General features: G+C 38.7%; 1 protein-coding gene across 1 annotated transcript; it reads right to left on the reverse strand.

Moving 5' to 3' along the window:
- Nucleotides 1–27,495: 27,495 nt before the first annotated feature.
- Nucleotides 27,496–32,314, reverse strand: LOC135466005 (dual specificity protein phosphatase 18-like). The gene is made up of 2 exons (XM_064743390.1): nt 32,177–32,314; nt 27,496–27,975 (listed from the first exon to the last, which is right to left on the reverse strand). Exons 1-2 carry the CDS (start codon nt 32,312–32,314, stop codon nt 27,496–27,498), a joined length of 618 nt encoding a protein of 205 aa, XP_064599460.1.
- Nucleotides 32,315–69,148: the final 36,834 nt, after the last annotated feature.

Genomic DNA, 69,148 nt, shown 5'->3' on the forward strand with positions numbered 1-69,148 from the left:
TCCTGGGTGAAAAACACGCTACCGGTAATGTTTATGTTGTGGATGTCTGTTGTGATAACTAAAGCAAATGTCAAATAGAGGATGAGTTTTGTTATACACTCCAAACATGTTTACCAATGCACTTTTAATGAGAAATGAGTTAATTTCATGGCGGAGGAAACAGAAGTGCCCAGGGTAAACCACAGAACTTTGGCAGATTACTGACTAACTTCCTCACGTGTGATATACAGACACTGGTTGAGGGAAAATGATTTTCACCGAACGTTGGACTGCGCATAGCGCCACACGAGCGGCGTCAGTCGATTTTTGTCCAACAATCAATCAAAGTGGGGAAACCAACAAATTCTACTGTGTAACCTAATATTAGCCGGTACAACTTTATTGGAATAACTATATTTCGAACATATAAGGCCACAAGGCATAAATGAAATGCGTTCAGTTCTCTATACTGATAAACATAAATCCAGAAAGCAAATCTTACCTGATGATCAGCCTGATCACACTCCACTATATAAAGCTTACAACTTATACAGTTCATTGATTATATGTAAAAAAACAGCAAACTACCAAATGATAGTTATGAAAGTATTTTAAAACTATGCGATTCTGAATGATCTATCAGATAATGATTATCTCTGTTTCGACTTTCTTTGCTTTTAAAAAGAGACGGGTGCTGAGAAAAATAGGCCTACAGGAAAGATAATGACCGAAACAAACCAATTTGGCACGCTTTCGTAGGCCATAATCTAAGCCAAAGGCAGGGACGAGTGAATAACAACAAAGCTAACCTTATTGGATGGCATGGAAACTCGAAAACGGTTTGTGAAGCCCTTATCGATTGAGCGTGAATGGAGGTATTGACATAGAATTTCTGCTAGATTCCAAGCAATTAGCCTGTTCGTGACTGAATGGTGGCGTGGGATATACGGTTAGCACGATGTATGCTCTGTGACACGCCACAAGAAAGGATTCTCTGGAAAAGCAAGCAAAAAGCGTCTTCAGAAACTGTGCAAGAAATGAATCAGTGCTAGTGAACTCTTGAGTCTTGTGGAAATGCAGCAAGTTTTCTATGTTAACAGAGGTTTCTGCTAAAATCGATTTCCAACTGACTTCACAAACAATATATATCATGTGTATTTATTTATTTGATTTGATTGGTGTTTTACGCCGTACTCAAGAATATTTCACTTATATCACGGCGGCCAACATTATGGTTGGTGGAAAACCCACGGCCATCCGCAGTTTGCTACAGACCTCCCCATGTACGGCCGGAGAGGAAGTCAGCATGAGCTGGACTTGAGCTCACAGCGACCGCATGTGTATTAGATTAAAACATATGTCAGTTAGTTTAGAGTGAGTGAGTGCTTGAGGTTTAGGAATCCTTCAGAGAGCACGTAATTTGCCTCCTTGAGGCAGGACGGATTTCTAACGCTCTTTTATCTAGTGCCGCTTCACTGAGACGCCTTACCGAAGGCAAGTAAGTAGCCCCGACCGAGTCATTATACAGATACAGGTCAACCAGTCGTTGCACTATCCCCTTCATGCTGAACGTCAAGCGAGGAGTTACAACTTCCACTTTTAAAGCGTTAGGTGTGACTCGACCCAGGATGGATCCTTGATCTCCCGATCCCGAAGCGGACGCTCTACCAACTGTGCTATCGGGGCCGTTAAGTTACTTTCGAGGTATCGTTCCTGGGTGAATAGAGTTAAGAGTAAAAGTTACTCGATAGATGGGTGGAAATCGGGTGAAAAACTCATGAGTACTTGTCAAGATGGCAAAATTAAGTATGAAAGAGACTTAGGTTGACACAGATGATCTTCATGCTGTGGCCGAGTGTTTAACGTGCAGCACAATACACTCAAACAATTATTCTGTTAAATTTAACCGAAAGTCTGTTATCTGAGTGATGCTTGAATGTATTCTGTTATTGCAGCACATTATTCTGTTCAGTATAACTTACATATTCTATTAATTCAACATAAATATTACATAAGACTAACAGGATAAAATGTTGAATATGACACATCGATGTGTTATAATAACAGAATACATTCTAGCATCACTCAGACAACAGGCTTTCTGCCAAATTTAACAGACTGATACCCCATTGAGTCTCTCAGAGAAAGTCCAGCTCATGCTGGCTCCCTCTCCATTTGTACACGGCAAAGTCTGTCAGCAACCTGTAGATTGCCCGCTAGTTATGCCCGGTGACCTCACACCACAATGCTGACTGCCGTCGTATAAGCGAAATATTCTTGACTATGGCGTAAAACACTAATCAAACAAATAAATAAATGAATAAGCATTTAGATTGAAATGCGGAACAATAATTTGTACAGTAGTGGGAACTGACGGCAAGTAGAGCGCATAGGAGTTTTTTGGGGGTACACCAATGGAACGTGGGTGTCAAATTGTTTGGTAAACTGATGAGTGCCTTATGAGTCTGGGTGTCAAGTAGAACACGATCTCTGTGTCATTTACACTTGCTCTTCTTCTCGAGATTGACGCTAATGTCGTACGCTTTGAAAAACAACGGTTCTCTCAAAAGATTAAAGCATTTGTGACACTGCTGATTTTTCTTTTTGTTACTTAATTTTCTATTTTTCAGTCCGCGTTTCGGGTAAATTTTAAACACAACTCAACATTTGGAGTAACCCACTAATATCAACCATTTGTTTTAGTTTATGACCATCATAGACATCATTTTGCTGCCAGATATGAATGGATAGATATGGTGTACGGAAGGTTATCTAAAGATGTAGGATGTTGCCAAGGGAAAAAAGATCTGGGTGGTTGAAATTTTGCAGCAAACATAAATGTGGCAAAGCAGATGAATAGTCTGTGGCTTGGGGGAAGACAACATTAAAATATAAAATGAATATGGTAAAATTACTGATGCTGTAACAAAACTTAAAGAATACCAGTTTACAACGAAATTTACAGGTTTATTTGTACGTTTAGGAAGCTACATGGCAACTCAATTTTATATTTTCAAAATGGGTTTATACAGATGTTGAATAATTTGGAAATAAAAGGCCTCATACAATGCTAGTAATATTCACGGCTTTCAGATTATGGATTTATCAGATTTTTCATATTTATTGCATAGGTAGTGTGCAATACCACACTGATGCTGGATTTTGCACTCTAGCGCATTTGTAAGCGAATCACGTTACGGTTAGCAACACCCAAAAGAAAATCCAAGCAGGTAAGGTACAGAGGAACTGTTCAGCACTGGCGGGACCACATGCCTGTATGTTCGAAGACAAAACTTATAATCCTTATTGAACGCTGTCAGTTTGGGCTTAGCTTCTGTGGTATCGGTATCCGTAGAGACACAGCGCCCCATTGAAAGAAAGCCATTATTGGGGACGAAATGGACATTGTTAGGAAAATAAACCCATTAAACAGGATTCTGTCATATGATAGACTTGTAAACACGGTGTCATGTCGGCCCTTAAGCCTGTTTGAACAGATAATGACTCCATTCCTTTCAAGCCATGGACAGTGTCAGAGTCAATCAACAACTCTGAGAGCGAAATAAGAATCTCGAGGTTAACCAAACGAACTGCAAATGAAGGCGGGCAAACAGTCACGTATGTCCGAAAGGATACGATAGATGACCTAATAGTGACTATGGGAACTAAACTGTCTTTATTTGTATACACAGGTGTACAATAGGCATCCTTGTAAGTTGGCGTTTAGTAATTGATTGATCTGTTACGGTTCTGGTACATGCATTGATGTCGTAATATCGAAAAATTGTAGCCGGCTCCAGTGACACTGAAAGATCTTGTTTGTCACATTAAACACTGTAGGCTTCTGAAGATCCCTGCACCACAAATGCGACTTTGTGAAAAATTTTTAAGCAGACAGTTATGAACCAATCAATTAAATAAATATATAACAAAGGTAACTTTCAGTCTTATACTACCTCAACGCATAACATGTTAATGATAGTCAAAGGGCCATGTGTTCTCAACCAGGATTTATGTATTTAGGTTTTCGTTATAATTCCAAATGTTACGTATAACATATGTTAACAATTCTAATTCATGGCAACACTTATTTAGTATGTTTCCAAGAAGAAAAAAATTGCCACAAAGACTCGAACTTGATATTCCTTGAGGGGCAGGCTTCGTTAGTTTACTGTATTATTGAGGATTTTTACATATGAAGACAAACGTTAACCAACATGGGACTTTGATAACACGTAGAAATACACACGTGAAAGTTACAGTAAAGATAATTTTTCTGGTTAACTTTGATCTTCATATTGTAAACTAAAAACACAGCGTCTCGGTTGAACGTTTGGCTTTTTTGATCGAGAGTGCATTTTTGGCGGGTTTTTAATAAACAACCATTTCTTTTATGCCCATATAACTTTTATCGGTACTTCCTCCAAGATGTATACTTCTGATTTGGAAATTTGCAGAAATGTGCTGCGATTTTGAAATTTGCACTTTCTTATCGTACCTCTCCGGAGCCGATTCTCCGCCTTATCGTACCATGTCCTTTGACTAGACATATATGAAGATCAGAAATTTAGACAGACACGTAATTGACAATACACATCTGGGACCGATTCCATAAAGCCATTGTACAAATAACTCAAAATTTGAAAGACGATTTTACACTTTCTTGGTGAGACCTAGAAACTAAAATTAGGACTAACTAGTCTGAAGACAAATGTACATAAACATGAGCTTCCAGTACTACAAACTAAGCACCGTGGCGACGTTTTTATGTATTTAGTCGGAAATAGCGTTGTGGAGCCGCCCCTTGGTGCAGGCATCGACTATTTGCTTCACATTTGAGCACGTTGGTTTGATTCAATCAGCCATAGACAGGTGAAATTCGTCAAACCCCCTGTTCTGGGCTCATTTTGACAGATCTGTGTTCAACATGAAGCTTTGGTAATTGATTACCTAATGCCCACCAGACACAGCTGCTCTCTACTTATCCCGTAGTCTGATTTGTTGCATTGATTCTGATTAATACGCAGAAGACATTAAGTATTAAAGAACAGGTGCGCTGTCTAGACGGATCACCTGAGCCTAATGAGTATGGGGTGCGGGCCGACCGTCTGGTGGGATCTGTAACCTGGCACAGCAGGTGCACTCAATCAGGTGAAGGATACAGGTATATATATTCATGAAACATATATAGCCCCACGAGAATGCTGACTCTTTGGGCTTTATTCAAATAGAAAAGCAAGACTGATTGCTTGTTGGGTTGATTGGTTGTTAGGCTAACTCTAACATAATGGCCGATGATCTGATATTTACCAAAATGTTAAAGAAAGGCTAAAATCAATATCACTGTCCATAAAAGAATAAAATAATGTTCGTAATACAAATGAACAACAATTGACAATACGTCATCGGCAATCTAAGGGAAGTAACTCAATGGGAAACCAATTTTGCTTACACGGTTTGCTTGAGTTATTTCCCTTATTCCAATCAGAATAGTTGAATGAGTGAGTGAGTGAATGCTTGGGGTTTAACGTCGAACTTAACAATTTTTCAGTCATGTGAGGACGAAGGAATCCTTATAGCGCATGTTATGTGTCTCCTTGTTGCAAGACGGATTTCTACCGCTCTTTTATCTAGTGCTGCTTCACTGAGACGCCTTACCGAAAGTAAGTAAGACGCCCCGCCCGAGGCATTGTACTGCATTATTCACGGTCAACCAGTCGTTGCACTATCCCCTCCATGCTGAACGATAAGCGAGGAAGTAACAACTTGCTCTTTTAAAGCTCTACCAACTGGGCTATCGGGACCGTACAGAATATTTGAATATACCTTTATATTCCGATCGTTAGCCTTAAATGAGAAAAAAAATTTAAAACACGACCTTATAGGCTGAAAAGAGCACTTTTTTCTATCTGGTGGTGCCAGCTGCATAATTTTGCGAGTTTTCCTCACCATACACGTAAAGCCTGAAAACGGCAAAACTGGCATAAATCGCTGCGTCCATCGCGTCCTCCATCTTGAACACCCTGTAATGCTTGGGGGGGGGAGGGGGCTTGGGGGGAGGCTCTTAGCCAATGAGAGTCCTTAAATCTGCCGGCTTGTTTGTGTAAACTCGGAACCTACGTCCAACATTCCGGTTTCCCGATTGTCAAGCGGAAAACGAACTGTACTGTTCGTTACCTTGCCTGAAAAAGAGTTCTACCTGAAATATACGAACTGCGCTTCGGCGGTTTCTGACGGAAATTCTCCTCCTAACACAGAAGACTTCAGGAACAGTTCTTAGGCAAAATGGAGTCGCCCACAGCGGATTTTGGCACTGACTTTATTTATAATTTATCAACTTATTACATATTACATATTAGAATTTATATGGCATGCACCTGCGAGGAAATGCATACTCTTTTCAATGGTATTTGTATGACATTTAAATTTTCTCCTCCTTTAATGGAAGTTCCCACGAATAAGCATCAGATCAATTTCCAAAACACACAAACCACTAAGAAAAGTGTATGAATTAAAAAAATAACACGGATTCATGTAAAAAAGCAGTTGTCAACAGTTTTCAGTGATTGGATCTGATTGACATCCACAAGTTGCTGCGAGACCTTCATGCTTACTTAATGATGATGGATCCGATTGACATCCACAAGTTGCTGCGAGACCTTCCTGCTTACTTAATGATGATGGATCCGATTGACATCCACAAGTTGCTGCGAGACCTTCATGCTTACTTAATGATGATGGATCCGATTGACATCCACAAGTTTCTGCGAGACCTTCCTGCTTACTTAATGATGATGGATCCGATTGACATCCACAAGTTGCTGCGAGACCTTCCTGCTTACTTAATGATGATGGATCCGATTGACATCCACAAGTTGCTGCGAGACCTTCCTGCTTACTTAATGATGATGGATCCGATTGACATCCACAAGTTGCTGCGAGACCTTCCTGCTTACTTAATGATGATGGATCCGATTGACATCCACAAGTTGCTGCGAGACCTTCCTGCTTACTTAATGATGATGGATCCGATTGACATCCACAAGTTGCTGCGAGACCTTCCTGCTTACTTAATGATGATGGATCCGATTGACATCCACAAGTTGCTGCGAGACCTTCCTGCTTACTTAATGATGATGGATCCGATTGACATCCACAAGTTGCTGCGAGACCTTCATGCTTACTTAATGATGATGGATCCGATTGACATCCACAAGTTGCTGCGAGACCTTCCTGCTTACTTAATGATGATGGATCCGATTGACATCCACAAGTTGCTGCGAGACCTTCATGCTTACTTAATGATGATGGATCCGATTGACATCCACAAGTTGCTGCGAGACCTTCATGCTTACTTAATGATGATGGATCCGATTGACATCCACAAGTTGCTGCGAGACCTTCCTGCTTACTTAATGATGATGGAAAGACGCAAGGAATATCCAAGGCGCCTGAACTTAATCAAAATCCAAATCGTGTACCATATAACCCAGTTGCGCTTTAATTGTTGTCGCGTATATATCCAACGTGGTGATTTCAATTAACGCACTGCTAGAACGGTCCCTACCCGTATTATAGGTCTACAAATTAAATTGAAATTAGACTCAGTTATGAATTATAGACACTTCTTCAATGTTTACTTAAAAGAGAATTTTGCAAAGAAAAAAAAGAGAAAATGTGGAAATATTTACACAGCACTGAAGTGGCACTTTAGGTGGGGGCCGAGTTGGGGGTTTTCAATCTACATCAAGACAGTATCTCTTCTTGTAGCTTAAGAAAATGGTCATGCATCTGCGATGTGACGTGAATCACGTGAATAATTTAGACGGGATGAAAAACAGAATAATGATAACGCAATTTTACATTACATGGACATCCTTATTTCACAGTAAGTGCTACCTTTTTATGTTAAAGCTACAATAGCAAGCGGCATCTTCATTTGAATAGAACATTGCTAGCACCTTTAGTCTGATTCTTTTGTTTGTTACCGAGGCCCGAGGCGGACATTTCGTATTTTTGTTTCATACTTCGTGTAAAGTTTGTTTGATTTATTTGATTATTGTTTTACGACGTAGTCAAGAATTTTTAACCTATACTAAGGGGGCCAGCATTATTGTTTTCATGTGATTTTATATTAAATGTGATGACAACGCAGTATTTTGAGAGACTCTAAACCAGCAAGATTTAATAAATCTGTCGTCTCTGATCTTACTCTCAGTGCTTTAGGCTTTTCTGCATTAACCAGGATTCTGTTAGTGAATTAAGCATCCTCGAGGCCTTTTCACTTTGCGTTTTACGCATGCTCTTATTTGTTAATTATAATGACCACGCAGCATGTTGGATAATTCTAAACCATTCTTATATATGTTAATGAACTCTGCATTTTTTTTATCCAACTCCATTGTGCCAGGGATGAACAGGTATAAATGCTCACTAACTGAGGTAAGAGGACAAGAGGACAAGTTTCGCCGAACACGTGTAACCACTTGCCAGCCAGGACACTGTCGTGGCTGCTCTGGTTTTACTCTGCAAGATGTAGCCTTGTATATTGTAACAGACTGCAAAGAAATGCGACAGTGTGATATAGTAACTGATCACATCCTGAAAACTGTTCATAGTATGAGTATTTTTTTTACTTGAAACTTCTTGTTTCCCTATCCCTTCAGTCCAGCTCAGGCTGGCTTACTCTCCGGCCGTTCGTGGGAAGGTATGCCGACAACCTGCGGATGGTTGTGGGTTTCCCTCAGGCTCTGCCCGGTTTATTCCTTTAACCTTAAAGTTCGGCGCCGTCGTATAAGTGAAATATTCTTGACGACGTTGTAAAACACCGATCAAATAAATAGATAAATCTTTCTCTGCAGACACTTTAACCTTCACATAGTATGAGAATTGAACCTTGCGCCAGTTAATCTACAGGGATCTTTCGTTATTATTTAATTAACTTTTAAACTGTTTGATTCACTGAATGACATTCATTTTAAAAGCGCTATTCAAGAATCGGTATATGTGTAATAAAGGTAAATCGCATCTGACTAACTGCATGCATGTAATACCACCTTAACAGTCATACGTGGTTCATGCAATCTGGAGGAATCCTTGTGGGAAGGTGATGTTTAACCTCTTGTGTCCTATTATAATAGGGGAGTTTCGAGTTCCAACTCCTCTTTCGTTTAAGGTAAAAAAAAAGCCCTGTTATACCATGTGACCTGTCAGAAATGTTCGCCAACTATATTTGTTTACATTTACTATAAAACTGGCATCGGACACTCTTAAAACTGAAGTGTTGCATTCAACACTGTAAAGAGACTTACGTTTCGGTACAGGCTAGAATACAAATCAGACAAAACAATAATCAAATTATTTAAGTGACGTCTAATTTTAATGAAATGTTTTAGTAGATAAAAAAAAACGAAGGAATAGAAAACGACAAAATACTCTAAGTATACAGATACAGGCCAGCTTTTCGAGAACAATCACGAATCTCAAGCAGCGCAAAGAACATTACTTAATACTAATGAGCAGCGTGACCTATATACTCATCACAGATCTGCAGAAAGTGCGTGAAAGACACAAAGACTAGCCAAAAATTTGCAGCCCACGCTGCTGTGCCAATCTTATAGATGGCTACAAGTGCAACGGGTAATTCTTGTAAATTTGGGGTCCAATCCACAATGCCAATTCTGGCTTAAATCATATTTTAAAAACAGAATGCTTTGTTTTGGGATCTGTAAAATGAACCTTTCACCCATTTGCCTTATGAAAGCATTTAAAATGTGGTCAAAATTTTTATTTCTAGAGCCTAAAAATAATGTAAAAGCATAATTTCAAATTCAGAAGTGTCTTTTGTTGAATTTAGTATGCTTTAATTGTACTCTTTCGTCCACAATTAATTCGTCCGAATGAACAAATGTCATTCCCTGTTATTTTGAATTTATTGTCTTTGTATTTTTGGGACGCTTTGCATGCTGATTGAGTGATACAAGTTTGAAGCACAGGCTTCAAAGTTTTTGATATATCCATTAAAGTGCCGCTTCAGTTCTAAGAGAGGCCAGGCGGAAATATCAAACGGATATGAAGGATACCCTATAGAATATACCTAGCACTACATTTCACATAAATTTACGATGAACAGCTCTATTTAACATCTATAAGTGAAGAGTTCTCAAAAACAAAATCTTAGGCAGTTTCCGAAAAATATTTCTTATGTGACGATGAATCAGGCAGATATGACATCAAGTAAGGCAGTTATGCTGGAATGACGTCATGCGCGTTTGAAAGTACGTCATTTGTGGCTATACGTCAGTGATGGTGATGTCAAGTGTTTCTGCACGAAGTAACACCAAATTTGGCAGGCAAATTTGGAAACGACAAAAAACTGTTGTTTCCGTGTTATCCTCCAAAACTAACAACAGCGGCTGAAATACAGAGCATTTTTTTGGTACAATGCAAGAAAGTAAGTCCGTCTGTTTCGATCCTTATCATTTAACCATGCTTTTAAGGCGAACAAGGCTTGACACTAAAGTAGCTCTTCAATTTACGTGTTTTTCAAGAACTGAAAAGTAGTGATAAGCCAGGGTTCATTGGTTTCTGACTAAGTCGTTTTGACCTTAATCAGTTGTTTGTCAGCTTTACGAAAAATTTCATCAAACTTTTTTCCCCACTGTGGTGACGAGAATTATCAGACTCGAAATGCTCGTGGTTCGCAGATTTAGGGACAGTGCTGAGACGTCAAACGTTAATATGTAAGTAAATGGAAAATTAATTGTTTGGACTGTGTACTGCTTTCTGTTACCCCCGCTTAGCTTCCTGTCAATGTCCACCCTTTTACAAGAACGATAACTCTGTTAGGAATCTCGCAGTGCCGTTTAAATGTGATAAAATAACGTTATATGTTTAACACGCCACATTTCAAAGGTTCAATGTGCATGACTGTGATCTGGCATTCAGATAAAATGAATGAGCTTTGTTACATTCTGAAAGGCTCCACGCACACAACACAGAAATTTTCCAATCCTTTGCTCCAGGCAAACAACACAGAAATTTTCCAATCCTTTGCTCCAGGCACACAACACAGAAATTCTCCAGTCCGTAATTAGCTGAATACTTTAAACAGTCAGAGTGTAGTGGTCCACTAGTCCTTAAGACTGACGGCTGGACTGCAGATGTGTGTTAAGAGATTTTGAGATACCTGACAAGGCCCGCTGGTTTGTATTATCCACGGGTACATTTACCATTTTGCTTAAGTGACTTCATATTTATTTATTTATTTGTTTGTTTATTTATTTATTTATTTATTTACTGGTGCTTTCTGTCTGTGTCCAAATCATTCGACGAAGGCAGAAAGCACCAGTAAAATAAATAAATAAATACCTTGACTGTCAACAAACTTCGGCTTAAATACCTACGAAATCTCATTTTGCCACAAAAATGACATCAAAGGAACATCAAAATATGGATATGCTAAACTACAAAAGCTTGTTCGACAGTGTTATCTTTTAATGGCATTTTTGATTCCTCTGTACCGAACTGGATTCTAAAAGATTGTTTGCACGCGTCCTTGGCCTGATCAGTACCCGTGGTGGGTGAGAATTTCAATGAGGTACATCCTCTTGGGATACAGCATTATCTAAAGCATAATCAGGAATGTAGAGTTTCAGACATCCGGGTTAGTATACTATAAAAGATAAAACTGTAAAACTGTTCTACGGGACAATGTATATTGCTTACTGACGTTGGGGCGACAACATATCGCTTTCAACAGAGTAAGGTGTTAATTTTTTTTTATTTACTGGTTTTAGGGCCACTTTCCTGGCGGATATCGTGGCCCATCAAATCAGTGTTTTATTTTTATTTTTTTAACACATGAATATTTTGGTTACATAACAGCAGTGCGTTGGTATACTATTTACATAAGTACATGAGTCAATTAGTGGGATTAACCTCTTTGTGGTAGCATGTTATAGCTTATTGTATAGGTTCAAATGCTGCCATGGTCATTTAACAGAAAGGGGATAAATAGTAAGCTATTTACAGAGATTAACGTTATCTTTACATTAGAAATACATAGATCTGCATTAAAGAATTACAATGAGTTGCCTATACAGAAATTTACACAGAGAGAAAACAACAGTAGTGCTTTTATTTATTGGTTAACAGGTGTTAAACAAAAAGAATTCCTATTTATACAAAAACAAAGTGAACAAACCAGTATGTACAAGATTCATGGTGAACACAGTTCACGTTCATGGTTGAATTACACAATGGGTCTATACCATTTTAAATAATGAGGCAACTGGAGCTGTTATATAGTGACAGAATTTGAATATAACACAGTTTTGATCGAGTGAACAAATTTTATCATGTTGAGGTAAATTTACAAGAGCTTATTAACATTTTTTCAACACTGTGTCTCAGGTGTGTGATAAGTTAAATCCTCCATTGCGGTTGAGAGTGGGATGTTTAATCCGTACGAAAATGGCTTCCTTAACCCTCTCTCAAACCAATGGGGCTCCTTAGATAAAATATTTGCGTTATCCCCATTAAAACTGTGACCTGAATTACATAAATGTTGGAAAACAGCAGAATTATAGCCACTAGATGCGGGTTTTTTGATGTTGTTTAACACGGTTACTTAGTGGCTGCTGTGTTTCACCAATATATAAATCCCTGCATGAATTTTCACCACATTTTATTTCATACACCACACCACTTGCCTTGTCTTTGATGGGCTTGTCCCTAGGTCGAATAAGAGATGTTCTCAGTTTCTGATATGGTTTTACGGCTGTTTTTGTAGAATGTTGCCCGAAAATTCCTTTGATTTTTTCGATAAACCTTGTACATAAGGTAGAGTTATAGTACTAGTAGTACTTGTTTGTATGTCAGTGGGCGTCTTGGGGAGATTAGTTTTTAGGGTATTGTGAGTGGTCCAGCTTTGATAGCCACGGGTTTTCAGTGCTTTTTTTTATGTGGGTGTTCTCAACCTGTAAAGCAGCGTCATTGCTTATTGCTGTTTTAGCCCTTTTAAAGAGTGTTGTAACTACACCTATAGCGCAGCGTAATGACCCAGGAGTCCCTCACCAATGCGGTCGCTGTGAGTTCAAGTCCAGCTCATGCTGGCTTCCTCTCCGGCCGTACGTGAGAAGGTCTGACAGCAACCTGCGGATGGTCGTGGGTTTCCCCGGGGTTTCCACCCACCATAATGCTGGCCGCCGTCGTATAAGTGAAATATTCTTGAGTACGGCGTAAAACACCAATTAAAAAAATAAAAAAACTACACCTAGTTTTTGATTAAGTGGGTGGTGTGACAGAATGTCCAAATAAAGGGCTATGTGTGCAAGCTTTCGGTATATAGTTACCTCAATTGTCCGCTCCTCATTAACCGAAACTAAGGTGTCCAAAAAGGAAATTTGATGATTTGTCATTATTTACATAGTAAACTGTGTATAACACAGTTTTACAGAGTTATCTTTTAAAGTATAATCAGTTTAACCGAGGAAGGATCACGTTAACAAGATGTTCCTGGAATTCTCTGGGATTATCTGCGGTCTTCATTCTTGCACTCGTTGACTGGCTCCTGCGATTAAACTACAAGTTCTTCAATAATCCTTAGATTTCTTTTATACTGTCATAAAACTGCCAGCTTTGTGGAATTCCAACAGAACAACACAAAACATTAAAACGTCTTAAAATGTGCCGTATTCCTTTGGTTATGAAATTGCTATAATCCATACATTAGAACACATTTTCACAAGTTGGTTCTCACTGCGTTCCCGGCACTAGCAGATGTGAATGTTGTTTTACGTCATTGTTAGCAAATATGTATGTTGTTTAACGTCATTGTTAGCAGATACGTACGTTATTTTACGTCATTGTTGGCAGATATGTATGTTTTTTACATTATTCCTAGCAGATATGTATGTTGTTTTACGTCATTGTTAACAGATATGTATGTTGTTCACGTTATTGTTGGCGGATATGTGTGTTCCTTTACGATATTTCTAGCAGAAATGTACGTTATTATTAATAGAGAAATAAGTTGTTTTAGCAGATATGTATATTATTTTGCATAATGCCTTGCTAGCGGATATGTTTTTTACTTTGTGTTATTTCTAGCAATTATGATGGAGTTTCACGTTTTTAGAGATTTACATTATTTTGTAAACTATTGTCGCAGCTGGCAGGAATTTAACGTTATTTCTAACATATATGTGTGCAAATAGAGCGTTATCTCCGGTATGGGTAGCTCGATCTTTCAGTAAAGTTTTAAATCGTTTCCATCGGGAATACACTGGGATTTCATTACTTCAAGCAGAATACGTCTGAGCTTTTAGCAAGGGCGACTATAGTTTTATGGGTTTTTTTCTAACATATATATATGTCTGGCCGCGATAGCGCAGTTGGTAGAGCGTCCGCTTCGGAAACGGTAGATCCAGGTAAATTCTGTGTCGAGTCACACCTAAGACCTTAAAAGAGGAAGTTGTTGTTCAGCATGAAGGTGATTGTGCAACAACTGGTTGACCCGTATCAGTATAATGGCTCGGGTGGGACGGCTTCCTTGCCTTTGGTAAGGCGTCTCAGCGAAGCAGCACTAGATAAAGGAGCGGTAGAAGTCCGTCCTGCGACAAGGAGGCACATTACATGTACTCTAAGGATTCATTCATCGTCAAATGAATGAAAAATTGTTAAGTACGACGTTAAACCCCCAAGTACGCACTCACTCACTCTAACAGATATGTCTGTAGTTTTACGATAATTAACACAAATCTAAAAGACAGATAGTCTAACAATTCATTCACATTAAACATTCACACATTCACATACTCAGTGCAAAATGATTACGCTGTGTGATAACAAACATTTTAAACACGTAGTCAAAGCGGTAAAAAAACATCCATCGAGGTTTTGAGGCGTTTTACAAATAATTCAATATTTTATGCGTTCTCCCGTTTTAACCATGCAGAGCCGACGTGACATAGAAATCTTCCTGATAACATATCGTTGTAATACAGTTACATATGTAGACAAAGAGGAGGGGAGTGGGGAAGCTTTGGTTTTGGCAACGGTTCTTCTTGCGACAGACTAAACACGTCTGAGCATCGATCCTATCTCGACGTTCCCATTATGTCATTTCTGTAAGCACTGAACAATTTTTACACTCAACAGACAGCTATAGACTTCCATAATTTATCCTTGAGGCCAATAAAGTCTGTAATAACTTAAGTCCAATGTTGCATAAGCTCGGCCCCCTGTGTATCATTATATTCCATAACATTGCGTTGCTCATGGACACATATATCGACTTACCACTTAACTAGATTGTATTAACACCCAAATGCCATTAACGCGAATGCATAAGGTGTCATCATTATAAATTGATTAGGGCAATATCCTGCCAATTTATAAATATGTATGTGTGGCGTATTGTGATTGGTGCTTTTCAGTAGGTGTGTCCGGTATCTGTTACACAGACTTCCCATTAGGTCAGATCTCGTGACACCGCACCAAACTTGGCATCCGGCCAAATGAGTCATTTATTAATGACGTCGTTCTGGTAGAGTTCCCGTTAACATACAGGTGTATAGTGTATATGTTTACCACTAACATACCAAGGTATGTATGTAGATAAAAACTGTATCACTCTCGCGTGTGTGATGCCCGTGCCAAATTCCACGTCTGGAGATTTTTACCATACCAGGTCACTGTTACAATATCTATCACCATACATTACATCAAAAGATCAGTGAAATGAAAACAATCATACCTTGTAAGGAAAAATTATTTCATTTGATTTCTCAAAATGTAGCCTACCATGGTCGTAGGCCAGAGACTTGCATTCAAGCTTGTGTAAATTCAAACCTAAGACTTTCAAATGGGCCATTTCGGCACTTTGCTGCCCAGGTGATACTTACCATGAGGGAATAGGCCAAGTACCGGTTGGCAAATTGTCATCAAACTATTGCGACTAAATGTGATGTCATGTCTGGTGTCTGTGGATTGGTGTTCCAGTGAGGTAGCACCATTAACACGGCGGTTTACGATTGTTCTATTTGGAGTCATATTTATTTGGTTAATTGCATTTGGGCAACATCGGTCAGCATTGTGTTTTTTTTGGTGGGGGGGGGGGGGGGGGGCAGAGAAGCCGGAAAGCTCACGAACAAATGCAGGTTGCTAGAAGACCTTCAAATCTTCCCATGCACCATTGCAGAGGCAGCCAACATGAGTTGAACTTGAACTCACAGTGATTACATTCATTAAAAGCTCCTGGGTCACTGTGCTGTCCTGGCACGCTCACCACTAGTCCATTTTCTTTTTAAAAAATACCTTGCATGAAAAAAAAAATACAATTTTGTCAATTTTTCATAACCATTGTTATTGTTTCATGGAGACAAAAATCTTCTCTCGATCGCCACATTTAGATCCATTCTATTTAATAGAATATACCAAGTGGAAAAAAAAAAACGCTCAACGCTATAAGTCAAAGCCACAGTCCGATTTTATTGATCAAAAAGAGAAGTTTTTGCTAGATTATGTGAATAGGAGAAAATAATATTTCACAGTCTGTACTTTAAATTTAAATATCCGCTCGATCCATCTATCACGGTCAAAAAGGGAATTCGTCAGGCAAACATTAGCCGTTCTCTTGGTTTACCATGTCTTTATACGTGGTTTTCTTGGTTTGCCATACATCACTCGTGACATTCTTGGTTCGCCATACATTTACACGTGACATCCGTGGTTTACAATAAACACTTGGTTCACCATAAACAAGTGGCATTCATGGCTTACCATGCACACGTGGCATTCTTGGCTTACCATGCACACGTGGCATTCTTGGTCTACCATATATTTACACGTGGCATTCTTGGTTTGCCGTACACACGTGGTATTTATGTTACATAAAAAATGTAGGTGCAGTGAAAACAAAGATACACAATAAACAGGCGTGTGGCTCGTAGAAGAAGTCCAACGACCGAGCCTTGACTTGTATAGTAGGGCCGTAATACCCCCGTTAATACAGAACTGCCGCACTGTTTCAAGGGATATACAAACAATGATGTTATCTCGACTGTGTCAAATTGGATGGGATTGTCTCTTTTTTGATCTCCACTTGGACCGCCATGAGCCAACGCCATGTAGATATTTCTTACACATCCCGCCATTTGTGCGATGGAACGGAGCTTATTTATTCCCTGTGCATGGTAAAAAAGCCATTACTGTTGATTGGTCTCTCTTGTTTTCATACATCATTAGGCTTAAAGCATAGATGCCGAAAACGGAATTCTTCCGGATTTTGGCTTATATATGCATTCTGATAATAAGCCGATAGCATTTTACACAAGCAGCCCTGATTACAGTCTGTACACATTAAATATGGCATCGTTATCGTCTAAACTGACCAACTGTAGCTTTGGTTTCCTTCACAACACCCTTCAAATTTAGACGAAATTTTTTTACCAGTCTTCACAGGCTCCAAGAAATCCCATGATGCGCGGATTCAGAGCAACAGATTCAGGGTTGCTGAGTGTCTACGTTTGGAGTTGGTTTCGACGCTAAATATTCTACTCATGTTTGCAAATTGGCCATGCTATTTGAGGTATGAGTTACCGTCGTAAATCGGGGAGGAATCAGCCGCCGGGAACGTCGGGCAACTCTACCTTTACCATACAGATGGAGTCTGTTCTCATCTACAGAAGGAACATGTCTGTTTACCAGATTGGCTTCTAGCCCGATTTTCCCCAGCCTACATCTGTCTTTCCCTCATGACAAAGCTATTCTTTGAACTTAGTATTTGTGCTCAAAATACATCATGGGTCGAGTCACACCTAAGACTTTAAAAGAGGAAGTTGTAACTTCCTCGCTTGGCGTTCAGCATGAAGGGGATAGTGCAACGACTGGTTGACCCGTATCAGTATAATGGCTCGGGCGGCGCAGTTTATTTGCCTTCGGTGAGGCGTCTCAGTGAAGCGGCACTAGATAAAAGAGCTGTGGAAATCCGCCCTGCAATTAGGAAGCACATTACATGCACTCTAAAGATTCCTTCGTCGTCACAGGACTGAATAATTGTTAAGTACGACATTAAACCCCAAGCACTCACTCACTCACTCAAAATACATCAATCGAGAGACCTGTTATCAAACCCAGGTTGGTTCATGCCAAAGATTTAAAAAAAAAAGATAAAAATTCTATACGTCGCTTGGCGTTCAGCACGGAGAGTTTAGGTCCGGTGGCAGCAGCACTTTGGTCACATGGACTTGCTGTACCACAAGAAGACACAGTACATGTACACACACCTAATAACTCGTCGTCGACTTATGTCGTGATGCACAAACGTATGCTACCAGCTGACTTTCCCTCACGACACAGCTATACATGTATCATAGGGACTTCAATTGCGACTTTTCACGAACATTACATACAGACACGTGAACTGTAAGGGAGTTATAGCATAAAGAGTAACACTAGAGCAGCCACGGCAGTATGACAGTTGACAAACGCTTTTGGGTTTTGGTCTAACAGTTTATCTACATGGAAATGGCTAAAAGAAAAGACACCAAATTAAAAGAACCTGTGTTATTTCGGGAAGAAGTGCGAACACATGCCTAAACAACAACAGCAACATTTTTCTGACGTGCTTGGTTATTATATAAATAAACTTTTCACGTGGAATTCTTAATAGGCCATGGGATACGCCATTCTCGGGCTATAGAAATAACTCGCGCCTTATGGGTTAAAATTTAAAAACCACAACATAGCTGTGGTTTTGATTTTCTGAATGTGTGCGATTTTTGTTACTTTGCACTGCAATACCACAGAAAATTTAATCTGGGATGTGGGATGAATACATATACATTTTGTCTGATGTTCTCTTTTCTATTAAAAAAGTAACAAATTACACGCCGCCTAGCACGATGGTATAGGCAGAATTAGATAAAAAATGTAGTGATCTAACTTGCAATTTATTAGTCTGTGGTCTAGAATTACTCAAAATCCTGGGTTGTCACACATTTATTAAACAGTATAAAAAAAAAACCTAGCAAAGGAACCAGGCCTTGAGGCAATGTGTTATATAGGCCTGCATTAAAAAAAGAAGAACGGCAGAAAGCGAGGCATTCCAAGCACATGGCCGACTCAAGCACATTTGCCAGTCTCCTCAAAAATTAACCCATTTCAGTAAAACTTTCATCCTCATCTTCACTAATAACTAGGATTTCTATGAAATAAACGACTCATTTTCAGATGCGATTAAAGCTCAAAGAATTCGTAAAGAAGTGTTTTTACAGAAACAGGTATCGTGGGCCACATCGTCATGTTACACACTCCCGAAATGTGAACACATTAACATGTCGCCTGGAAGACAATCCTTTAACACCGTTGTAAAAGACTGAGGATAAGGCTGACTCCAGAAGCTAGATCCGATTTTGGCATGAAAAAAATAACATGAATAAGACATAAAATGTGGATTTGCAAAACTACAAAAGCTTGTTTGACAGTGTTATCTTTTAATGGAAGTTTTGATTCCTCCGTATTCAACAAGATTGTTTTGCACGCGTCCGCGGCCTGATCAGTGCCTGCGGGATGTGAGAATTTCAAGGAAGTATGTCCCTCTTGGGAGCATTATATAAAAGCATGTTCAGTTCAACGGAGGAAATGTTACGTTAACAAGATGTTACTGAAATGTTCTAAGGTTGTCTGCAATCTTCATTGCAGATGTGTGTCTTGTTTTACTTTATTGTTCGCAGATATGTATAGGGTTTTTTTTTTCGTTATTGTTAACAGGCATGTGTGTTACTTTACGTTATTGTTAGCATATATGTAAGTTGTTTTACGTTAATGCTAGCAGCTGTGTATCTTGTTTTACGTTAATTTGTTAGCCGATATACATGTTGTTTTATGTAATTCTTAGCAGATATGCATGTTGTTTTATGTTAGTCTCAGCAGATATGCATAAGGTTGTTGTACGTTATTGTTAACAGATATGTATGTTGTTTTACGTTATTCTTGGCAGATATGTATGATGTTTTACGATATTGCTAGCAGATATGTAGCACAAATGAGGGAATTTCACTGTATTTTTGTAGCACATTTTTATCACATTTCTAGAAGAAATGGATGCAGTTTCACCATATATCTTGCATAAGATTTACGTTCTTTTTAGCCGATATGTATGTTGTGTGGCGTTATTGTTTGTAGGTATGAATGTTTGTTTATGTAATAGTTAGTAGATATGTTGTTTGCTTTGCGATATAAGTTTTACGTTTTTCTCTATCCAAAACGAAATATGTATTGACATTACTTTGTAAACTATTATTATAAATGGCAGAAGTTTAGCATTGTTTCTAACACATATTTGTGGAGATAAAGCGTTATTTCTAGCATAAATGGCTCGACTTCTCAGCGGAGATAGCTGAAGTTTTAAACTGCTTCTAGCAGGAATATATACGGTTTTATGTAACTCCAAAAAGTCACGTCTGTGTTTTTTAGCAATGCCGGGTGAAATTTTATTTATTTTAGATGGTGGGTGTTTCTCTAGTTTTAATGTGTTTAACACGTATCTAACAGTCAGAAAATTTAGTAATTCTTTAATATTAAACAGATGAAGAGTTACTCAGTGCAAAATGATGATGCTGTTTGATAACAAACATTTTAAACACGTTGTTAAAGCGGTAAAAACGTCATTTAAAATTTTATGCGTTCTCGTGCTTAAGCCATGCAGAGTCGAGATAACACAGAAACTTTCGCTGAAGGACTGTTGCGTATGTATGCGAAGGGGGGCTTTGGTTTTGACAACACTTCTTTTGACGACGGACTAAACACGCCTGAGCATCGATCCTATCACGAGGGTTACCATTATGTCAACTCTGTGCACACTGCACACTTATTACCCTCCTCAGACAGCTATACACTCCCATTATGAAGCCCTGAAGGTCTTATGTGCAATTAAAATCTGTCAATTCTTAAGTCCAATGTTGTTTAAACTCAACTTACTTTGTATCATTATATTCCATAATATTGCGTTGCTCATGGACATATATACCGTCTTACCACTTAGTGAGATTGCATTAACACTCAAATGCCGTTAACGCGAATGCATAACGTGTCATCATTATAAATTGATTAGGGCAATATCCTGCCAATTTATAAATATGTATGCGTGGGATATTGTGATTGGTGATTTCGGTAGGTGTGTCCGACATCTGTCACACAGACACCGCAGCAATCTTGGCATCCGGCCAAAGTCATTTATTGATGACGTCATTGTGGTAGAGTTCCCCTTAACATACAGCTGTATAATGTATATGTTTACCGCTAACGTACCAAGGTATGTATGTAGATAAAAACTGTATTACGCTCGCGAGTGTGATGCCTGGGCTACACTTTCAGTAAACATGAAATTTATCGAAACATCAGTGAAATAAACAAAACTTATCTTGTAAAGAAAAATTATTAGTGGTTCAAACCATTTAGGCCTGAATCCCTATTGTATCTGTTCGAATTATTATTATTATTTTCGGCATTTGTGATACATTTTATGAGAAAACGACAAATGGTCCATTCAGGAAGCTTTAGTATGTTTTATGAATGGATGTGAAGTTGTGCTTTTTGGCTTTTGGAAACATTTGGTCGCGTGACTTTGCGACCGCATTGGATTTTATCCCAGCCTAAAAAAATCTTCTCGTCCAAAACGGGTGATGCGATTGAGCTGAAATTTAAACGGTAGTTGCACAAAGCCTAGGCACATTCAGGGTAAGACTGCGAACTTTCTCCGTTGGATATTGTACTACATCGCATTGGGTAAAAATGTCATGTGACAAACAAATTCGTTTTTTGCTAATAATTTCTACACCTCTACAGATGATGTCCGGCAAATAATCCTATCTGTTGTTCTGTTGAACGCGGGTTCCGAAATTGCATATTTTGCGAAACCGGAAGTGGATGTATCTCCTTAATAAATGAAGCTAGAGATACGATCTTAAGGCCTAACATCATCCCAAGGCAAGGGGACAAATTCTGCATAACCGGAAATGACTTCAGCAAACCGGAGGTAGTAAGCACCAAAAAAGTCGCAATTTTTACACTTTACAAAACTGAAAAACTCCTGCAGGTAAAAAGACTCAACAGAAATTCATGAGACTTAGATATGTGGCAGACCCGAAGATGTGTTCTTGCGAGTAAAAATTTGGGTCACGTGACCTGGCTGCCATTTTGGATTGAAGTGAAACCATTTGACGGTAATTTTCTCCAGCACCCAATGTTAGATCGTTTTGAAATTTACCACAACCGTTCACTGAACCCTTTTTGGAAGGAGAAAGAATGCAATGTGTATGCAAATTAGTTTTTAATTAATACAGCGGAAGTGATGTCCTGATTACGAATCAGGTGTTATTTTTGTCTTGTGATGTATACTTTTGTTGGAAATATTCCACCATATTTACAGGTCTGGTGACATAAAACTCTTAGAACTCTAAAGCTGAAAATCGCTGGGTGAAAAGGACTATATATGTATTACACGTATGTTGAAAATCGTTGAGCTGTGTTACAAAACAGAATACACGCACGCCTTCAATTACTGTCCAAAGGTCGATTAAATAGATTTTGCACATCTATATATACATGCTAAATAGTTTACATACAATACACTAATGACTATACGCTTTCTGATTAAGTTGGTTACATATCAATGCATAGACAAAATTCAAGTAACCGGAAGTGACACCACATACGCCTGAAACACCGTGTTGACACCCGGCATAGCTGCTTTAGCCGCTATATTTTCCTTTGATTTCACAATAGATGTACCAAGGTCGAAAGCCGGATGCATGCGTTTAAACCTATGTAAGATCAAATCTAAGATTTTCAAATCGCTTTCTACTCTTTCCTGGCTCGGTGGATACTCACCATGAGGGAATAGGCCAAGTACCGGTTGGCAAAGTGTTCATCAGACTATTGCCGCTAAATGTGATGTTATGTCTGGTGTCGGTGGATTGGTGTTCCAGTGAGGAAGAACCATCAACATGGCTGTTGCTTGGAGTCACACTGACGGACACCTCGAGGAAACAAACAATGAAAAAGAACAAAGGTGTAAACACATGCTTTTTATGTATTTGGTTTACCTCACTTGTACGACATCGGCCGGCCTTGAGATAGGGTGGGTGTGGGCAGGCAGGCAGAGATAGGGGAAAACTCACCAACATCTGCAGATTGCTAGAAGACCTTCCCATGTACGACCGGTGAGGCAGACAGCATGAGCTGAACTTAAACTCACGGCGATTGCATTGGTTAAAGGCGCCTGGGTTATTGTGCTGCGCTGGCACGTTAACCACTAGGCCACGCATGCTTTTTAAATTTTAAATAATCTTGAAAAAATACCCTTGAGGAAATAACTAATACAATTTTGTAAATTTTACCGCAGCATAATCAATGTGTTTGGAGAAAAAATCTTTCCTCCGTCGAGATAATTATATCCAATTACAACTCTGCAGGGTAGATTAAAGCATGTAAGAAAGGTTTTCCATACCAGAAAAAAAGCTCTCAACGCTATAAGTCAAAGCAAAAGTTGAATTTTACTGATCAAGAAGACAAGTTTTTGCAAGATTATGTGAATCGTAAAAAAGAATATTTCACAGTTTGTACATTAAATTTAAATATCCACTCAGTCCATCTATCACAGTCAATAGGGTAATTGGTCAGACAAACATCAACCGACCTCTTGGTTTGCCATACACATGGCATTCTGGGTTTACCATACACACGTGATATTCTTGGTTTGCCACACACACGTGGCATTCTTGGATTACCATACATTTACACGTGGCATTCTTGGTTTAGCATACACACGTGGCATTCTTGGTTTACCATACATTTACACGTGGCATTCTTGGATTACCATACATTTACACGTGGCATTCTTGGTTTACCATACACACGTGGCATTTATGTGACAAAAATGTGGGTGCAGTGAAAACAAATATACACAATAAACAGGCATGTGGCGTAAGGCCAAAAGTCCAACGATTGTTTCTAGGACATACAAAAATGATGTTATCTCGACTGTGGCAGTTTGGATGGGATTGTCTTTATTGACTTATTTATTTCGTGTGCATGGTGCAAAAATCCATTACTGTTGATAGGTTTCTCTTGCTTTCATACATCATTAGGCTTAAAGCATAGATTCCGAAACTGGACCTGTCGAATTTGGCTTATTTATGCATTCTGATAACAAGCCTACAGCATTTTACACAAACAGCCCAGATTACAGTCTCTACACATTAAATATGGCATCGTTATCTTCTAAACTGACACCTATAGTTAGATATGAGATTTTTATAGCCGGCAGAATGTAGTCCGTAACTTTACACTCAGACTTGTCGCAAGTCGTGTAATAACATTGGATACCATCTGAGAGTGTAATAGGAAACCTTATCTGTATGAAACATACTGGGTTCAACATGAGTAAAATCGTTGCCCTTTGTGGTATAATGTAACAGATATTTTATGGTTTTTCGCCAAAAAAGTGGAAAACGAAAAAAATAAACGCACTTTGATTTGTCCATTCTTTGTCATACACAAATGGAGCCTTGACCCCTTTTCACTTGACTTGGATTCGCTCTTTCCTCCTTTAACAAAAGTTAAATTCCATATTTTTAAAGACTGTAAAAAATACAAACATGTATATCACAAAATTTGAAGACAGAAATAAACAATCTGGTTATCCGGTACTTCTCAGCATACTCAATATGTCTAATACTTCGGACAAAAAACTTACCGTCATATCACGCACTTCCATCCGTCATTCAAACGGCAAAAATTTACACTCGATAATCACACAAGATACATATAGACATTTAATATTTTAAAATGGATAAAATTTACATAATTTGCATTAAAGTGAAAAGGCATTATAAACAGTCTATTCTAAATATTCGACATTTGAACAATGGACAGTGTTAAACAATGGACAGTGTTAGACTAAAGCGTCTGTCTATGTTCGACTCTAGCCCAGCCTTAAGAAGTTAGATGATATCTTTCCATTCCTGGGCCAGATCATAATCATACATTAATGTCCACCCAATAAGCCCCTGGACATTCTCTTTTAAATATACTCTCTCTTTTAAAAGAAGTTAAGAACTACCAGACCCGACGCCAGATAGCGCTCTTGTAGCCAGCATAACGCAGGAGTTATCACTTGGGAGACCAGCTGCAGCTCTGGTTTCCTTCATAATACGTTTCAAATTCAGACTAAATTTTCTTCTCGATTCTCAGACGCCCTAACAAATCCCATGATATGCGAATTCAGAATAACAGATTGATTCAGGTTTGATGAGTGTCTAAGTTTGGAGTTGGTTCCGACGCCAAATGTTCTACTCATGTTTGCAAATTGGTCCTACTGTTTGTATGGTGGAAGTCCGAGTTAATGTCGTAATCAGGGGAGCAATCAGTCGTCCCGTTCGTCTGGTAACTTTACCTTTACCATATAGATGGAGCCTGTTCTCTTGTGGTCGAAGCAACGTGGTCTGTTTAACAATTGGCAACAAAACTGGCTTTTGGCGAACATGTAATTTGTCCGATCTTACCTCCATGACATTGCTATAAACTGCCTGTAAATTTAGCATTTGCTCTCATGGAACATCAGCGTGTAAGATGTAAGTATTTGTGTATTTAGCACTTGCTATCATAACACACAAACTACCTAGCCATTTCATGACTGTGGACGACTAAGGTAATTCATTTTATCAAAAGCTGTTGTCGTTCTATTGCATGCGTAATAAACCATGACGCTCTGTCATGCTGGACGACTCTGGATTTTGATAAAAAGCTAGTACCTGAGGCAGACGTAGTAACAGTACATATTCACATGTGAGGTCATGGCGTTTTGCTCACATGTGGACTTATGGGAACAAAGTAGACATAAGTACCAAGACCAAGACCAACAGCCGTATTTCACAACATGATACAGCGACAACCAGGTAACAGCATTGAAAGACAAAAGGTAAAAGCACCAGAATTGGTAACTGACATAGAATGTATGTAAAGATAAAAAATGGGTAGTGTACCGAGGGCTGTATGTACAACATTTATTTCACAGTACACATCCCGGCTGAATGACAAGATTCACATATGTATAAAAGGCTTTGAACATTTATATAGGACTCCATAAACGCAAATTTTACATGCTAAAATGTTACCCGGTAAATGTACCACCTGGTTAAAGTGTATGTCTTCAGGGATTGTGATGTAAATGAAACTACAGTTCAACAGAAATGTTTTTAACTTTATTATAGCAATTATGTGGCCGAAATGATTCCCTTGCGATGTGCAGATCAAATTCTATCCAATACAGCAATAAGAATGTATAATTATTCAAAAATATTAAAAATCTCTGACTGTATGTAAAGGGGTACACAGTTGAGGCTTATAGGCGGGACAGGGCTGTTTTCACACTTTGCCAGTGGCGTCGTACTTATACAGCAACTGTTACAGTTGAAATTCAAATACTATTCACTAGTATATACAACATACAATGTTGTATGGGTAAATTTGTTGCAGTATTACGTTAAAATCATGCATAGGGAATAAGTTGCGATGACTTTCGATAAAGCCTCTACTTGACGCCATATTCATTGCCTTCACTTTTTCTTAAATAAAACGAACGAGTATTTTTTTAAACTTCAACAATCCATAATTAAAGGTACAAGGGAAATACATATTTCCAGGTGAATGCTTTCAGTTTTGCTACTATACAAGTATTTATCCTTGACACAATCGAAATACTTCCGATATTAAACCGTTTTTTTATTGTAAGCGATGTGACAGGTGTTTTTTTGTGGTAAGCGATGTGACAGGTGCTTTTTTCATTGTGAACGATGTGACAGGTGTTTTTTAGGTGCTGTACATTTATTCAGCAGATGAGAATCTATTTTGTTTTGCTTCAAATAAAGTATATTGTAGGTCCTTTTTGTTACACAGGGAATTTGCATAGAATGGGTTTAAGTTCCGCAGACCTAATACAAATTACATGCAAATTAATATATTTTATACAAGTGGAAAATTATTTTCTTCGATAGAGAGGTTGTCGTTAATTACGCATGTGTGAAAAATTACTTTGCAAACATGGATACAATGAGAAATTACATGACAAGTTTAAAGACAATCACACACGTTAATAAAAGGTTACTGTTCAAGAGACGATTTTTACAAATAATAATGTACTGTTACGAACTTCAGTAAGATGAAACACAGAAAGTCTCAAATGCCACTGAAGAGTATAGTCTCGTCAGATATCTAACCAGGCAACGTTTACCCTTGAAATTCAACATTAATTTTACATGGACATCAGAAGAACAAAAACATAGCGGAACTGCCAATGACAGCTTGTCAGCGTATTGGCGAGACCAAAATCTGTGAGAATGTGAGAAGAAATGTATCACATCCCATCTTTTGAATCATCATTTAAAAGGGAAGTTGCACAGAATTAAAAATTACAGTTATTTGTACGAATCGAAAACTATCACCCTAACTTTAATTACCAGTGCCATGCTCTTCGTTGTACTGCACGAAAAAGCGCTCGTATTCGCTGAGTTGGTGCCAGAATCCCGGATTGGGGTTGGCTTGGGGACGGACTGTACGGATTCGTCTCATGGAGTCCTTCAGGGACATGCTGCAGTATTTGATCAGATAACCCGCACATACGCTGACAGATCGGCTCACTCCGCCCAAGCAATGTACGAGCGTTCTTCCTCCATTTTGCTGCACGTGATGTATTTTGTCCACGCAGCTGTCCAGATAAGTTAACAGATCCGCGTTTTCGTCGTCAAACATGTAAACGTGCATGTAATCTAAGGGGAAGTCTAAAGAATCCGTTTTCATTGAAGGCAACTCTTCAGCTGTGTTTATAACACAGGTTATATTGTACTCTTTTAGCACATCCGCTTGAATCGAGTTGTAACCTGAAACGTAAAGGTAGTCTGTAACCCTTGCCAGGTCCGCCATGCCTGCCTCCTGAAATGATTAAACAACACACACGTTACAAAAATGGCAGCTGTAAAAAAAAAACAATTTGTTTAAACTTCGTTCACAATATTATTCACAGATTTATTTTATAAATGTTAGATGCGACAAACAGCTGATTGAGTCATTCTGCTTGTTGGTCGGTCAAGTAGTCTGTCTGTCTGTCGGTCAGAATGTCTATCTGTTTTTATGTCGATTAGTTACTCTGTCTATTGGTCAGTTACTCTGTCTGTCGGTCAGTGAGTCTTCTGTGTGTGGGTCATTTAGTCTGTCGGTCGGTCGGTTTATCTGTCTGTCTGCCGGTCGCTCAGATAGTCTGTCGGTCGGTCGATCAGTTAGTCTGTCTGTTGATCGGTCAGTTAGTGCGTCTGTCGGTCGGACAATGGGTCTATCGGTCGTTCGGTCGGTCAGTCAATCGTTTTTTGTACATTTTATCTTTTAACATGGAACACTTATAGAAAGATGTGCCTCTTACAAAACATCAAACTTTTGCCAAACGTCACAGCTATAGAGAAGTCGCGATGGTTAATAAAAAAACTGTCATGACTGGATAATATCAAAATGGTTACATCTCAAAGGTTCCAGAACCAATTAATGTGTTCGAGAAACAATATAGGACCGGAAAGAGATCAGATATGACGGAGATCCCCAACCACATTAATTCACATTAAATGTTCCCTCGGCACAATATTTGTGCTATCTTAGTCTGTAATCTACATTTAACAAAATATTATGTTAACTAGTTTCATTTAAAAAAAACCATTACAGCTGGTCCCTATCTTTGTCTTGTCCACGGCGTCATGCCGGTAAAGCCTGCTGGGACTATGTATTGAAAAGCCCTGCAAAGCATTTCCGAATGCATGCATATGGCCTACTCACTGTGAAAATCATATGGTAAAACAGTTTAATAGCAAATATTTTGACAGATACCGGAATTGTATCCTTGAAAAGCGTAAGTGTACGGCATAGCGACTGGCCGATACGATGACCAATTTTTTCTCACATACATGTCACCGTAGATGACGCAAACGAGCTCCCGTCTGGCTCGTCTGACACGGTCTGGACATCCATGGAATTATGGTAGTACCAGTGGAGAATTTGGCACGGTTTCGCAGTCCACAGACTATGAGTTTGAATAGCCAAGTCGAGCGATACCAGCTGCGACACGACAACCCACGCAGTCCGGCCGGTGGATTGTGAGTTGCAGTGACGAGAACAGTCTAACAGTCTATCACTCAACACCGGTGAAAGTAACAATCGAGCTAATCTTTTATGTTTTGAAAAAGTATCACCGGCAGAAATAAGTAAGAATTGAATTATATTATACAGAAACGAGTGATTGGTAACACAGATATGCCAATTTCAATTTTGTCTGGGTTCCCATTATGGGCTTCAACGTATAGCATGGTGTTGGGTATCGCGCGCGCAGAGGCCTTTATAAGGCGAGGAGTAACCTTTAACAGAAGAAAGCCTTGTAGCCTCCTGGCTCTTGTAGGGCAAGGCTAGCGGCTCCCTACAGTTCGTGTCAAAGCCTGCTGTTTCAAACAAGCAAGTAACTGAACAACTTCTGTATTTCGGGAGTGAAAATCCGGACTTCTTCCTTCGACCTTTTTGTAGGCATGCCTGAATTAGCAAATCACATATGACTATGATCCAGTACTCCGTAATCAAAGGGTGTTTGTGATGAGATCTGGTCAATATTTTACCCAATCTGTGACATTTTAGGCCATATGTTTAACTTTACAATATCCTGTGCTGTGTTACTGCAGTTGCACGTGAAATCTGAGCATGGAATAATCTGGATATTAGTTGTAAAAGTATAACGATTGTTTCCTGCTATCTATGTTGTACACATAGACAAGCCTCACATGCCTACTAGCGAATATATTGCCGTGGTGTCACAATGTGGAGTAGATTTCTCTGATGTTTCATCACCAAATTCTACATTTTTCTTCCCCTTTGGACATTTTAAACGATCGGAATCGATTCAGGAGACATGAAATTATCTATGTACAGTTTGGGAGGCCAAGCGCTGGGGTTCAACTTTAAACACCCACCCCCGAAATTTGTCAAATTTCTCGAAGACACAGCCATAATGAAACATACCAGAAGTCCGATTACTTTCGAGATGCATGGCTTCCTTCAAATGCCAGGCAATTAAACTTTGATAATGAGACTTGGAGAATATTTATTCTATTAATAATTTATTAATATTTTATATTTATTATATTTTTTCATTGTTGTTTAATGCCATCCTGTGAGTCGTAATCTAGAGTTTTTCGGTATAGATGCTTTTTAACAACGTTCTGGCATGTACATGATTCCCCATGCAGTGACTCAGAAGAAACAGATTTCCATCCCAGCGAGAAGTGTTGTAACCCTGATCATCAACTCTTGTAAAATAGATGGATCAATGGATCGTGTCAGGAAGGGATGTCGCTGTATTCTTTGACTTTCAATCAGACGTTGGAGGCACAACAGCCGTGTTGTTCTCGAAAGAATGGCGAAGACTGCCGTGAGTCATGTGTAAGTTTCGGTATAAATACGTATGCCTGGAAGAGCTTACATGACAGTTCGCCACTGTTGACAAACTTTTGAAAATTGCATTTGCTTGAGGAATTGAATCATTGCCAAACAAATTCCATAAAACATTTCGCTCAAACGTGATTGGTGTAGGTCTTCTCCTTTACATCACTCCAAGGTTTCATCATTTCGCCCTAACGTTTTCAAAAACATGGAAACCATAAAAATGCAGATATTTATGAATAATGAAACGTTTGCCACTGGAAGCTCATCAATAAAACGCTGTCATTACTTTCTCTGGCTGTTCAAATCATTATTTTTATAAAGAAAGGAAATAGGCTACAATTCTATTTGAAAGCAATTTAGCGCACGAGATAGGGGATTGTGTACGTACAAACCCAAATCCACCCAACCGCCCTCCCAAACTAACGGTTTGTAGAGCCTTGGTGATTGTTTCTAAGCGGTTGGACACGCTCGGGTGGGGTTGTCGCAGTTTACTTTCGTTGACGACCACTTGTCATCAACCAATAACCCAATATGACCCGAAAGTATTTGTGTCACTCGTAGAAAGTTCGACAGTAACTTGTCAAAGGTAGGTAGTATATCCCGGGCCAGTATGCTTTTCTCCACCTCTAACACCAATCGGCAACGCTCTAGGGGAAAATTCTTGAGCCTGGAGTTAGGCAACAAAGAATCCATCTATGAATTTTATGAACTTGGGATCTATACTATATAATTCCCTTAACAAAGGTCATATTATAAAAGAACAATGTTCACTTATTGGCACGATGAGTTACTTTAAACGCGACAACATGTCTTTTAGAATTGAATGCTTTCATGTGGAGAGCTTTTTGAGTCCATTCCATCACAAGATAGGATAAGAGTGTCGAACAGAGTACTGTAACACGGATGTTAAAATCCACACAGAGAATCAAATTTCACCAAATGAAGCTTTTCAAAATGTGTCGATAAACTGTGTTGGGTTTATTCCTTCAGTCATACTAGAAAATACGGGCTGTATAGCTTTAACTTCCTGTACTGAGCCATGTTGAACGATAATCAATGGAACTGTCAGAACGGTGAGGCTGTAGCCATAACAAAGTCATGACTTGCGATAACAATAAATCTGCAATGTCATCGTCAACTTGAAACGATAAATACAAAGACTACACCACTGGGAGCAAAACCAGAGCAAGGACGATGGTGTGATTGTTGGCAAATGGCCACATAGAGCCGGTGAAACCAGGCCTTTTTGTCTATTTACCTGAGTTAATGGTTTTCTAACGTTCCTGTAAATGTTTAAACAGTAACAAATTACACATCCTCTAGCAGAAGTGGGTAAACATTCTGTGATTTTCGATGTATTAGACGTTACTGATCTAGAATTACTAAAACTTTACCATAGCAACACGAATGTGAAATAATCAATCGAACATGTCAAATCGGCCGGGTCAAAATGGAAATGGAACAACAAATCGATCATGTCAACGTGACAATAATCTGGTCATGAAAATTTGGTTGTAAAACATAAAACTTTATCGTGCTGATACAAAAATCAAATAGAAAATACTGATTAAAAATAGCTAATAACTCACAAATGGGCGATAATTGTTACTTTTGTGACGATAGATTATCAAAGAAACGATGTTCTAGCTCTTTGTTTCATTACCTTGCCAAAAGACGGTGCCAATGTTCCTAAGAAGTCTAAACCACATTTCATTTCCAATTCATGGGACAAGACGGCACTATCATCATCAATATCTTTTTTCCTTTCCAAAATAGAATTATAACCTGAAAACGCTTCCATCTAGCAATTTTATTCCCATCAGTGTCATTCTCTATGGATGATCTACGTTATATTCTCTTTTAAGATGTAAATTTTATATTTTTTTCTGACATTCAAATAATTACATATACACTTTGACGATGGCAGCTAAATAGGGATCGTAATCCAATTGACTTTTTTAAGTATTATAGTTTTGCTACAGGTGTCAAGAAAGAAGGTATTGGCCGACATTCTGATTCTGGCGAAAAGGGCCTGTCTTTTACAGTTGTTGTGTATTTAAGAAAACACAACTGTATTCCAAGTGCAAGAACTATTCAAATGTTTTAATAACCAGCTCAAGAATATCTTTGTCCATGTGTTCCAAATATATTCAACATATTAATATCATCGTGTACAAAATCTCTATTTACATGGATGTATATTGTACAATAGCATTACCATTTCTCATTGTTTGTGCTGAATTATATGTAAATATATGACACGGTGACGGCATTTATGGATTATACTTTGACAAATTTGATGACAAATAATCTGAAACCGAATTTCTGCCTTTTGGGAGAAATTGCTGCGAAATGTGCTAATGCACTGTCTACTCATGCAAATATCTGGGGTATAAAACATATTTCTGACGTCACTACTCCAAAATATGACCCATAATGTCGATCTTTGAATTTGTCCGCATTTTTTGTCCAAAAATATTTAAAAAGTTAAGTATAAAGTTATGTTTGGACATGGTTTTCGATGGTATTTCTACTGGCGCAGGCTTTATTTTCTGGTTTACTTGCAATTTAATTTCTCTGAAAACCAGCCATTGCTGTTCACCTTTGTTTAGTCCTCTACTGGACGTTAAGATACAAATCCCACGTAACTCTGATAGGAGTCAAATCTGAATTTAATCCTTCGACTCTATGTCTCACATCTGCAGACGAAGAAGTATTAACCGTTACGCAATCACAGAGACTGATTCCTAATCAAGGAAATGTCGATGGCGGCATGATTTGTCCGACAAATACCTTGCAGGATTTCGATGTAATAGCTTTATTTATTTATTCATTGATTGACTAGATTGGCATTTTGCGCCATACTTATAGACCTGCACAGGTCTGACGAGGGAAAGTCTGTCAGCAACCTGCAGATGACTATGGGTTTCCCTCGGGCTCTATAGGATTTCTTCCCACCATAATTTTGTTCGTCTTTGTATTAGTGAAATACTTTTGAGAGCGACGAATCACCAATCAAAAAAATAAATAAATAAGTCAGTAAATACATAAATCGAAAACTGCACCACAACCATATACCGGTACTCTGATTCTACTGTGGGAGTTAACTCGCCTCCCAACCATAGAGAGCTCAAAGGTCACGGCCGGACTGTCTTCAAACAGAAACCCTCATTTACTGCTGATTTAGCCTATACTTACATGTATATCAAAACAATCATAGGCTTACACCCAGAAGTCATTTGTTTTATCTAGTTGTCTACCCCTCAGTGAAACAATAATGAGAAAGCCAAATAAACCGCATCGGGTCCAAAATAAATGACATGTTGACTAAATGACCAAAGAGGCCATTTTAATGATAGATATTTATTTATTGATCTTTGGCAAACAGTTTGTAGAAATTCTAGTGCTGTTGTAGACATCACCTGAGCTACATTTGTATCGGCCTCGGAATCCATGTTAGACATTAGCGGCAAAATGTAAGCAGTTACACGCTTATTCTAGTACATGGCGCAGTCTGCTTTATTAATTTTCTTCCAAAATGTCAGCCGTGGAGTAGCCCAAACGTACTTTAAATCAAGAACAAATTAGTTTTAAACAGATACAAAATCAAGTTTGCACTCAATCTCCAAAAGTCATTGATGACCTAACATTTTCATGTATTATATTGACGTATTGTTAAAAGTAAAATACAGCAGATTGTAAAGTAATTGTGTTTTTTGGTCAGATCGATAATTTCCCAAAGGGTCATCATGACCTTCCCACCGAGGCCAGCAAGTATATATGCCTGGAATACAAATACAGTGTTCGTACATTCAAACACATTTTACATGCTGTCGCTGTAAGTTCATGCTGACTTCCCCTCCGTCCATACGTGGGAAGGTATGGCAACAACCTGCTGTCGGCCATGGGTTTCTACCGGGCTTTGCCCAGTTGCCTCCAACATGAGATTAAGATAAACGTCTACCTTAATCCCAGCTCCAATCATAATGCTGACCGCCGTTTTATAAGTGAAATATTCTTGAATTCGACCGAAAACATAAATCAAATAAATAGATTTAAAAAAAGATTTTACATGATAAAATCGATTGCAGACATATTGCTAAATGAAGTCTTCAGATAAAGCCTTTAAGAAGACGTCAAAGTTCATGATGTTCCAGGGTAGTGTGTGTAGCTAAAATATACACGTAAGTCAATCTGACTTTATGTGAGAACTTATCATATGTTGATTATATCAATCAAATGCGTGTAAGCCAGAAAAATGTCATTATATTATTCTACCAGTATAAATAAAAACAAAACCTTTCTCATTTTCTAAACCGTTGTGGTCAAATTACATTTTCGAACTGCTGCTGTCATCATCACGGGAACTTCTTATACCTCTTTTCCACAGCAGAAAAAATATTTTAGCCAATCAGTATATATACATTTACATCTTTACCTATGTGTATACATTGAACTATGCGGCCATTACCTAGAAGATGGCAGTTGTCATTTACATCTGTTATATACGCACAGCACTGTTAACCGACAGAACCAGTGACGTCAGACATGTACCGACAACTCATCATCGATGCCTTCACTCCACAGTATTAGGTTCACACAGCACTTTATGACAGTGAATTCAATTATTTATCCACAAGTTGATGCTTGAATAAATATGTGATTAACTAAATGCTCTAAATCGTTCATTTCCCACTTTGCATGTGAAGTAAAAGAATTAACAACAAGAGGCTGTGTAGCACACAGATCATCCTTATTCCAATAACCATACGTTAATATATCACCAAACTAAAAACCTACGCTTTGGGACAAGGTGAACAATCCTGACACAAGGCTGAAGTCAAGAGTGAGTACTTGGGGGTTTAACGTCGTACTTAACAATTTCTCAGTCATATGATGACGAAGGAGTCCTTAGAGTGCCTGTAATGTGCCTCCTTGTTGCAGGACGGATTTCCAACGCTCTTTTATCTAGTGCTGCTTCACTAAGACGCCTTACCGAAGGCAAGTAGGCCGCCCCACCCGCGACATTATACTGAAGTTACAACTCGACCCAGAATTGACCTTGGATCTACCACTGAAGTCAATATGAATGGGGTATATTTTCTTATGTTCAGGCCAAATCACCGGTAATAGTTGGATGTTACGTTGTTTGTTCACCCCCACATCGTTGACACTACACAGCTTCTGATCGAAGTACTTTGGGCGGCAAAGAATCCAAGTTTTCTAACATCGTCTTTCAGTTCTTTACTGCTCGTCCAATACACAGACAATGATCGTGTGGCGTGCATAATGCGTTATACCGTTCAAATAAACACTTTGAAGAATACATATGGGATTGCTTTTCCATCCATAGTCAACTTAGGACGTAGACAAAGTGTATACAAGGCAAGAGTTAAAACCAGAAGCGTGAAGCTGGGTAATCAGAAACACAAAGACGCCGCCAAAACTAGGAACATATGTCCACCGGGAATTCAACAGACGTCTGACTACTTCCACGGACTCCTTTCCTGACGCCAAGCAATTATCCTGAACATTTGGACTCAGAGTCATAAGATTTTCCTAAAGGTTTTCTTTTGTGGTTTTAATGGTTTCAACGATAGAGTAGAGCACAGGGGAAATAATTTTGACTGCACCATGGCATCTCAGTTACAGTCTGTTACATTAAACACAATCTTGTGACCTGTATACAATAAATAACATGAGTTTCATGAATATTTGATTGCCCTTCCAGGAGGAGCTGTATGAATGAATGAATGAATAAATGAATGAATGAATACACGAATTTCTGAACTTAATGATCATGGCTTAACGTGTCATCGGCAAGATTTTAATTGAAAATCGCCCAATTCGCTTCACAAAAGTGAAGGGATCACAAATAATGACAGAGCTGTTAGCTGGAGTTAAAAGCAATGTTTATGACGTTTACCGTCTGTCACCAATTAAATAAATAGATAAATAAGTCAGTAAATAAATAAATAAACAAAACAAAAAAATAACTGCAGCGCAACCATACACTCCGATTCTGCTGTTGTAAAACCCTCTCCAAACCATAGAGAGCTGAACCGTCACGATCGGACTGTCTTTTAACAGAAACCCTCAAAACGCCTGATTTAGCCTGCACTTATATCAAAACAATTATAGGCTGACGCCCATAGGTCCCTGCTTTTATCTGGTTGTCTATGCCTTAGTGTAACAATAATAGGAAAGCCAAATCAACTGCATCGCAACTGAATTCAACGACACGTTGATTGATTGACCTCTGAGACATTTTTAATAATATTTATCTTTTGGTCATTTGCAAACTTTGTGGAAATTCCGTTCATCGGAAGTGAGAGAAGAATTCAATGTTATTGTAAATCTCAGCACAGCTAAGTGTATAGATGAACCCGAGTCCATGTTAGATATGGAAAAAATCAAATTTTCATATATTACATTTACATTTACATTTTTTTAAATACAGCCCATTGCTACCGGTGTTCGGAGACCGTGTTTAGCTGGAAATGTTACATTGACAACTGAACAATTGCGTTTCTTTGTCAGATCGATTAGTTTCTCAATAGGGGCCATCATGACATTTCCAGTTTCCAGTCCTTGTACATTCTAAAAGGTTTTACATGATGAAATCGATTTCAGACGAAGTGTTAAGAAGACACCGAAGTTCATGTAATGGTATGTAAAGCTAAAATATACATGTAAGTCAATCTGACTTTGTGGGAGAAATTATAATATCGGTCAATTGCGTGCAAGCCTAACAAAATTTAATTAATATTAATTAATTATATAAAACTTTTCTGAATTTTTACACTGCTGTATATGCCAATCACAGTTTTGAACTATTGCTGTCATCAGGGAAACATCTTATACCTTTTCTCCACATCAGAATGAGATCATTTTTTAGCATATCCGTACACGTGCATTTAGATATTTATTGATAGACCATTTTATTCGTATTAATTATACATGTATACACATACCACTAATTACCGGAGAAACCAGCGACGTCACACACATGTACCTACAATTCATCATCGAAACCTTCACTCCAAATATTAGGGTCACACAGAACGCTTTGTGGCAGTGACTTCAATTATTCATCCTAAAGATGGCGCTTGAATAAATATGTGATTAACTAACTGCTCCAAAAACTCTAATACCCAGTCTACTTGTCAAGAAAGAGAAGTCGTAGCGTGCCAGCGTTCCATGTTCCAGTAATCATGCACTATTACATTACTAACCTGGAAGCCTACACTATGGTGTAAGGAGCACAACCTTGACACTTAACGCACTATTACTTTACTAACCTGGAAGCCTACGCTATGGTGTAAGGAGCACAACCTTGACACCAAACGCACTATTACATTACTAACCTGGAAGCCTACACTATGGTGTAAGGAGCACAACCTTGACACCAAACGCACTATTACATTACTAACCTGGAAGCCTACACTATGGTGTAAGGAGCACAACCTTGACACTTAACGCACTATTACATTACTAACCTGGAAGCCTACACTATGGTGTAAGGAGCACAACCTTGACACTTAACGCACTATTACATTACTAACCTGGAAGCCTACACTATGGTGTAAGGAGCACAACCTTGACACTTAACGCACTATTACATTACTAACCTGGAAGCCTACGCTATGGTGTAAGGAGCACAACCTTGACACTAAACACAGTATTATTTATTTATTTGTTTGTTTATTTGATTGGTGTTTTACGCCGTACTCAAGAATATTTCACTTATACGACGGTGGCCAGTATAATGGTGGGAGGAAACCGGGCAGTCCCCGGGGGAAACCCACGACCATCCGCAGGTCGCTGAAAGACCTTCCCACTTACGGCCGGAGAAGAGCTGGACTTGAACTCTCAGCGACCGCATTGGTGAGAGGCTCCTGGGTCATTACGCTGTGCTAGCGCGCTAACCAACTGAGCCACGGAGGCCCCTAAACGCACTATTACATTACTGACCTGGAAGCCCGCGCTAAGGTGCAAGCAGCGCAACCTTGATACTAAACACTCTTATATATCTGGGATTGTTTTTCCAGACACTGTCAACCTAGAACGTAGACGAGGTGTTTACAAGACAAGAGTTAAAACCAGAAGCCGTGATAACGAGAAGCGTGACGAGGGTTAATCAAGAATACCAAGACGCCACCAAAACTATGAACATACATCCACCGGGAATTCAAAAGACGCCAGACTACTTCCATGGATTACTTCCACGACGCCAAGTAATTATCCTGAACAGTTGGACACAGGGTGTGTTTTTCTTAAGGTTTTCTCGTTTGGTTTTAATGGATTGGACGAACTAGTAGAGCAGAGGAGAAACAATTTTGATCCCGCCCTAACTTCTGAATCGCATTTTCCTCCATTAATCACGATTTTGCCACCTGCGTATCAATTTGATTGCCCTTCCGGGAAGATGTGTCTGAATAAATGAATCAATGAATTAATGAATAAATCACATGAATCTATAAAATAAATGATTATGGCTTAACGTCCCATTGGCAATATTTAAATTGAAAACCATTCAATTCCCTTCACAAAGGCCTGGAGGCTTTTAAGAAAACAGCTTAGGTTAAACAGCATATTGAGCTGATATATCTGCAATGCATCTGACGAAGAGCGTGTGGATCACTAGAAGTACATTACAAGCATAAAATGACGAATGTGAATTAATGACTTTAAACCTAAGTAAATGACCATAATTTCTAATTACCTAATTATATAAGTGTAATGAAACAATTATAACTTATTTTGATTCTGTCGATAGGTGGTTTAGACAATAAACATTATCTGTCGTAGGATTCCGCTGGAACGAATGGCATCGTGGGTTAAGAAGTTTTTCTGATGTACCGATTTTTTTCAGTAGTGTGAAGTTGCCACGAATCTCATTCTCAAGCTTGTTTCAATTCGTGGTTCATTCAAGTAAACATAGGTTTAGCTGTATGTATCACTATGATCTACATCAGCAGAGCCGCTGAACCTGATCAGAGCGGAAATCAGTCAGTAAATTTCGGGCCACAAGTTTGTATGACCAACTTTTAGTATTTAACAGGCGTATAACCATTGTAATCTATTATCACAGCCCATATATCGTCTATCTGAAGGCCAAGACCGTGTTATTGTAGAATCCCAAGAAAGCCCCGACGTTCAAGTCCTGAAGAGAAGCCTGCGCATGCGCAGTAATCAGGCCATGTCAGAACGACACGAAAGAAAACGATGAAGTTTGATGGCGCGGCATCCAGCATAGGTTAAGTGTACACAGGCCACCTATTCAATCTAAAGAATACATTTGGGACTGCCTTCTCCGCCAACCTCAGTCATGAGCGTTGAAGAAAACATAGCTATAAGCAGATCCGTGACGGGAATAATAGAATGTTCCTGAAAGTCTGCCAAAGTTAATCGGACTTTCTCTTTGGGAATACCTCTGTATCGGCATTAATTGTGGTTTAGAATGACTCAAACCCCAAAAAATCAAAATGAGCAAACCCTCAGTGGAAATATCACTAAATTAACACCATACTCAAAAAACGCGATCAGGTTAAGTCGTTCCAGCTGTAGTGAAGTCATACCCAACCTCAGTCAATTCGTACACAGTTATATCACGGTACATCAGTAATTTATACATTGATGTAAAAATAGTTCAAAGAGATGGTGCCTTAATTATATTTACACCATATTCCAGCAACAATGAGTTAGGCCTGTAGGCTATATACAAGAGAAACACACTCAGAATAGGTTCGTTCTTACATTCAGTAAAAGGATCAGCCAAGTACTGATCCTGATATCAAGTACTGGTACTGATATCAAGTACTAAGGACTCATCTCTAGCAAACTCTGCTGTGATCAGGAAATATCATACAATGAAGAGAGATTACAGATATGTAAACATACATATCATCATGATATTATGCAATAATTTGATCAATTAAAACTTGTGTACCACTTATCCGGATTTGATCAGGGTTGGAGACTGCAGGATGTGAAATGCCCTGCACTCATCCCACCACATAATTCAACCAGTGACCTGCTTTTTATTCAGGGCGGAAAATGATACCCAAAAATATCGTCTTGGACAGAATTCCAAGGGTCTTTTTCACTTAAAGCTTAAATCGACGTTTAAAACCATAAAAGCCTTAATAACATTTATCAGTTGTGGTTAGACAATTCCAGGCATGAATCTTATTTAACTACTCAAGCACAAATTGAACGGCACTACCTGGTATTTCCCTCATTCACCTTCGTCAGCATGATTTATTTGATTTATTTGATCATCAATACCCAGTGGACAGAAGCGGGTTTCAATTGATATTGATGTATTGATATGTACATATCTCATTGAAATTTAACGCCGTATTTTGCCCTTGTGTGAAATTCATTTGTGCGAATTCCGAGTTTTATGGGTAGAGGAAACTGGGATGCCTTGGGTAATCTGGTTATACATGCATGGATTTCCATCAATTCTTTCAGCGTAAAATCACAAAAAATGAAGACTTATGTCAAGAGCAATCACCGGTGGGGATGCAAACTGGATCTACAGTGCCGCATTAGTGACTGCAATTAAATTATCGATCTGTCTTGGGATCCAAAGGCGTCATCCTCTTCCCTATTGTCGCTCAGGGCAAATATTTCTAACCATATATAGACGAAAACAAGAATCCGATTTTGACTTTGATTGATTATTTACTCGACCGACGATGTTTAGAAAAGAGGTCCTCGTCTTCTTTCTTATCCTGTGTGACAATCACACACTTACATATTCACTTTGGAGTTAAAGAAATTCAATAGGATGGTTGAGATATTCAAGATTTGGCGTTATGGCGTAATCATTCATTCAGTAAGCATCGGGTATCAAATAGTTTTTTCTTTCTTTATATTCAGTGGCGCATTGTAAGAAAAAAATTGATTGTAGCTTAGGTACTAAATGACCTTCGAATGACAATTTGATTTGTGAAATATAACAAGTCATCTGATTCAGATTAAGAGCAGAACCAGGACATCTGTCAACTTAGTGTTATTGTACATGTCTCTCAAATGTGATGACAACACAGCATTTTGACAAATTCTCGGCCAGTAACGTCTAATAAATGCCCAACATGTACATCACTAGGTAAGTGTGACAATTTAACAACAATCATACTGTCGTCACTGCTCTGACTTTAGTCACTATACTGAAGTCTTTTGAGTAATTCTAGGCCAGAGACGTCTAATGAATTACAACTAACTTCACCCCATTTTTTTGACCTAGTTTTGCTTAAGCCATGGTACCAGGGCGCGTGTAATTTGCTACTACTTATGCATTTACATGAACAGGTAGAATAAAACCCTAACTGGGGTACATTGACGAGAGGCCTTTTTTTACCGGCTACGTGTGACAATTTGCCAGCTATCACACTGTAACCGCTGCTCTGATTTTACTCTCTGAGTGTAACATCAACTGCAACTGTACGCGGTTCAGTGTAAAAAATAATTCTATGATACTCAAAATTTATCAGTAATAAGCAATACTCTTGCAGGAGTAAGAAAGATATAATGTCAGTATATGCTTAAAAATGACATTAAGGTCCTACAGTAATAACCTGTGCGTTTTTTAAGGGACCATTGAACGTCTTTAACAAGAAGGAATTGTCAATTGTCTGTTCCCTTTAGCAAGTGTTTAAACACCCATCCCACATGTAAAGAGTTTTTGCTAGTTATGTCCAAAAAATACCATTACTAGTCAGTGTTATGCCTTCACTATTCTTCATACGCGATGACCTTTGCACAATCGTAAAAGCGAACTACTAATCAACGCAAATTTGATTACCACCTTATTTGAGTGGCCAAAAATCAGAGCCAAAACACCAAAGCGAAACCTTGAATAAGACAATCAATTGATAGTTCTGGTCGTGACCGTTTGAAATATTTAGCATTAGGTTCAGTCATTGACAGATCTGTTTACAGATGTTTCACACAAATTTAATGATTTTGTTAGAGTGGATGCTTTATCCTAAAACCATCTTGAGGGAAGGTTTCTGAAAGTATTCCCAAGCCTTTGAAATGTCAGCAACATGATCAAAACTTTTGAACAAATGCCGTTGTAGTTAAGCTAAACAGTGAACAAACATAAACTACAACATCTGACAGTCTGAGTTCACAAACTCGTGACGTCACAAATTGTGTAGGTATAGGCATAACATGATGGAAGTTGATCGCTCATGGAGCGGCAAAAGTCTTATTTGGCGACGAAGAATAATGTATCGCAAGACGACCATTCAATGTAAAAGCAATAAAATGTATATGAAACGTGTTAGTTTTAATTTTCATAAGATAATGTTCTTTAACACAAAAACGTTCAACACGAAAGTGAATTCCAAAGCAAGACACATCATGGAAAAAATCAATAGTCATGCCTGAAGTAAGCCTGCAATGGAATGCTTTATTCTGCTGGCGAACAAGGTCAAGCTTATCTTGACACAGATGTAAGGTATTGCAAACGTACTCGGGTTAAGGCTGTAGCTGATGTTGGGTACATATTATAGGGATTGTTACTGGTTTAAATACAAACTTTTGGGGCCGGCTGTTCAAAACTGTTTTAGGACTTAATACTTAATACTTAACTTTGAGCTATGTCTTCAATTTTGTACTTAGGCCCAAAATAATGGCGTAATAGTGTATGAAGTATGGACTGAATCTGCTGCTCTTATACTTCGATTTTGGACAACTACATCGGCAGCCGATATTAGTCTGCAGTAACCACAAATGAGATGCTGCTGGGCTTGTTGAAACAGCGTAAAGATATATACTCTCTTAAAACGCAAATGTTTTAAATGCTACAAAATACTGAGTTCCAACATTTTAAAATCGTAAAAGAGATGATATTTGCAAGTTATAACGTCCAACATTTTTTAAATTTATAATGCCGAATATAACACTAAAAGATATTACAATCCCTCAGGGGTGAAGTGTGGTACTTTTTAATTCTCCATTTTCCTTTCTTTGATGTCATTTAAACATGAAAAAATGACAAAAAGTATAACTTGTTGTGCACTAAGGTTCTCGTGTTTTCAGTTCCCCATAATTAGAGGGATAAACTCAGTTAATGAGAGAACATTATGGGATATGCTGGCTTCCTCTCCGGCTGTATATGGAAAGGTCTGCCAACTACTTGCGGATGGTCGTGGGTTTCCCCGGGCTCTCCCCAGTTTCCTCCCATCAAAATGCTGCCCGCCGTCGTATAATTGAAATATTGCAGAGTACGGTGTAAACACCAATCAAAATAAATAAAAAAATAAACATGCTGGTAAGAGACAGCCAAGCTGGTGAATTGTTAATACCTCTTGCTACCATTTGTCTAAACTGTGCATTCACTGCTTTCAGCAAACGCACGCAGCATGGTTCTTCACAACCTTATTTTTCACCAACATGAAAATTAGATAAATTTTTCTAAGTACTTTAGAAATCATCATTCTTTTAGCTTTATGAATAGATGCTTAGATATAAATACTCCATCAATATTCTGGGCTACACTATACAAAATACAACAGTTTGCTGAAGGGCGTTTATGAATAAGATGTAGTTACATTACAATAATTTCTCAGCATTTTGTAAACTGTTAAATTTTTAACACAGTAGAAAGTCTAAGCCTTATATTATAAATGCTTTCAGGGGCCTCCGTCACCGAGGGGGTTAGAACCCAGAAGCCTCCCACCAATGCTGTCGCTGTGAGTTTAAGTCCAGCTCATGCTGGCTTCCTCTCCGGCCGTACGTGTGAAGGTCTTTCAGCAACCTGCGGATGGTCGTGGGTTTTCCCTGGGCTCTGTCCGGTTTCCTGTGAAACCGGAAATATTCTTGTGTATCGCCTAAAACACCCATCAAATAAATAAATAAATAAATATAAATGCTTTTCTCTTCTCCACCACGGCCCAAATGTTCGATTTAAAATAAGTACAATAATATAACATTTCAGTGTTAAGACAGTAAGTTTAGAAAATACTTATACATTGCACTGAAATGTGGTAAACATTTAAACTGGTGGCAAAACCTCCGTGCTCTCCGGTTAAGGACATATATACGGTTAATGAAATCTTTATTTACAGAGAAATCAAAATGCAGATGTATGCACTAGCGTCGTGTTTAAATTAACAGCAAGGCACCCCGGCATTGCATTTCACAAAAAATTCTCATTTTTAATTCTTTTCTTAGATACTAGTTTTCCGTAGATCTTTTTTTTCTCTTTTTTTTCCTTAAGGAGGGTAAATACCAATGATCAATGAAAGAATCAATTTGCATATGCGAGACCAGAACACATTTATTTGCATCAAGACATTTTCTACACAGAAGTATCAAGAAATTATATATCCATACCTGATTTGCGAAATTATAAACGCAGCAATTTGCTCAGCGGTAATAACGTTTATCAGTTGTAGTGAGACAAAGCCACGCCTTAATCGTATTTAACTATTCTTACACAAATGATATTTCTTTACCTGGTATTTCCTCGTGAAAATTATTCACCGTCGTCAGCTTGATTTATTTCATTCATTGAATCATCAATACCCGGGGGACAGAAGCAGGTATCTATTGGTCTTGATGTATTGTGATTTAAATATTTCATTAATATTTAACGCAGTACTTCGTATTCGTGTGAAATTTACTTACACGAATTGTGAGTTTTTATTAGTAAGTTAGTAATTAGTAAGTAAGTGCATGTCTGTTTTGTGAAAATATAGACGTGGTAATGGGCTTAGCAATGTTTAAGTAACATCCACTGACTTCCATATATCCATTCACGCTGGAAAAATACAACAATCGATTTCTGGCTTCTGTTTATGTATTACGAAGCTGTCTGCGTAAGAACGTTAGCCCTTATAACCATGATAATAGTTCCAGTGGAACTACAGTAAAGAACTTCAAAGACGTCTCTCTTTCTCAAGTTACACCGACCTACGTCAATAAAACATTTCAGCTGTGACCACCAGTTGTTTGAGGGCATTTGATGTTCAAACAAAGGAATTCCAAAGCAAAAACCCGAAAGTCGCAAGTTACAAGAAAACGTGTAAAGCCTACATAAAGTCTGCACCAATAGAAGAGTATAGGCTAATTTCAGTTTACAATGTGCATGGTACATCTCTTTTGTACTGCATTTCAGCATAACTTGGAAACAAGGCGGGTTGCTCGCTGGCTGCGCCATGAAATGGTATTTCTCACAACCGCCATTTCATCGACGAGGTAAAGAGTTCGACTCCACCTTTCATTAGTTTGTCAGTGCTTTGCTCAGCGAAGTTTCATGGGTACCTAATAAGGAAAGACGTTTTTCCTGGGTTCTTCCTTGTTTCTTCCACTCTGATAACACTGATAATAGACGAATAGGTAAAATGTGTCGAGTAAGGCGTAAAACACAAATCACTAAGAAAATCTCCACTCCTTGTATACAGAAATATCAAGCTACATTTTAAGAACATTTCCTTGCGAAGAATGCAACATACTTGAAAACTTGTAAAAACAAAAAAACATTTTACTTATTCATTTCTTTGACGATTGGGAAGTTTTAAGTATAGAAGCAAGAGTTCTAGTAAGCGGACATCTCCAGATTTGGGCCTTTGCTGGAGTATGTAAATATTTTGTACTGGTTTCCCCAAATCCAACAGTTAATTCCTTGTATTGGCCTTGTTATGTCCTGTTGACCTCAAGTCAGTGGTGCGCCTCTGCTACAATGATCCTGTACTGGCCTGCGCCTATAATCCTACAGTTAATTCCTGCTAGTCACATGTCATGTGTTGGTCATGTCCTACTGTACTCGATTATCTTATACTGGCCTACCCAAACCCAACAGTTAATTCATGCTGGCCACATATCAGTGTTGACCCTTTTCTGCTGTACGTCATTATCTTATACTGGCCTACCCAAATGCAACAATTAGTTCATGCTGGCCACATATCAGTGTTGACCTTTTGCTACTGTACGTCATTATCTTATACTGGCCTACCAAAATCCAACAGTTAATTCATGCTGGCCACATATCAGGGTTGAGCCTTTGCTACTGTATTTTGTTGTACTGGCCTGCCCTATAATTCAACAGTTGATTCCTGCTTGTGACATGTCATTGTTGACCCTCTGCTACTATACGCCATGGTCCTGTACTTGTCTTCTCTAATCCTACAGCTAAGTCCTGCTGGTCACACGTCAGGTTTGACCCTGTGCCGCTGTACGCCATGATCTTGTACTGGTCTCTCCTAATCCTACAGTTAAGTTCTTTTGCCCACATGTTATCTGTGATCTACGAAAATTTCGATGAGCTTCAAAATGACTTCGGAGCTCATTCGGAAATCAGGCTGTTCCTGATGAACTTTCCCTTCTCCAAACAAAGCCAGTTCGCTGTACATGGCACCGTCGAGAAATTACAATCCCATCGATCCGTCTAGCTCAGAACTGGTCTTTTTACCAAACTGACAGGCTAGACGAGTCTCATTAAAGGGCTAAGGTGTGATGAATGTGGAGCAGACCACAAAGGAACACTGCTTCACCATTAACATCTATATATTCTGCGTTTGGAAGCCGTGCGTTCGCAACCCGTTGTTGCTGATTTTCTTTCATGAGTTTCTTTACTACCTTAAAAGAACGCTGAAAGACGAGGATTTTAGAGCTACATGACAGTGTATCTCGCTCGGTGATATAGAGTTAGTTTATCTACATTTTACAAATCATTTAACACTAAAACGTAAAAGATCCCTTACCACTCAATCAGTCTAACAGCATAAATCCTGTTATTAAGCAATACAGATTGCTTGTAGTCTCGATTTCGTTCATTTCTTATTTAGCTACACACGCATGTTGTACGGCCTATAATGGATCCAGTCCTTTGACAAAAGACGAATATCTTATAAATAAACTATACATGTTAAATTCGACCATATTTTCGGAACTTCAATTTGACATATGTCTCGTGATTTCTGATATAATAATGTTCGGCTAAATTTTGAAATGTAATTATTAGCTAATTATGTTTTACTGTGAACATTTCAGTTTGCATGCGCAAATGCATTGTGTTTTAAGATGATACTTATCTGTTTGAATTTAACATATAATCATCTGATTTTAACCAAACTAACTTGCATTAAGATCCCATAGAACTCAAATGGGTTTCAAAACAAGCTTAAATTTTCAATGCGTGCGGGGTAAAGGTTTCATTTCTTTTAGAGAGTGGCCCATATTCAGTTCTCTGTAAAACCATGCTCGCCACCAAAATTGCCTTTAGTCAGTGACACGTAATAACAGAAGCTCTACACATGGATATGTTGGAAGTCTGTATTATTGCAAGGAAAATAAAGTTAGAATACTTTTTGTAATTCATAATGTTAGTCCAAAAAGAATACTTTTCGTAATTCATAATGTTAGTCCAAAAAGAATACTTTTCGTAATTCATAATGTTAGTCCATAAAGAATACTTTTCGTAATTCATAATGTTAGTCCAAAAAGAATACTTTTCGTAATTCATAATGTTAGTCCATAAAGAATACTTTTCGTAATTCATAATGTTAGTCCATAAAGAATACTTTTCGTAATTCATAATGTTAGTCCATAAAGAATACTTTTCGTAATTCATAATGTTAGTCCATAAAGAATACTTTTCGTAATTCATAATGTTACTTCATAAATCCATAAGCTCGGTTTCGACACCAAGAACCCATTGCCTCTGGTGACATTATAATCATTCAAAAACCAGTGTTGTTGCTTTTTGTTTCACGGAGAGCGGTACGAGTTTACCTAAATTGCTATCTAACTGGTATCGACTTAACTGTAAACCCTGTTACTGACACTGCCATATTTGAAACTGTTTACACGTTTTAGTACGATATAAACTTAATAAATGAATTTTATTTTATGTCTTGTGGTATATGATTTTATAGCGGTGCGGATTTAGAGATGGGTGATAGGAATTTAAAACCATGTAGTATATTTGCAGAGACGGTATAGTGTAGGCTGTGCTACTGCTTTTGAATAATTATGACGTCACCCAAGGTAATGAGTTCTTGGTGTCGAATCTAAACGTATGGAGTTTAGGAAATTTTGGTGGCGAGTATGACTGAATTTACAGACAGCTGAATATAGGCGACTCTGTAAAAGAAATAGACTATAGATAGCGTTATAACAGCTCAGTTTGTTATTTCTGTGAACTAAATGTGTCCTGTGTATACAGCTTTCGATCATCGATATCCATTTAAGGACAATAGCAATTGCCGGAGGGAAAGCTAGAATATGTACAACTTGAATCGACATAATACCTGCTAACACGCACTAACATGGTAATACCGGTAGCGATATATCGGTTGCATTTGCTCTGGTAGAGCCGTATTACCGGCTTAACCGCTAGAAGCGTGTATGAACTTAAATCGGCTATATTGAAGAAGGTGTACTTACCACACATGAACTCTAGTAGGAAATGTCCTTGATAATACTGGTAATGTGAAATCTCGTGTAGCGGAGAGCTATGATCCCTAGCACTATCCTAGAAGCAGCAGCGGTATGTGGGGGACGATGTGTGGCCCGCCGTATCTGGCCTCGTAATGGTTCCACCGTATCGCTCATACCCGGTATATTATCCGTTACTACACGCCATCGATCCAAACCGACAGCTCGGGTACATGTAAGCTAGATCTGGGTCATCAGTGATCAAGGTCAAGGCCGTGTGTGCGTTGCATCGTCAAGCCCACAGAGAGTTGGCAAATAGAGCAGCGGGTTGCTCGACTGATCTATCGGATGTTTGAGTGTTTGAAGATTTGAATAATATCCTTGTTGACTTTGTAAATTCGATTGAGGGAATGATCGATTGATAAATGGGATGAATGGTCAACGGGTGAATCTGATTGAATGAGCAGCTGTTCCAATGAATAAGTCATTAAGCCTTAACGCCATTTGGCTGTTCAGTTGACTGACAGTAAGGTATTGCTGTGTAAAATAGTAAAACTGATGTATACTACTCACTCGTGTTTGCAAGATTGCACCACGTTTACCTTCAAGGCTTAGTACCAGCTGAGTAAAGATCCAGTTTGTTGCAAGCAATATGGACGTTTGTGTTAAATAAATGAGAAGAGTTGTTATTGTTGTTGTTATTACTGTTTTTATGATCATTATCACCTGATTAATATGCTGATTCGCGTTAACTTATATGTATTATGGCATGTTGACGAAAACCATGGCAACCATTCAGACAACAGAGCCCAACAAAACTAGCTGTAAAAACAGCATGCGATGCACTTCCACGGAAATGAGCTGTGCGGTTTCTGTCTGGTTAGGGTTACAATATATGTCTGTTTAATTTGAATTGTATTGTTTCCATTTATCGATATAGAAATGTTTCCCGAATGCATATAACGAATTGTTGCGAAATACTGTAATGTTTGAAGTACAATACCTTGTTTCATCTAGCAGTGAATTTGTTGTGATATTGTAGCGTGCTCTTTTTATCACCACGAGCAGCTCGGAGTGTGGGAAGGTGGAGCTGTTGTTGTTGTTTGTCTCGCTGTTGGTGATGGTTTCTTAAACACAAACTGGTCAGATTATTTTTGGTGATTTACAAAGTACTATGAAAGACATAACGTGGCAATGACTCCAATGTAGTCAGAATTTGAACTGTTTTTATTAGCTGATTATTTTCTTATGTGATCAGTTTTGATCTTTGCGGGACAAAGGTTTTGTACGCATAGTTACCGTTATGGCTTCTTTCAGAGGCATTTAGGAATTGGGATGGTATAGATTGACAGAGGCATTACTTATGGATAACAATTCCTGGATTTATTGTGTTGGTGACGTTTCGATGCCTGGATTTATTGTGTTGGTGACGTTTCGATGCCTGGATTTATTGTGTTGGTGACGTTTCGATGCATCGAAACGTCACCAACACAATAAATCCAGGAATAGTTATCCATAAGTAATGCCTCTGTCAATCTAGATACCGTTATGTTAGCACAGTTTGTGAATTCTATAAGCTGTATGGGTAGCTTGTAGAGGTATTATAATAGATTTATGATCTGGTCTGCTTTTTTATTCTTGTGATGTATCGTTATTTTAAATTAAGCAACCTTGCCCAAATGCCTATGTGCCCGGGAACGCAGCGGTTTACGCTGTGATGTGATACTTGTTTTTTTTCCTCTCTCCCTCTTCTTTTTAATTTTTATTATTTATTTACTTATTATTACTTATTATTATTATTTTCTCTAATATGGCGAAAATCATAATCATGACCTCAATCGAACTGGTGATTTAAACATGATTTATAGAATGTTCAAGCACGTCAGAAAAAAAATTGAGATCTGTATACAATGAACAGTTCATTGCTATATCTTCTTTATGTGACATCAGGACACCCAGAACATAGCACGGAAAAAAAACTCAACCTGTGTCAAGCTAATCACTTAAACATTCCTACATAAAGTTGCAGCTGGGTGAACCAGAAGTGGTTTCGACCCTAGACACCATAGCCCATCCATCTGGCATCTCAAGAGAGAATGTTTTTGACAACCAGCCAATCAAACTACATTGCTATTTGTAAGCTTTTTCCCACCTGAGCAGAACACACCTTTTTCTGACACAGGACTCAGTTGTTCCCAGTAAATTATCAGCAGGAGTCGGCCTGTAGGATTCAACATTTATCGGTTTATTCTCAATCTGGATTATCACATATCATAAGGATTAATCAGCAGTAATCCAATATTGCTCCGGATTTTACCGGAATCGCTATTGAGAATTCTGTTTATTCTGTGACAATTCCCATGAGACAGATATGCTCTGGAATCCTCACAGCCTGTTCATTACACAAACATCAGCGATGGGATTAGCTTTAGAATCAGTCATGGTCTCATCCCAGATAACACCCCAAACATATCTAACTGCCCTGGTGGAAGACTTCATATTAATAATAGAAATTTATCACCTAACTAACTCTTTCTGCCATGCTTATGCCTGGTTCAGGTTACCGGGGAGTAGTGTAGCGCCATACGTTTACCGCGTGTAGTTTGGCTGCCTCGATGGGACTAGAAAAACCTGAAGGTCTTGAATCTTTTGCCAGTATGTCAGTCTGAACCATGGTCTGTTGTATTTGTTCTGAAATCCGACACATGCAAAGACGGAATATGATTCATTCCAGGTCTGTCGGACAGGCCATTTGATTTGGGCGACATCGGACCTTAACACAGCAGCACGTCAAAATAACCGTTCATATTACCAGCTATCAACCTAAATGGAAATTCCCAAGACAACTTATAACACAAACCACCAAAGAACCAAGAAGATATATAAACTTGGAAATTAATACGGTTTCGTGCAAAGAGAAGCAGGCGAATGAATTATACCAGTATCCAAATCGTGTACCACGCCAGTTATTTCTAAGGGACATATCGCCGAAAGAAATTCAGAAATTTTGAGTTGGTTCAGCAAAATACACAATGAGTTGCATTTGACTCCCGACTAAATCTCCTTGGTCTATATTTTCCGCAAAATGTCAATTAAAAGAATCATAAGGGGAAATCCGTCACTGATCTTAACTGTCCGCCCCACGAGACAACATGTAAATGAAGCAACGCAAAGATTCCCGCTCGTGGATCGCACATGTAAACAATAGGATAGATTAAAAGCGAATTATAAGTCAAGTAAACCAAATACGATCTTCGTTTTTATCGATAATGTTGTATAAGATATTTGTAATTCCCAGCGATCTGTTCGGCAGAACTGAACTTACACGGTAGACCGCATAATTACAACGCAATACCGTGTCTGGCAATTCAAGTTCCTTGAGCATCTCCTGTCGTCTAGTTAACAAGGGGAGGTAAGTGACTAAAAAAATCAGTCACTCTAAATACAGCGACTCGAGTGAGTTGATGGTTGAAGGGAAACCTCAAATAATACTGCACATGCGATTGTTATCTTCATAACTCTTCACATATTCAACGTGCCAACATAATTCAACTGTATGAAAATAAGACTTCTTACCCGGGAATCATTACTTGTTTTGTGCATTGGAAAAACCACTGCCAGTCGCAAACTAATCGGTTAAACATTCCTACGTAACACTGCAGCTAAGACCATCAACGAATGGTTTCAACCCATAACACCATAGCTCATTGACTTGGCATTTCTAGGGAGAATCCGAGACCCGCTTTTTAATTGCCGTTGCCTTTAGCTTATTGTTATTTTTAAGGTTTTTTTCATCTCTGCAGAAGAAGCCTTTGTCTCTCTGACAACTGAGCTGTCCGCAGTAAATTATGAGCAGGTGTTTTTATCCTCAATCTGGTTTTATCACAGATTATACGGAGTAATGAACAGCAATCAAATACTAGTCCGGATTGTTCCGATCTCGCTGCTTGGATTTCTGTTTGTTTTCTGGAACTGTATCTGGCAGTTCCCATGAGATGCACTCGGGAATCCACACAGTTCATCTATAGTACAAACAACAAAGAGGGTATCAGCAATAGAATCAGTGATGGTCTACTCACAGAAAACTCACAGTATCGATCTGCCCTGGTGGAAGAGTTCACATTAATAATCGAAATTCCTCAGTTGGGTGACTCTTTCTACTCTGTTTGCTCCTGGCCCACGATAACGGAAACCACAGCCAGACGTTTACAGCCTGTAGTTTGCCTGTCTCCATGCGTATACCAACCAGATGCATTTTCTGTAGGCTTTGTTCTAGAATCTCACACACGCAGAGAAGAAATCTAATTCATTTGTGCTCTGGCCATACGATATGGGTAGCAATGGATCTTAACACCCAGGCGTTGAAACAGACATTCGTATAAAAAGCTGTCAACCAAAATATTCAACTGCTGTTTTAGGTTGTTTTAGAAATGGGTCCTCCATTATTGATTGAAACGCCCCTTCGTGGATCACAAACGCTGTGCGAAGTCTATATTCGCATGTACAAATAGTTTAATGCTACTTTTTTGTGCGAAGGACAGATGGCCAAGTAACTGATATTACTTTGTACAGAGTATCATTGCTAAGCTAACAAGACTGCTTTCCATCCCTCCACATCATAGCCTATCGACCCGTCACCTCAAGGGGCCATGTTTTTTGTCAATCGAGACTATCAAACCGAGACTGGCTTTTTAATTACCGTCTGCTTTGCTTTAGTGCTGTCTTTAAGCATTTTTATCTGAGCAGAAGACGCCTTTATCTGACGGATGACCGAGATGTAAGCCTCTAAGCCCCTGGATTTTACCGATTTTGCTATTGTGGGAATATTGTGTATTCTCTGAAACTATATCTGGCAGTTCCAATGAGACAGATATGCTCTGGAATCCTCACCGTCGGTTCATTACACAAACATCAGCGATGTGATCAGCTTTAGAATCAGTCATGATCTCATCCCAGATAACACCCCAAACGTTTCTAACTGCCTTGATGGAAGACTTTATAGTCATAATCAAAATTTATCACCTAACTAACTCTTTCTGCCCTGCTTATGCCTGGTTCATGATACCGGGGACTACGGTAGCGCCATATGATTACCGCGTGTAGTTTGGGACTACACGATGGGACGAGCAAAACCCGAAGGTGTTGAACGCTTGCCAGCATACCAAACTAATTCATTGTCCGTAGGTTTTGTTCTGGAAGCTGACATAAGCAAAGACGGAATTTGACTTATCAGGCTCTGTCAGACATTCCATTTTAGTTGGGCAATAATGCACCTGATCATTGTACAGGTATATACATTACCTGATTCTTATAAACATTGTACACATGCCTTTTTCATTTTCTTTATCTTGCGTGGCTTATGCGCATGAACAGTTCATTGCTGCATCTTCTTTATGTGACACCAGGACACCCAGAACAGTGCACGGGAAAAAAACAGCAAATCGCAAACTAATCGCTTAAACATTCCTACTTAAAACTGGAGCTGAGTGAACCAGGAGTAGTTTCGATCTATAACATCATAGCTCATCCACCTGGCATCTCAAGAGAGAATGTTTTCGACAATCGACCAATCAAACTGAGACACGCCTTTTAATTACCTTGGCCGTGACTTTATTGCCATTTGTAAGCTTTTTCCCCACCTGAGCAGAAGACACCCTTATCTGACTGAGAACTCAGTTGTTCCCAGTAAATTATCAGCAGGTGTCGGCCTCTAGGTTTTACCTTTATCCGTTTATCCCCTACCCGATTTGTCACAGATCATACGGATCAGTCAGCAGTAATCCAATAGCTACTCAGATATCAGTAACTATAAGACAGGCAAGCTCTGGAATCCTCACAGTCTTTCCACGTCAAAAATGTCAGCTATAGAATCAGTAATGGCATCAATATTGGTCTCGGTCCAGATATGGACTCCAGATTATCTAACTGTCCGAAAGTTATCACCAGAATAACTCTTTCTGCTCTGCTTGTTCCTGGTCCAGGATACTGAAGGTATCAAAGCCGAAGGTGAAGGTGTTAAGCGTTTGCTGGTCTACCAATCTGATGCGTTGTATGTTGCCTATGATTTGAAATCTGACACATGCAAATTCGGAATCTGATTTATTGGGCTCTGCCGGACAAGTTATATTCATGATTTGGACGACATACGCCTAGGTGTCAAACCAGACATTCGTATAACAGCCGTCGACCAAGATGGATATTCCGGGTCAATGAATGCAAGATATATTCATAAAACAACGTTTAATACCATCCACCAAAGAACTAAGAAAGTATAATGAAGTTAGGAAGGATTCAGGCAAAAGAAGCAGTTAACAGTTTTCAATTATGATGGAAACAATTTTCAAGGCGCTTGAATTAAATCAGTATACAAATAGTGTAGCGGGTTAGTTTTTTTTAAGTCGTCGATAATATGTATCACAGCTGCACCTTGATTGAAATCATCTTGTTCACCTTTCAGTATTATTCATTTCCTTGTTCTTACGTGGCGTATAAACATGAACAGTTAACTGCTGCAACGGCTTGATCAGAGAACGGGCACCGAGCACAATACACTGAGACAACCATTGCCAGTTGCAAACTAATCGTTTAAACATTCCTTCTGAGCCAAAACATTGCACCTGAACTAAAAAGGAATGGTTTCCGCCTATACCCTTGTAGCTCATCCACTAGACATCTCAAGGGAGAGGGTTTTGGTCAGTTGGCCAACAAACCCTACACCCGCTTTTTAATTACCATAGACTTTAGTTTATTGCCATTTTAAGGTTTTCTCCGCCTGAGCAAAACACAATTATATTTTACGAACGACTGAGATGTTCTCTGTAAATTATCAGCAGGTGTCGCCCTCTTGGGTTTATCCTCTATCGGTTTATCCCCAATCTGCTTTATCACAGCTCTTAAGGATTAATCAACCGCAATCCAATTCTACTCTGGAGTTTACTGAAATCGCTACTTGGATATCGGTTTTTTTTCTGGAACTGTATCTGGCAGTTCCCATGAGACAGACATGCTCTGGAATCCTCACAATCTGTCCATTCCACAAACATCATTGATCATGGGATCAACAATAGCATCAGTCATGTTAGTGATGGTCTCATCCAAGATTATACCTCAGACGCATCTACCTGCCTTGTTAAAAGAGTTCACATTAATAATCGAAATTTATAACCTGACTAACTCTTTCTGCTCGGCTTATTCCTGGCTCATGATATCGGAGGCTACCGTAGGGTCATACGTTACTGCCTGTAGTTTGGCTGCCTCGATTTGACGAGGAAAACCCAAAGGTGTTGAACATTTGCCAATATTCCAATCTGAATCATCCTCTGATGCCTTCGTTCTCGAATCTGACAGATGCAAAGACGAAATATCATTCATTCAAGCTGTATCAGACAGGCCATTTGATTTTGGCAACAATGAACCTTAACCCAGCTGGGCGTCAAAACAGGCGCTCGTATACCAGCCATCAACTAAAATGGAAATTCCCAAAATCAACTTTTAACACAAACCACCAAAGAACCAAGAAAGCGTATGAAGTTAGAAATTAGGACACATTCATGTAAAAAGAGCCAGTCACCATTTTCCAGTTGTGATGGAAAGGCGCAAGGAATGTTCTAGGAGAATGAAGATTTTGTTCAGATAATCAAAACATGTATCCCAATTGCGCTTGGGTTGAATCTGTTCACATATCCAACGTGTTAACATAATTCAACGCGATGAAAGTAAAGTCCCTTACCCCGGAACTGTTACTTGCTTTGTGATATGTACATGTATTATACATTTTGTTGATCTTGCGTGGATAATATCCATGGACAGTTGCATTTGCTTTTTGAGACAACAGGACACCCTGCACAGTGCACTGGGAAAAAAAAACACTTCCAGTGGAAAACATATGGGTTAAGTATTCCTATATAAAACTGCAGCTGAGCCAACAGAAAATAGTTCCTATCCATAGCTCCATAGCTCATCCACGTGTCATCTCAAAAGAAGGCGTTTTTGTCAATTAACCAATTAAACCTACATACGCTTTTTAATTACCTTTGCCTTTAGTTTACTTTTATCCTTAAAATTTTTTTCAACAGCATGACCAGAAGAGACCTTAATGTAATAGACGAGTGAGGGGTTCGCGGTAAATGAGCAGGTATCGTCCTCTTGGGATTAATTAACAGTAGTCCGATACTGCCCCGAACTGCTCAGATCTCGCTACAGGGATTTCTCTTTGTCCTGTGGAACTGTATATGGCAGTTCTCATGAGACAGATATGATCTGGATGCCTTGCAATCTGTCCATTCCACAAACATCAGTGACACAATAGCATCAGTGATGGTCTCGTCCCAGATAACACCACAGAAGTATCTAACAACCTTGTTGGAAGAGTTCACAATAATCGAAAGGACCTGGTACTGTAAGACGGAGAAACGGCCCCAGAGGAGTACGATAAGAAAGTGAAAATTTCAAAATCCAATCACAGTCCTATAAATTTCAAAATCAGCAGTATAAAACTAAAAAAAATATTTATAAATGCCGTAAGAGATGGTTGCTCAGTAATAACTTGGCAAGAATGCACTCTCGCTCAAAGACGCCAATTTTTCGTTCAAACAAGGCACTGTGTCTTTAATTTACAATACGAAGATCAACCTTAACCCCCAAAATATCTTTACTGAATGTTTCATGTGCGTTCTGGTTAACGTTGGCCTTCATGTGTAAAAAGTAAATTTTATAATGAGATCAGATTTGTCAAATTTTGGCAAGTTTAAAATTCGTTTTTATGCCATAATTTGTCAGGCATCCTTCATAGTAAAGTGAACTAACTAAGTTACTATGTAGAACAGCTTGCATTTCGGGAAAGATTTCAAATCGTTGTTGGTTGTTTTCTTTGGTTTTGTTTTGTTTTTTTGTTTTGTTTTTGTTTTGTTTTGTTTTGTTTTTTTTGGCAACATGCATTTTGTGCGAGATAAGAGATAGGCTGCCATGCATTAAATAAGCATTATCATGAACTAGAAGGGATAAGTGTTAAGTTATGGTATTACGTAACGTGTGTCAACTGTAGTGAAATCATACGTGAATCCTTGTTGAGGGCACATGTGGTCCTTTAGCTATTATTAACTTTAACATGTTATGCGTAGCGGAAGTATATATATGGCTGAACATGTGTTATATAGGTATTTAAATGATTGGTGCATAACTGCATAAAGTTACTTTTGTGGTGCAGTGATTTTCTCCACTCTGTAGTCTCCGATACAAAAAAAGATATTTCAGTGCGACTAGAGCGTTCTAACATTTTTCGATTGTATGACCCATACATTTCTTCAGTGTACGTTTGGACCTTCATAAGTTGCATGCTTGCCATATTACAGGAAAAGAAAAGCAAAACAGAAATGAAAAAGAAGTAGCCTCACGAGTGTGTCAGAAGCTGTCACTCACAGCTATAGTCAGTTTCGCTTCTTGAGGTGTACGCTTTCTTGCACTGAGGCCGATTCCCCGCCTTACCATATCAGGGTTTGTTATCACATGAATAAATCTTTCTGCTTTGCTCGTGCTTGGTTCGGTACAGGGAACTACTGTAGCGCCACACGTTTACCACCTGTAGTTTGACTGTCTCGATGTGACTAGGCAATACTGAGGGTGTTGAACGTTTGCCAATATGCCAGCTTGAACCATGGTCCGTTGTCTTTGTTCTGGATCTACATACACATAAGAACAAATCTGATTTATCATGCTCTGTCAGACAGTCTATTCAGTTTGTGCGACAATTTAATTTCCCTTTCTCTGTTTGCACTGTTTTAATGTTACTGTATGTTGAATGTGATGACAATTTCAATAATTCTAGATCAATGATTTCTAATACATTTCAATTAACATCACTGCATTTTTTCTACCTAATTCGGCTTAGCCATGGTGCAACGTTTTCACCCAGGTGGAAACCAAAGAAAAAGTTACAAAAGTTAAGAAAAAATGGAAAATGTCGTATATGGGCCACCGTATATAACTCATGTACAATGATCAAGAGAGAGGGTTTTTTGTCAATTGGACAACCAAAGGTTTTAGTTTAATTTTATCTTTAACCTTTGTCACCTGAACAGAAGACATCTTTAACTGACGGACGACTGTGTTGTCGACAGTAAATTAAGCCCCAATCTGATTGGTCAAAAGTCTTTGATTTCCTGTGATGAATAGTTACTAAGTCTAAATTTTAACTAAAAATGGACTATTTTGTCAAGAAATCAGACATATTAGAGGGACTCAGGAGGACAACTGAGTTGTACGCAGTGATCTCCAGGGCCAAATCTCGACTTGTTCATTAATAAACTGGTTAATCACAGATCTTATTTTTAATTATCAGTAATCCAATACTACTCCGGATTTTACAAATTTCAGTACTTGGATTCTCTCTATTTGGCAGTTTCCCGTGAGACAAATATGCTCTGCAAACTTCGCAATCCATCCATACTATAAACATCAGGGATTGAATCAGTGATGGTCCCATCCTAGATAATATCCCAGACGTAGGCCTACCTATCTGCCCTAGTGGAAGAGTTAATAATCGAAATTTATGACTTAAATACCTCTTCTAATCCCTTTGTTCCTGGTTCGGGCGACCACCCCCTGTAGTTTGGCTGTCTGGATTGAACTAGTAAAGCTAATGGTGTGGGCCGTTTGGCACTCTACCAACCTGATTCATTGTCTGTTGCCTTTGATCTGAAATACACCACGTGCAAAGGCGGAACCTGATTTGTTAGGCTCTGTCGGACATGTTATATCCATGATTTGGACGACATACGCCTAGGCGTCAAACCAGACATTCGTTTACCAGCCGTCGACCAAGATGGACGTTCTGGGTTAATAAAAGGTCCCCATTCCTTAAACAGCGTTTAAAACAAACAACCAAAGAATTAAGAAAGTATATGAAGTTAAGACGGATTTAGACAAAAGAAGCAGTCAACAGTTTTCAGTTATGATGGAAAGAATGTTATAGACGTATGAATTAAATCAGCATCCAAAAGTCGTCGATAATATGTATCACAGCTGCACCTTGGTTGTACCTGTGCATAGATCCAAAGTGGCGGCCTAACTGTAGACGATAAAATCATCTTGTTCATCTTTCAGTATTATTCATTTCGTTCATCTTACGTGGCTTATAACCATAAACAGTTAATTGCACCCAGCACTGTGCACTGGAAAATCCGTTGCCAGTTGCAAACTAATCGCTTAAACATTCCCATGTAATATTGCAGCTGAGTGAAAAAGGAACGGTTTCAACCTATAACCTTATAGCTCATCCACTAGACATCTCAAGAGAGACTATTTTTGGCCAATTGGCCAACAAACCCTACACGCGTTTCTTGATTACCATATTCTTTTGTTGATTGCCATTTTTAAGGTTTTCTCCACCTGAGTAGAACACCCCTTTTTCTGACGAACGACTGAGTTGTTCACGGCAAATTATCAGCAGGTGTCGGTTCCTAGGGCTTAACCTCTATCCGTTCATCCCCAATCTGGATTATCACAGATCACAAGGGTTAATTAGCAGTAATCCAATATTGCTCCGGGTTTTCCCGAACTTGCTACTGTGAGTTTTGTGCTTTCTCTGGAACTGTAGCTGGCAGTTCTCATGAGACAGACAGGCTCCGGAATTCTCACCATCTTTCCATACAACAACTATTACCGATGTGAATAACAATATCATCAGTGATGGTCTCATCCCGGATAACACCCCAGGCCTATCTAACTGCCTTGGTGGAGTTGCTCACATTAATCGAAATTTATCAACTGACCAACTCTTTCTGCTCTGACTGTGAGAGACACTGCTACAGAGTCAGACGTTTGCCGCCTGTAGTTTTGCTGCCTCAGTGGGACTAGGAAACCGGAAGGTGTTGAACGTTTGCCAGAATACTAAACTGACTCATTGTCCCTATGTTCCTTTGTGATCAAATGCAAACACAAATTCTGATTTATGTGGATTTGTCAGACAGCCCATTTTATTTGGAGTGCAGTAGACCAGAAAATGCTATATACATTACCTGCTTTGTGATATATATACATGTATTATTCATTTGATCGATCTTGCCTGGCTTACATTTACGGATCGTTCATTACAGCACCTGCTTTATGCTGGCACCCAGCATGGTGGATTAGAAAATCGGCCGTCATTCACAAACTTATCGGTTAAAATTTTCTCCATAAAGTTGCAGTTGAGTCAACAAGGATGACCATGAGATGTTTCCCTGTTCATCGAGTTTCTCATTTATAACGTCTATTTGAAATTCAGGGAAAACATATGTCAACAGTGTGTATGTAGTCCGGTGGGTTCCAGTTGTGTTCCCCTTTTGGCTGACCTATACCTGTTCTTGTATGAATACGACTGTGTACGGAGACTATTAGGAATAACGCTCACCAGACCCGATCTTTCTCATTCACTAAACAATATATGATGATCTTGATGAACTTCCGGCTTTAAACAATCAATATATAACAAAGGCTGTGGAAGAGATTTATCCGCCTTCGCAGGATTTGAAGACATTACAGCTTATCTCGACATATATTTGTAGAAAGACCAAAACGGTTTCATCTCTCGCAGACTTTACGACAGGTATGGTTTGAATTCGACATAGTACATTATCCTTACTTGGGCAGCAATGTACCGAAGGGTCCTGCACATGACGTGTACATATCTCGCTTTGTAGCATTTGTTAGATCCTCTGTGTTGTGTCACGACTTCAGTCAATGTCACAAATTATGACTACAAAAACTAGTCTGTGAAGGTTATTCTATCAAACGGCTTCATTCCAAATTTCTTATGTTTTACCATGAGTATATTTCTCTTGTAAGTAAAAATACTGACAAACTGTCCAAAGCCTCTGGCGCATTGCTTTACGATTGTGTCTAATTCCGCTTACCCGGGGTATAGGGGTTTGGCATTCTTCGTGCTGAATTAGATTACCACTGAATATATTAATAGTCGCAATTAAAGCGCAACTGAGACACGTATTTTATTATCGACCACGTATGTACTAGCATAGTACACGATCTGAAAACTGATTTCACTCATTCGCCAAAAACATACCTTGTGTCTTTCCAGCATCATTAAAACTGTTGACTGCTTCTCTTTGGATGATTCCGTCCTAATTTCGTACTTCATATACTTCTTAGTTCTCTGGTAGTTTGTGTTAAACATCGCTTTGGGAGTTGGCTCTGCGGTTATTGATATAGAACGTTCATCTTCGTTGACTGTTGGTATACGAATGTCTATTTCGACGCATAAGCTCTATCCAACAGACATTCATATACAACTAGTTTTTGAATTATGCGTGTCGAAAGGAAGGTGATGCAGTATAAAACTATGAATTATAAAAAGTACTCAAATTGCATATTCATGGAAATAACATTGATGTCTTACATCAATCAGTGTGTAGAGTCTGTGGTGTTACATGTCACTGATTATAGGCAATTGGTTTGGCACTGCTTTGGTTTCTTACGCATGCTAAGACCGAATCTGATTTATTACATTCTAACAGGCACTCTAATTTATTTATACAATCTATGTTTATTTTCTTAATAAAATACTACCCTTATTATATACTTTATGAAACAGAATCTGTAAAACTCACATTGGATCGTCTCATTAAATTGTCGTAGACATGTGAGCAATTAAACAAAAAAACACGCCAATTACCACAGCAAGATATCAAAAAGTGGGGAAAGCTAGAAACAACTAGCGGAGCAAACACCATCATAACTAAATACAGCCAAACACTAAATACTGTAGGCTTGTTTTAAGCTAGCCAATAGAAGACGTTTCCATTACTACAAAACTCCATTATAGTGGAGATGCTAGTAAAACTATAGCATGGGAAGGAAATTTGTTAGCACTTGTTTAAAACCGGACGCCAACAGTTATTCTGTAGACTTCCTGTATTGACAATAATAGTATCATGGTTTTCTTACGAAACAAAACATAACTTGTATAATAACAGAGTAAAACTGCTGCAAACGTTTTCCGAAAACATTAGGAAAATTGCTTTAAAATTCTTCTAAAAAAACGTACGATTTGAAACTATCAGGCTATGTGTTCTTGGCAAAGCTATTTCAGAAGTGCTCTCTACTAAAAAAGACATTCTAATTCTCTACACCTTTCATTGTTGCCGTAAACTGGACAAAATACTACTTTCACTATCACAAAATGGACATTAATAGGATTTTCTTTGATTTTCTTTCTTTGATTCCTTGTGGTGAAGAATAAGTGCTTGAATTATTTCTTTTGGATTGTGATGTAAAACAATCCTGACGATGCTAATTAGGAACTGTTACCTTCAGATAACGGAATAAAACCACTAAGAGTTGTATTCGAACCAATGACCTCTGATGAAATGAATCTATGCTCTTTTACCCTGTCAAATGACTTAAGTTTGCAATCCTACCAACGCAAAAATAATAGATAGCATATGGCGTGCTTGGAAACAATTCTCCCATTAGAAAGAAGCTATCTCTTCAAAGTGGAAATGGAAGACAACAGTCCAAATCCCGTTGGGTAAAACTGTCGTTACCTGACACGGTGCCTTTTTCAAACAAATGCCGAAGTATACCTGCTGTCTTCGTTTCCAACGACTGCGTTTTCACAAGCGTCCACCGTTCACTGGCGCCGTGCTAGTCAGTGATTTTTTCCGGAGAGATATTGGCAAAACCTTAAAAGTTTGCATGATACACCTCTGGAATAATCATTTAAAGGAATTTCTGGCATGAGATCGAGTTAATGAAGCTCAGTTGGCAATTTGTGTTTCATGCTTCCAGTCTATAAATGGCGAAAACTGACAAGAGACCTGATGTTATTGGGTAGGTGTGACCATTTGCAAAGTATTACACCGTTATCGCTTGTCTGGTTTTAACCTCCATGCTGTAGTCTTTGGCGTTAATCTTTTGCTGCTCCTTTGCCTAGGCTCAAGTCAAATCAAGGTATCGCTGGACCTGTGTTTGGAGAGAGGCCATGGTTCACGGTTTTGACAAAAACTTCCAAGCCCTTAACCCCATACAGGCAAATTTGTTTTGACTTGCAGGCTACAAATTCATGGAATCTTTGTTTGAACGTGCTGGACTACGACAGAAATCGACGATAATAGAAAAGGCAGATCGTCCATTCATCGGTTAAGTTGTCAATGCGTTATAGATCTGACTCAAATGCGGGATACGGCTTTTTTAATTTTTTAATCATTCAGCATGACTTGATTTTAACGAAAATTCCTTATTTTGAGAAATAAGAGGTGGTATAAAATACTTAGATAACCGTGCCAACGAAGGCATCAGGTATATGTATGTATGTATGTATGTATGTATGTATGTATGTATGTATGTATGTATGTATGTATGTATGTATGTATGTATGTATGTATGTATGTATGTATGTATGTGTGTGTATGTGTGTGTGTGTGGGGGGGTGCGTGCGTGCGTGCGTGCGTGCGTGTATGTATGTATGTATGTATGTATGTATGTATGTATGTATGTATGTATGTATATATGCTTGGGTTTACGTCGTAGTCAACATTTTCTCAATCATATAACGACGAATAATGCGTGTATATGTACTTGTGTACATATAGGGCCTACTGTGTAATCTTGCGACAGGGCGAGTCCATGCCACCAGTGCTGCCGCCACTTAACTATCCTGTCAAAGACACCAGACATGACACCAGTTAAACCAGCTATGTTAGCTTGTTATAAACTCTCAGTCTTGAGAGTCACGCGAGGCAGGTATGACACGATCCGGATTCGAAGGCGTGAAGATCGATTCCACTTAAGGACTGGTGTTAAAAACACCAGCTGATAAAAGTAAGAGATTGACGATGAGTCAGGGCGTTAGCATTACGATGAGGCAACGTAAAGTTATCCATCCACAAATTTCTGGCATAAACAACTTACCATAAATCAGTGCCAGGATGCCAAGTAATTCTCTTCGCTTCGTGACAAATAACTCGCTTTACACATCACCGCGTCCAGTTGCGTTCAGGTGAACAACGGATATTGCATTAGCACCCGAAGCCTTCGTAGACAGCACTGTTTATTTGTTGAGACCAGCCTAGAGGTTACCCAGTATTACCAGCCTTGTTAAGACTCATAAACGCATTTAGCTTAGAGTTACAATGGATCTTTCGGAAAAACATTAGTCGCCTCCGAACCGCCGATGAGGTAGCAAACCATAATCTACTTCTGACTAGTTTGGCTGCGGCTTTGATATAAGAGGTTTCTCTCTCGCTGGCGAAGAGATTTCATTTACACCGCACACTCCGTTTTCCTCCGAGTTTCAATCTAGACGCCGTCGTCAAAATAATTGCGAACACGGTCGTAGGTGTTAAACAATAATGAAATAAAGAAATAAATATTTAAATTGTTATATAAAATTGGTCAAAACGAGCTTGTATTGTTTGTAACAGTCTGAGGTTTAACGTTCAACAAACATGTCTATTTTAACGAGAAAAATTTCACATAACGTCAGAAGAAGAATTAGTAAAACGTACATTAAATACAGTTTCCGTTTTTTTTGTTGTATGCAACTTGTAAGATTACGCTCGTGATTCCGGAACATTAAAATCTGTCATTACAGTCCTTAGAGCCTCTTATAATTGCTTCTCCCGGGGTTCCTCCTACCATAATGCTGGTCGATGTCGTATAAGTGAAATATTTTCGAGTACGGCGTAAAACACCAATCAAATGAAGAAATATAACTGGTTCACAGACAGATGTGCAGACATATAAATAGTGTGTTGCCATTGTAATTCGGGGTCGACACTGAAAGCTCCACGCGCGTGCCTTCCCAGTGGCTCCACATCTTACAATGCCTCCAGTTTGACCTCTCACACCCCGTGGGAATGACGTGCCGTTCTCAAAGCATGGGATGTTTCTAATTCAGAATGGCATTTAAAGGGGAAGCTTCAGCTGACCCAATTCAGTCTAAATTCGGTATCCATTTGGCTCAGTCAGATTTTAGCGTGGTTAGTCCTAATCAACCACAAATCCCGATAACAATTACATGTTAACCATTATCGATTATTGCCTATAAGGTCTTGTCAAGAAGTCACGTAACATCGTCCTCTTCATTGAGTGGTATGATGATTTATTTTGTAAAAAGGTTTACAACTTAAACTTATCGAACCATAAACTATATATGCTGTTACAGACTGAGGGATTACTTAGCAATTTGTCATCATTTGGTTTTTGCTTCCACGCTGAGGAAATTATTATCAGTTTATCAGTTAGATCTTGCATTTTACGTGAGTGCTAACATACATATTTTGACTAAACCCATAAACGTGAGCTTTGAACAATCCATTTGAATATAATCGATCATGGTTAAGCTCGTTCAGCAAGATTGTTTGATATACATTTTAGCTGGTGTGCTTATTTGGCGATGTTAGAAGCTCCAGTGTATATTTTCACATCCATCCATCCATCCATTCACGCACGCACGCGCGCGCGCGCACACGCACACGCACACGCACACACACAAACATATTTGAATTTTGTTATTCTAGGTCACCTTATTTTGGCCATACTGGATTTCAAGCAACCCTTTAAACATCTTCTCAGGAACTTACTGACGGTTCATTCTAAAACATGCTAGGAAAAACTTTAAGTTATGTATATTCAATGGCCTGTCTTTTGAAAACTTTCAGATCTTAACTTCAGATTTATAATCTGCACCAAGCCGCAGTCCAAGGTACGTTTTTTTCTTGAGATTTAAACCAGTTTAATCTATCGTCAATACTTTTCTCGCTACAAATGTTTAAATGACATCACCATATGTCAGAAAAAAAAATTAAGCTCATCATTTAACCTAGATTTAGAGGGAAACTAATATGCTCTTTAACTGATCAGTCGACTGTCCATGATTTTCCACAAAGGGCTGTTTGTCTTAATCCATTCGCATCTCTGTATTGCTGTCACAATATTATTGCCATGGCACTAATTCCTCTGTGCTGAGGCGAACCTGAAAACCATCAGCGAAGACTGCTTGGAAGCCGTAAAACTGTAGACAGTCCTATTGTTTTATATATCCTGTCAATAAAGAATCTTTACGTTGAATTGATAGCATATGCGTGTTATATTTAACAGAATAATGTTGCAATAATTATTGCGCAGAGCTGGCGTGCTAACTCCCTCGGTTGCCGGACGTGGATTGTTTTCGTTGGTTTTGGCCTGGCATTTAATATCCAAAATGCCAAACACTGACACTTTATCGTATCAACACAATACAATTTTCTCCTAGTAAACCATGGATATCATTCGGTGGGTGTAATAAAACCGGGCTTGCAGGGTGGGTTTTTCGACATCTACTTTTTCGTGAAATTGTACATTTGTCAAATCGTATCGTCTTAACGCGGTTTATCAAGTAGACTTTTTGTCATTTCACTTGTCGAATTCGACGCGTCGTTGTGACAAATCGCGCCATGTAAACATGGCTTTACCTTGATGAACACTAAAAAGAAACACCTTTTATACCTGGTATTACATAACTCAGAACTTCTGAGAAATGCTATATTGATATCTCAAGGATGACGAAAAGCAGAAAACAAGTTCAACATACCGTAAAATAAGTTTTGCATTTATTCAATAATGTACGACAACATATGGATCGATCCTGTCGCAATACGGACAAATACAAGGTAAAATATGCATTCCATCAAGTTTCGGCATATAACGTACTCCAGACTTTTAGAGGTTCATGGTATTTCACTTTTGTTTCAGATGACAAGAATCAGAAGACCCTTATCAGAAGATCAGAAAATAAGTTCAACATACCATAAAATAAGTTTTGTATTTATTCAGTAATGTCCGACAGCATATGGATCAATCCTGTCGCTATATATGACATTTCACTTTTGGTGAAGATGATCTATATATCCGGGCACCATACCTACCGACATTCTAACATTGGCGGTATTTGGGACAGATATTATGACAAAAGCAACGACAAATGAACCGGAAAATGTTCAATCCTGACAAAAAAAATTGTAAATTACATGTATGCTTAAAGTATGTGCCTTTAAAAACTGCCTTTAATAAAATTAAACCAAAACATACTACGATAAAAGGGAATTCGATAACAGGTAACGGGTGAAATATGTGAAAACAGCACGTTTTTCCTTCCTACTGTTCGAATGAACTTTATGTCTATATAGGCCTACGTACAGGTGAACAATTGAGAGTGGTACACAAAGAAATGTATATTTGTACACAGAGACTAGTACAAAAATATGTGTAGAGGTACACACACAGAATACAGAATGTACATACTGGTACACACATTCAACAAATGCTCGTATACAAGGACAAAGTGTACTGGTATATACCAAGACAATATATACTAATACATGAAAACGGTGCCGAATGCTTATTTGGTGTCTCAGATGAGGAAGACCTGGCTAAAATCAAGCCGTTAATGTAACATCTTACACCATATAAAACAAGGAAACAACTTGGAAGACCGTTTCACTATTACATACACTAGTAACAGTGCCTCGAGAAACCTGGCCTTTAAACTCATCTAGACATATCTACACCAAAAAGTCTAAAATCAGTTTTACATGGGAAACGAGCTGATCAACACCTTATGTGAATGAAGACATTTGTGTGTAACTCTGTCACATCAACGTACCACCAGGAAGACTGAAAACAAATGTTTAAGTATTATGCAAACTGGTCGGAATGTAACATAAAACAGCAAAAGAAAAGAAAAGAATATTGGAAAATAAAATGCAGTCATGATAACACTATAACTGCAAAATCTAACGAAAGGAATGAGAGAAACAAGACTTACATGTATGTAGACCACGCAAACGTCATATCCGATATCTGTTTCAATCATACAAGCTGGCCACCAAGCTAAGAGGTAGAAAACATGTAAACTACATGTAATAAGGAAAAGCCGGCATCGAAAGCAAGCCCGTAGACTAGACCAAAAGGATGGTAACAGTCACTCAGATCATAACTAAGAAAGCAACAAATTTTATGGGATGTAAACTAATCGACAAAACTAAGCTGAAATAATAAGCTTAGTGTGCGAGTGCAACGCGAGGAAACACATTTCGTTTCAAAAAATTTTAAAATCTGTTCCATAATAAACATTATGGCATGATTGTTGTTCTGCTCGGCAGATCTTCGGACGTTCCAAAGTACCACATAATGTGGTCCAAACATTGTGTTTCACAGAAGAAAGTACATGACTGACAACGTTCGGAACAGGAAACTAATCAAG

Source organism: Liolophura sinensis, chromosome 5 (assembly GCF_032854445.1).
Source record: "Liolophura sinensis isolate JHLJ2023 chromosome 5, CUHK_Ljap_v2, whole genome shotgun sequence".
NCBI lineage: Eukaryota > Metazoa > Mollusca > Polyplacophora > Chitonida > Chitonidae > Liolophura > Liolophura sinensis.

What these genes read in the sequence shown, in the direction of transcription:
- LOC135466005 (XM_064743390.1), bottom strand. Translation starts at nt 32,314, where the DNA reads ATGGAAGCGTTTTCAGGTTATAATTCTATTTTGGAAAGGAAAAAAGAT. An exon ending in TGGCACCGTCTTTTGGCAAG is followed by an intron (nt 27,976 to 32,176) that starts GTAATGAAACAA and finishes TAATCATTTCAG; the next exon opens with GAGGCAGGCATGGCGGACCT.